The sequence below is a fragment of the Spea bombifrons genome, chromosome 6 (genome assembly GCF_027358695.1).
Source record: "Spea bombifrons isolate aSpeBom1 chromosome 6, aSpeBom1.2.pri, whole genome shotgun sequence".
Classification (NCBI taxonomy): domain Eukaryota; kingdom Metazoa; phylum Chordata; class Amphibia; order Anura; family Pelobatidae; genus Spea; species Spea bombifrons.
In genome coordinates this window covers 22,580,428-22,652,124 of record NC_071092.1, presented here as the reverse complement: position 1 = coordinate 22,652,124, position 71,697 = coordinate 22,580,428, and the positions used below count along the sequence as shown (strand labels likewise).

Sequence of the window (71,697 nt, the reverse complement as noted above, 5' to 3'; positions counted from 1 at the left end):
AGAAGTGTATGCAAAATTATTATGATATAATCAATATTTTCAGATAGGGAGAAGAGGAAAGTGATATGATTGATAGATTCACTAGAACAAATTAGAAACGACTGATTAAATAAATGGATAGCAGTTAAATTGTCACTTTTACAACTAAGATTAATTGATTCCATGGAGTCTAGTTCTAAGCAAGAATTGAATACTGTTGTTACAGTCCTGATAATTTAGATATGGAAGTAATATAGTCCAGCTAAGAGATAACTTTTAAGATACATGGCTGACCTTTCTTTTGCTTTTCTTTCCCTTGTACCATAATGCCTTTTGGTTCCAAAGAAACAAAGTCCCAAATGTTATAGCTCCCAAGACTGGGACAGATACCTGTGAAATTATAGTAATATAATGAGAAGAATGGAACATATGAATAATGTGATCTGTATTCATTACTGTATAGTAAATTGTGCCCTCTGTGATCTCTTTATCAGGTTTTTCTATAGTCATAGTGGGCCTGGTCAAAGCTTACCGCAATGTGATCCAACACACCCTTTTGTGCCTGTAAGTGGTATAGTGCAGTGGAGGTCTGTGCACCCATGCTTTTTGTAGTAGGCTTGACCCAAGACAAGATGTGATGAAGGGACCACAGAGGGAGGAATTTACTATAAAGTAAATAAACTCCTTAGTATAGACAACGTTATTACAAACCTAAGCTCTATATTTTACATAATCAATTACATATGCTGCTGTCAACTTTTAAGGTAAATTGACAGTCCACAGCGCTCAGGAGTAGATGCAAATCAATTACACACTTCTAGTGCATTAAGATGGCAGATAAGTAAAAAAACTCCTTTCTCAATGTGAAGCAACAGCCATACACACCAGCAACAGTGCTACCTTTAAATAAGCCCAGGAAACATAAGCCCCGCCCCCTCATGTCCCGGTACTGAAAACCCACAAATACACACCATTTAAGCGTAGGTAACAAAATACATTTTATACACAGACAACACAGATTGCCTTATACTTGTTCAAGGTACAATCAAGGGTGAATACTGTCTTCACCCATGTACAGCCAAAAAGATTAAACCTAAACGCTTTTTCACTTGCTAGAGTGTATGGCTTACCTACTTAAATGCCTATGTGGTTTGGGATATGTAGGGAAGACCTTTATGGCTTGTAAAGATCCAATCTCACAACAAAAAAAGCTATATCAGGAGTTCTTTTTCAGACACCCTAGTGGCCAGACATTTCTTATCTTTTAGATGTGGTTTACCCATATGGTTTGCATGAAAAACTGGGATGGCATTGGTTTCTCTGATTTTGTTTTCTGCAGTTCTTTGGTACATTTATTTGCATATATATGTTATTAGGTACACCGTCTCTTAGGGGTTAAGGTCCTATGTTTTTTATTCTACCACTCTTTTCCTTGAAACACTTGCAGTTTAGCAGTCAAATAACACAAAAAACATAAGGGGCCCCGTTTGATCACTCCTACAAGCATTTAAAAACGCCACCTGAAAATGACATGTTGCCTCTGACAAGATTGTGGTGCCCATTAAAAAAAAGAGTTCCCAGAGATTCTGTCTGTGTACCACAGCCAACCATGCAGATAAGTGGAGCCCAGCACTCTAATCACTATATCAGGAAAATAGAATAAAAAAATTAAACATAGTTAAATAAAAATGTATTTTAAAAATAAAAAGATCCCTGTGATGTCTACATGACATAATAAGGGGAACCATCCAATTCAAAGAAAATATGTCCAAAAAATATTAAAAATTAAACTTTTTGAACAACTTCTAATATTGGCACCCGTATCTTCCCAAAAGTACAGGCATGGAAAGAGTTAAAATACCAGCATTTTAAATACCCTGGGGTGTCTAAAAATTATTTTTGGTTTTATGAGGTAAATTAAATTCACTGGGTTTAAAGATCTCCGAAATAGAACATGGGCAAAGACTCACCAGATGTAACAAAAAAATCGCACCTCTCAATTGTGGCCTTTTAGCCCCCAAACAACCCGACAGACTTATGCATTCATAGTATCACTGTACTCGGGATATGTTGCTGAGTTGTTTGGCAGTGACACATACCAGGAACTGTACACTCATACCTAAATTAGAATGTGTGTGAAAAACATACAAAATACTACCACAATCATGGATAAAGGATGTTAGAATCAGTGCATGGAAAGAGTTAAAATACTAGCATTTGAAAAACCCTGGGTTGTGTAATTTTAAAAAAAAGATATGATTTGATGGGGTAAATAGAATTGGCCGGTGTCAATGATGTCCCAAATAACACGTGGGGCAGGATGACCAGTCGTCACAATTCTAAATTTAAAAATGTGCACCTCTCAAATGTGGGGGTATTTCAGCAGAGGAGGAGGGAGAAGCATAGGACCAGAAACCCGTCGCTAGCGAGTAGTCTGGTGAGTGACTCCGTTGGGTTCTCTGACAATATAACAATTTGCAAATTAATTTGCAAATTAAAAAAATAGGTTTCCTGGGGTAACATTAGCTAAAATGCTAAAATAAAACAAATACACTTTTAAATATTAAACACAACTTTATTTTTACTAATACATTTTATGTATTACTATTCCTAAAGTGACTTCTATTAGTATGTATGCAGCTTTGGTACTCCCAAGCCTAGAGGCAAGAGTGAAGGTCCCCAAGGTCTAGAGGCTCAAGTGGCCTTTTTCCTAACTGTAATTCCACTTATGCATAACAGGAAAATCTCTTACCTCCAGTCCACTGCCAAAGGATATTACAAAGCTGAGTTTTGAAGTGATCTGTCTGGAAAATGTACAGGGACTGTGGGAAAGTGTAGCAAAAACAGCTATATATGGCCTGACACAAGAGTGAGGGGTATACCTAGGAAGGGAAAGAATATAACAAATAAAAAATATTTTTTATTGTAGTTAAGTTACAAATAATAAAAATACATATAATGAGATACATTATCTCACAAAAGTAAGTACACCCCTCACATTTTTGTAACCATTTTATTATATCTTTTCATGTGACAACACTGAAGAAATTACACTCTGCTACAATGTAAAGTAGTGAGTGTACAGCCTGTAAATTAGCTGTCCCCTCAAAATAACTCAACACATTAATGTCTAAACCTTGGCAACAAAAGTAAAATCAGATCAAATTTTACTCCTAATCCCTGCAAATAAGTGAGCAAATAATCCTTAAATTGTTCTTGTGATATTTTTTTCAGATATATTTCTTCTACGTATGTTGTTTCTCTGGGATCTGTCTTCTATATCTTTGATTTTTTTTCTTCAACTTTTTTTATTCATGATTTTGTATCATCCTGGGCAGAAAAAAACTGTAGATCTTTCTTATATCATTGAAATGGTTGTCCAACCCTGTTTAATTTGTTGTAATTGATTACCCAGGCAACAGCGAATTTTTTTCACAAATGTTTGTAAATGCAAATTGCATGGCTAGATTAGCTTGATTGTTTGATTTTATACACTCGTGGCAATGGGTCTGATTGAAATACCTGAATTCAAACATTAAAAAGTGTGTCCCACATATAGTGTATTTCAAATGCAAGTGTTTGCGTCCATATTTTCTATGGATTTGAAATCGTCTCGCCTTAAAAGAGCAGATAACTTTCAACATCATCCTTATGTAATGAAAACACTGTTACGTTTATCACACAGTTGATAATGGTTGTCAACAAAAATAGAACTAACCTTAAGGAAGGCCTCCCCGTTATGTGAGCACATGCACATACTGAGAAGCTGGACATAATTCTTTGCTACACGATCAAACAGCTTCTTCTGGTTTTCAATTTCTGGCTAAAAAAAATCAAATAAAACATTGTAAGCTCCCTTCTTCTAATGGCAAATTGTGAGTGTGACGGAACCCTCCATTACTGGGGCCACTGGAGAGGCCTGACAGCTAGCCTCCTCCCTATCTACTATCGGCCCTGGTTTGGTAAAGACTGCTGTGCCGACCCCCAGAAGTATATAATCTCATCACTTGCTGAAGGGATGATCTCTGGCAGACAGCCAGGATATGCAACCAGGGAGTTACCGCCATTGTTTTAGTTTAATATCAGACACCCCCCCCCACCCTATGGTGCACTCATATCTTGTATAAGTCAGTACCCCCCAGTTCCACCACTACAGACATTTACCACAGCCATCCCTGGAACTGATTTCGGCCAGTAACAAATAGTAGAGGATGAGACCCCATTGTACTGTTAATCGCTTTACTGACCCTGTCGTCTCTGGGGGGCAGATTAAGGGGGGCGGTTTGTATTCCAATATCTTAATTTATGTTAATGTGTGCTTTGTTGGCTATATCCAGCCATGTGTGTATACCCTACACTGAGTCTCGGCTAGTGACTGGGAAACCAGGGAAAGAGTGTGTTGTCCCAGGCTAAGGGAGCACAAGTCAGCGGAGGTCTTTGGTTGGACTATCCAGCTACGTGACAGTGAGCTTTACTATATATATGTAAAGGTGTTTTCACTAAATCAGAAGTGCACATGTATTTTTTAGTTTAGGTGTTTTAGCCGCACCAACTGCTAATAGGTAAATTGTGAAATTTGTAAAAACAAGCACAAAGGCATGCCATATCCACAGACAAACACTGGCAGTAGAATGGGTTGTGACTTTAAGCTTGGCACTGTCATAGGATGCCACCTTTGCCAAATGTCAGTTTGTGAAATTTCTGCCATGCTAATTCTGTTCTGGTCCAGTGTTACCTTCCACGGTGTTGCAGTGCTGTTAACTTTGTCACCACCAACTGATTAATTATTTGATTGAATAAATCAAAATGTTAGTGCCAGACCCATTTCTTTATTTGAATTTAACAACAGCCCAACCACAAAGCGGTAGACAACACACAATCCCATAGCAGGGCCACGAGTGTAGCATTTAAGAGCTTCATCATCACTGGACTCTGGGGCAGTTGAGTCAATTGTATGATTCAACCCTTGTGGGAACAACTTGGAGAAAACCATTTCCTGTTCCCACATGACTGTGCCACTGTGCACAAAGCAAGGCCCATAAAGCCATGGTTTGACATGTTTTCTGTGAAGGCACTTGAGTGGCCTGCACAGAGCTCTGACCTTAAGCCCATTAAACACCTTTTAGATGAATTTGAACACCAAGCCAGGCCTTCTCATTCCACATCAAAAATTTTCTTTTGGCTAAATGGACACAATTCCCACAGACACACTCCACATTCTTGTGGAAAGACTTCCCAGAAGAGTGGAGGGCATGAAGCGGCAACTCCATATTAATGCTCATGGTTGTGTGGTCAGATGCTAATATACTTTTGGTCCCATAGTGTAAGTACCCCGATCAGCTATAACATTATGACCACTGAGTGAAGTAAATAACACTGATTGTTATTATGGCTACTATCAGTGGGTGGGATCTATTAGGCAGCAAGGGAGCATTCTGTCCTCAAAGTTTATGTGTTAGAAGAAAATTAAAAATAAGAAAATTACTTTTACAGCATTTAAATCAGACGAATCAGTGGCATCCTACATAAGATATAAGGAAGCCAATAAAGCATGCAAAAAGGTGATTAGATGGGCTAAACTAGAAAATGAGAGCAAAACTAATCAGGGTGTTGCAGTGGATGTAATCTACTTGGATTTTGCCAAGGCGTTTGACACGGTTCCACACAATAGGTTAGTATTCAAACTGAAAGAAATTGGTCTAGATGCAAATTCTTGTTCTTGGGTAGAACATTGGCTTAGAGATAGAGAACAGAGAGTTGTTATAAACGGTAAATTTTCAAGCTGGTCAAAAGTGGTAAGTGGTGTCCCTCAGGGTTCTGTTCTGGGACCAATTTTATTCAACATATTTATAAATGACCTGGCAGTAGGCGTTGAAAGTCATGTTTCTGTGTTTGCAGATGACACTAAACTAGGTAAAGTTATACAGGGCGAGCAGGATATTACTGTGCTGCAGAGGGATCTAGATGGGGGACTGGGCACACAAATGGCAGATGAAATTCAATGTAGACAAATGTAAAGTTATGCACTTCGCGGTAGCGAATGCACAAGCAACCTACACCCTAACGGTAGTGAATTAGGGGTAACGACAAATGAGAAGGATTTGGGAATTGTTATAGACAACAAACTAGGCAACAATGTGCAATGTCAGTCTGCGGTTGCTAAGGCCAGTAAGGTATTGTCGTGTATAAAAAGGGGCATCAAGTCACGGGATAAAGATATAATTTTGCCTCTGTATAAATCAATGGTAAGGCCGCACCTTGAATATGCTGTGCAATTTTGGGTACCTACTCTAAAGAAGGATATCATATCACTAGAAAGGGTGCAGAGGCGGGCTACAAAATTAATAAAAGGAATGGAGCACTATAGTTATGAAGAAAGGTTAACTAATTTAAATCTGTTTAGTTTAGAAAAACGTCACCTCAGAGGAGATATGATAACATTATATAAATATATTCGGGGCCAATACAAACCATTGTGTGGAAATCTGTTCATAAACAGGACTATGCATAGGACACGTGGTCATGCGTTCAGACTGGAAGAAAGGGGATTTAGACTAAAGCAGAGGAAAGGGTTTTTTTACAGTAAGGACAATAAGGATGTGGAATTCTCTGCATGCAGAGGTAGTTTTATCGGAGTCTGTACAGACGTTTAAACTGCAACTGGATGGATACCTGGAAAAACATAATATTCAGGGATATAATCTTTAATTATGGGGAAACAGGTTATTGATCCAAGGAGAAATCTGACTGCCATTTTGGGGTCAAGAAGGATTTTTTTCCCCTGGTTAGTGCAAAATTGGAAAGAGCGAAACCGGGGTTTTTTTGCCTTCTTTTGGATCAACAGCAACAAATTAACAGATATAGGAAAGGCTGAACTTGATGGACGCATGTCTTTTTTCAGCCTATATAACTATGTAACTATGTAAGAAGGAAAAATGGGCAAGCGTAAGGATATGAAAATCTTTGACAAGGGTCAAAATGTGATGGCTACACGACTGGGTCAAAGCATCTCCAAAACTTTTTGAGGTGTCCCCGGTCTGCAGTGGTCAGTGCCTATCAAATGTGGCCCAAGGAAGGAAAACCTGTGAACCCGCAAAAGGTTCATGGGTGGCAAATGCTCATTGATGCACATGGGACGTGAAGCCTGGCTCGTGTGGTCAAATCAGACAAGCTACTGTAGCTCAAATTGCTGAAAAACTTAATGATGGTTCTGATAGAAAGGTGTCAGAAAACACTGTGAACTGTAGTTTGTTGCATATGGGGCTGCATAGCCGCAGACCAGTCACGGTGCACATGCTGACCCCGGACCACTGCCGAAAGCACCTACAATGGGCATGTGAGCATAAGAACTGGACCACTGAGCAATGGAAGAAGGTGGCCTGGTCTGATGAATCACGTTTTCTTTTACATGACATAGATAGCCAGGTACATGTGGGCTGCTTACCTGGAGAACACATGACACTAGGATGCACTATGGAAAGAAGACAAGCCGACAGTGTGATGCTTTGGGCAATGTTCTGCTGGGAAACCTTGGGTTGTGCAATTCATGTGGATGTTACTTTGACACGTACCACCTAACTAAGCATTGTTGCAAACCTTGTACTCCCTTTCATGGACAAACAAGTCTGATCCATGTAGGACTCACCTCACAACTTACACTTAAAGGTTCTTCTGCTAACATCTTGGTGCCAGATTATTGTTATTATTATTATTATACTTCATTTATAAAGCGCCGACAGATTCTGCAGCGCTGTACAAGATGAAAATTTTACAGATAACGACAAGTACAATGCAGCAATTGACATACAGATAAAAGAGGAATGAAGGGCCCTGTTCCCACATGAACTTACAATCTAGGTACCACAGCACACCTTCAGAGGTCTAGTGGAGTCTGTGCCTCTATGGTTCTAGGCTGTTTTGGCGGCAAAAGGGGGACCTACATAATATTAGGCTGGTGGCCATAATGTTATGGCTTATCGCTTTATTTTCAACTTGTATAATGCATTGCTAAATCACTGGTGTTTTTTAAGTCACTTCATCAATTAAACTATACCTAATGCAGGGCTCAACCATTCAAGGTTGGCCTCTCATAATGGGTAGTTTCATTTTAATTGTATTCTTTAAAAATAAGGCTGAAACTTATGAACATTGATATATCTTATATCACCACTTCTCAAGCCAAGTAAATAGCCGTATCAGGATAAGAATCTTAGTTTATTAAGAAGCGAATGCAGTTTGTTGTTTTTTTGTTTTTGTTTTTTAAAAGTTCTCAACTAGAAGATAGTATGTTGAGATCAAGGAAGCCCAAAGAGTTGCAAGTTAATTATTAGCATAGGTAATCCTTATTAGTGGCTCCTTACCTTATACATTTGAAGAAATATCCACCAGTAGCAATCCAGCAACATCTCTTTGGCCACAGAGGTCCTAAGAATCTGACGTACTACCTTTGATGAGCAAATCTGGTGAGATGTATATATAACATTTGTTAAAATAATCAATGAACACAACCATATCTCCAGTTCTACATACCACCATTTGCCACCTTCTTTATCATTGCGACACTGTACTGCCCCAAAGAGATGTTTTGTTGGATCTTTTGAATGGATCATGTGCAAGTCATATGCAAATCTCTCAGAATGAAACGTAATTTAGAGAGCCTGGCTGACCAATGCTCCAACTCCAGTTTTGCAATAGTCTGGATGTCCAGTCACATCATTTTAATGAAGCCTACAATAGGTACAGGGAGTAGACATCTAAACTCCTTGAAACCTTACAATTATGGAGACTGTTGAGGGGAGATGAATTCCCCCTATGCTCTTAGGGCAAGGAGAGGAATATCCCTGAGCCAAGCGTGGCACCAGCTGTCTGGACCTGTGTGTAAAGTCATGGGGTATTAAGGCTGCTCAGTCTAGGCCAGCAAAGTATAGGTCAGAGAGGGCTCCACTTGGGATTTACATTTTTGTTTTGGGGTATTTGTGCGTGCATTTGTAAATAAATAGTTTGCTGGAAATATGTTGTTCCTGGGCCTAATTTGGGCCTTACTTTATTGACCCTCAGCTAAGGCGTTTCATTTATATGGCGGGAAATGATGGTAAAGCACTGTAATGGTTTGTGGCAAGGATAAGCACAAACATGTTTCACTGTGGATGCCAGGCTCCGGGACCAACACCTACCATGCTGAGGCATCCTCCGGCTACCCACCGCACGGCATCGTCCCATACGCCGCTTCCCTGGGCCACGGCGATTCGTTGCAGGCCACATCCCCGGCCTGTAGTTAGACAAACTCCCAGCAGACCTCATCTACGCCCAGCTCTCAGTAAGGGGGCGTGTCTTGCGGACGGTGATGTGGCACTATTGGTAAGGGAGGGGGAGTGAGGGAAGTGGGAAGGATCATCCCTACTGCCCATATGGCCATACAGTAGGGGAGGGGCTTAAGGGAAGAGGGGGAGGAGTAGTTCCTGTATCCCCTATAAAAGCCCCAAGCACTATGCCATTAGTGCTTGCTTGTTGCATGCTGTGTGGTTTACCTTGTGTACTCCTACCAATCATTCCCTTAGAGCTACAGTCCCTTTTAGTATCTCCATTTACCATTTGACCTCCTGGCTTCTGACCTTGGCTTGTTCCTGGATTTCGTGTACCTCTGTTTGACCCGCTCTTGGCTTGTTCCTGGATTTCGTGTACCTCTGTTTGACCCGCCCTTGGCTTGTTCCTGGACTTCGTGAAACTCTATTTTGATCCGATCTTAGCTAAGTACCTGGACTTTGTGTTACTCGTTTACCCTGACCTCGGCTACCACCTGGACTTTGCTTTTACGTTACCTGTCTTACCTTGGTGCTAATTGCCCCATTAAACCACTGCTTGCTTTTGAACCCCAGGATAGTTTGTGTCTTTTCTTTTTGTCATTCCTGCACTACGCTCCGCTGAACCTACCACGACCGTGGACATTTTGAAAACCAACTGGATCAGCAGAGGGCACCACAATTTTTTTGTCATTTAAAACAATACTTCATAGATTCCCTTGGTTACAAATGTATTAATTAGCCATGTGTTTATAACAGCATCACTATATTCCCTTTATAAAGGCCCAAAACCAATGAACAATGAACACAATGTAAAGCTATTTTGCAAATAATTATGCCATGATCAATGATGCTAAACATGCAACAACCTTTTATGTACTGTAAGCCACTCAATGCGAACATACACAGACACTAGCATACCCACATTCACAAACACCTGAACACTCACACTAATACACATATACATAGACACACACCAACTTACACATTAAATGGTAGTGAATTAGGAATAACAACAAATGAGAAGGATTTGGGAATTGTTATAGTCAACGAACTAGGAAACATGTGCAATGTCAGTCAGCAGTTAAGGCCACTAAGGTATTGTCGTGTATAAAAAAGGGCATCAATTCGCGGGATAAAAATATAATTTTGCCCTTTTATAAATCAGTGGTAAGATCACACCTTGAACATGCTGTGCAATTTTGGGCACCTATTCTAAAGAAGGATAATATAGCACTGGAAAAAGTGCAGAGGAGGGCTACAAAATTAATAAAAGGAATGGACCACTTTTGTTATGAAGAAAGGTTAATTAAGTTAAATCTGTTTAGTTTCGAAAAACTAAATTATCCTATGATAGGATTATATAAATATATTCGGGGCCAATACAAACCATTGTGTGGAAATCTATTCATAAACAGGACTATGCATAGGACATGTGGTCACGCATTTAGACTGGAAGAAAGGAGATTTAGTCTAAGGCAGAGGAAAGGGTTTTTTACAGTTAGGACAATAAGGATGTGGAATTCATGGATACAATATTTAAATTATGGGGAAACTGTTCTGGGGTCAAAAAGGATTTTTTCCCTAGTTTGTGCAAAATTGGAAAGAGCAACTGGGTTTTTTTGCCTTCTTTTGGATCAGCAGCAAGAAATAAACAGATATGGGAAAGGCTGAACTTAATGGACACATGTCTTTTTTCACCCTATCTAACTATATGTAACACAGGTCTGTGTGCAGAAGGTGTGAACTGCTGCATGAAGCCAGTTAACAAAAGTACAGTGGCTCCAGAACCCCCAAATGGGAGATTGTGTGCAAACCTTCAATTTAAAAGTAACCTTTTTTGGTGATAATTGCTGCTAATTGCGTAGTTGACTGTCGGAGTGGGATATTGAAGAGGTAGAGTAGCAATTCCAGGAATCTGATAGAATCTGGTCAGCAAATGAGAAATGTATTTTTGCAGTTCAGCAAGTAAGAAATAAAATGTCTAACCTATTATGTATATAGTGAACATGTGGAATGACTGCAAACTGTGCAAAAGATGTGGCTGCATGAAAACAAACTGTTTGATTTAAATTGGCAATAGACTAGGAGAGTTAAATGTGCCTTACAATTGTGGTGCATGGATGGCAGGGAGGGACTTTGCAGCTGCTCAAGAAAGACTCTCCTAGGCATAATGTTAGCTTTAAGGGTGAAACCTGCATTACAGAAAAAGTTCATCCAGAGAGACTGAAATTAAGAGACTCATGAAAGAGTGAAATATTTGCAAGGATGACCAGACTGTTTTAGCTTCAACGACAAAGAGCAAGACCAAGTAAACTCTCCAGCAATTGATTGCTTGTGTCCAAGAGGAAAATTAGTACATGTCAGACATTAAATAATATACCAGTGGAAAAAAGTGCAGCAACACTGCAAGAAAATATTGGGATAATGGGATTACAATCGCCCCTGCATCAAATGGAGCGACCATGTACAGTGCAGTACATACTAGACAAGTAAAATCCCTGCTTCAAAGGAGGAACCTACTGCAGCTGAGTAAGTGGTCATAGACATGGGCTGAATGGTAACAATGGTGAACATGCTACTCGGGATGTGAACATTGACTGACAACCAAAACATGATTGGGGCATGCATACCATAGAGACAGCACTAGAGGTAAAGAGAGATCCTGCACCTATAAAGTAATTGACAGAAAAGGCTAGCAAAATGCAGAAGAGAGTATCTCCTCAGAAGAAGAGCAAAATGTAAGAGAGAAAGGGCTCAGATTTTAGAACACAGCAACATGAATTGCAGATAAAAGAAATTATACTGAGAAGGAGAAATTATTGGGGCATGAGAGATGGGCCTAATAAGAATCAATTTAAAGGCCTCATGCCTGGTAATGAAGGAGTTTAATTGTCTGAGACGGCTCATGTCTTGTAATGGAGGGAGTTAATTGTCTGAGAAAGCTCATGTCTTATAATGAAGGGAGTGAGACTGCTCGTGCCTGGTAACAAGTGTATGTATATTAAATTTAAATACAGGGCCGGCCGAAGACTTAACGCCGCCTGGGGCGAAGTTTAAAACGCCGCCCCCCCCGCCGACGCCGGGGGGGGGGGGCATTTTAAACTTCGCCGACGCCATAATCTACGATCCCCCCGGGGGGGGGATCGTAGATTATGGCGTCGGCGAAGTTTAAAATGCCCCCCGGTACTTACCTTTAAACAGTCCTGCGGCGAGTCTCCCTGCTCTGCCACGGTGCCGGCTTGTAATGCTGAGCGCCGGAAATTGACGTCACTTCCGGCGCTCTGCATTACAAGCCGGCACCGGGACCGAACAGGGAGACTCGCCGCAGAGGAGAGAGAAAGAGGGGCGCCGAGCGGGTAAGCGAAAACCACTCGGTGCCCCTCTCTCTCTCCTCCGCTTCAAAAAAAACCCAAAAAAAAGCGCTTGGGGCGGCAAAGTGCCGCCCCTTCTAAAGTGCCGCCTGGGGCAATTGCCCCAGTCTGCCCCATTATAGGGCCGGCCCTGTTTAAATATGTATTAAATCTGATTTAAATCTGATGTAATTATTAAATGTATTTTATGTGTGTGCATATGTGAATCAGTGTGTATGTGGCATATATTATATATAATATATGCCTGTTTCTGTAATCTTATCTACTCCATACTGTGTCCTTGACAGGGAGAAATAAAATGTGTTCACCCTAGCCTCCACTGGTAGAGGCATGGCTAGTCTCCCAGGACGCTTCCATTACGTCTTTGTCCCCAAGCAGCTTGTCTGCGGCATCTTTGTGCCCAAACGGCTTGTCAGTACCCTCAGCGGCTGAAATCAATGTCTTTTAGAGTGGCATTTCTGATTAATTTCTGAAAGACTTCTTTCTGTTCTCCTAACTTATCCTTACAAAGTTTGACGGAAACAATTATAATCAATTAGCAACTTAACAAAAAGGAACATATTACTTCTAAAATGAAGATGCCTTTCGCCATGGTATACATTACTGCTGACCCAGACTCTGTTCACGTCTGATTTCAAGAGCTTCTGGGCGAAATCTCAAGATTTCCTAGATATATCGCTTTCATAGTGCACTATAAAAAAAGCAGCATAAACAAAATAGAAGTTTTGTGTAATGCTGTTCACACTCTAGTCCATAATATTTTTATTTTGAAGTGTTTTCACCAATTTATGATTGTTTTAGTCCACTATTAGTTAACCGTATTGTGTGACAAAAGTACGCACTGCCAATACAAACACTCTTGGATAATACATTTTGATTATCACACAACTAAATTAGCAAGGATTTCAGGCATCCCTACTCTTTAGGTATGAAGGTTATATTTTTTTTTTTTTTAACTATTTGTACGATCACCACCTAAATAATAAGTAATAATAAATATCCATACCTTGCCTCCACTGTTCTTGTGGCATAACAAAACATTTTCCGTTATGGTGCTCAGGCTAATCCCATGAGGAAGTGGTATCGGACCTGTGTCTGAAAATCCCGGGAATTGATGCAACTCTACCAGTTTTGGTTTTGATATCAACATCTGAAGAAAAAAGTATCCATAACCATATACACTACGGTTAAAAAGTTTTGGGAAATGCCCTTGTTTTTTAAAGAAAAGCAAATTTGATATAGTGTAGACATTGTTAATGTTGTAAATGAAATATCTTCATAGGCTTACAGAGGTCCTTTATCAGCGACCATCACCCCTGTATTCCAATGACACGTTGTGTTAGCTAATCAGAATTGTTTTTTGCTAGCAATGTTTAGCTGGTTGAGAGAGGAATATAAATTCTCATTAGGCACAATTGGGGAAGTAACTGTAAAGCAAATATAAACAATGTCCTAAATGTAACCTAGAGCAGTCCTAGATCTTATGAAGTATTTCTAAACATACTTTTTACTGCATTTTCCTTGTTTCCAGTTCTGAATTGGCTGGGCTAGTATTTCAGAGTGACATTTTATGCTGTGACACATAAAGGACTTTCTTAAATGTGACGCAATCAGAGGGAAGATTAATTTATATTAAATTATATTATTATTAACATTATACTCGGCCTAGATAGTGACAGGTATACTAAAAAGAATATCTATCTCTCGAATTTAGTTTGAACCACAAAGCTGTTTCAGTACAAGTCTGATCTTGTTATTCTTGAAAATACTGTATATTTAATCTAATGTAAAGAGCGTGAGGCTATAAGAATATATAAAGCACAATACTGAAAATGACAGCATACAGCCGTTTGTAAATTCATTTCTTACTTTCTCAACTTTTGCAGAATCTTTTTTGTTAATGGAATGCTCCAATTCATGTGTTAAGCTCTCCACATCCCTGTCATTAGATTCTAGATGCCAAGAAAAAACATGATAGGTCAATTTAGGTATTAATATTGATATCATTATGTGTCAAAGGGGTCTGGAAATATTTAACCCTAGGAACACAAGCACATAGACTTTGAACCAGAGGGCCATCTAGTCTGCTAATTTTAGAAAACATAGAATTTGATGACAGTAAATAAGTATTTGATCCATCTAGTCTGCCCATGTCAAGACTCAAATCAGTCTTTGGTCTTGTCTTAGATTCAGGATACCTACAGTATCTCACAAAAGTGAGTACACGCCTCACATTTTTGTAAATATTGTATTATATCTTTTCATGTGACAACACTGAAGAAATGACACTCTGCTACATTGTAAAGTAGTGAGTGTACAGCCTGTGTAAATTTGCTGTCCACTCAAATGAACTCAACACACAGCCATTAATGTCTAAACATTGGCAACCAAAGTGAGTGCACCCATAAGTGGAAATGTCCAAATTTGGCCCAATTAGACATTTCCCCTACAGTGTCATGTGATTCGTTTGTGTTACAAGGTCTCAGGTGTGAATGGGGAGCAGGTGTGTTAAATTTGGTGTTATCGCTCTGGAACGACAGTCATGCAGACCAATATGATGCAGTGTGAGGCGTACGGTCTGAGGACTGACAGGATGACCCTTCAACCTCTGCAGCAATGCTGGCAGCACTCATACGTCACACTCTCTCATACTGGTCACTGGAAGTCCAACATGGCACCTCATGGCAAAGAACTCTCTGAGGATCTGAAAAAAATAATTGTTGCTCTACATAAAGATGGCCTAGGCTATAAGAAGATTGCCAAGACCCTGAAACTGAGCTGCAGCACGGTGGGCAAGACCATAAAGCGGTTTCACAGGACAGGTTCCACTCAGAACAGGCCTCGCCGTGGTCGTCCAAAGAAGTTGAGTGCACATGCTCTGCGTCATATCCAGAGGTTGCCTTTGGGAAATAGACGTAAGAGTGCTGCCGGCATTGCTGCAGAGGTTGAAAGGGTGGTGGGTCAGCCTGTCAGTCCTCAGACCGTACGCCGCATACTGCATCAAATAGTCTGCATGGCTGTCGTCCCAGAAGGAAGCCTATTCTAAAGATGATGCACAAGAAAGCTCGCAAACAGTTTGCTGAAGACAACCAGAGTAAGGACATGGATTACAGGAACTATGTCCTGTGGTCCGATGAGACCAAGATAAACTTATTTGGTTCAGATGGTGTCAAGCGTGTGCCGCAGCAACCAGGTGAGGAGTACAAAGACAAGTGTGTATTGCCTACAGTCAAGCATGGTGGTGGGAGTGTCTTGGTCTGGGCCTGCATGTGTGCTGCTGGCACTGTGGAGCTACAGTTCATTGAGGGAACCATGAATGCCAACATGTACTGTGACATACTGAAGCAGAACATGATCCCCTCCCTACGGAGACTGGGCCGCAGGGCAGTATTCCAACAACGACCCCCAACTCCAAGACGACCACTGCCTTGCTAAAGAAGCTGAGGGTAAAGGTGATGGACTGGTCAAGCATGTCTCCAGACCTAAACCCTATTCATCATCTGTTGGGGCATCCTCAAACGGAAGGTGGTGGAGAGCAAGGTCTCTAACATCCACCAGCTCCGTGATGTTGTCATGGAGGAGTGGAAGAGGACTCTAGTGGCAACCTGTGAAGCTCTGGTGAACTCCATGCCCAAGCGGGTTAAGGCAGTGCTGGAAAATAATGGTGACCACACAAAATATTGACACTTTGGGGTGTACTCACTTTTGTTGCCAAGGTTTAGACATTAATGGCTGTGTGTTGAGTTATTTACACTGTTATACCGGCTGTGCACTTACTACTTTACATTGTAGCAGAGTGTCATTTCTTCAGTGTTATCACATGAAAAGATGTAATAAAATATTTACAAAAATGTAAGGGGTGTACTCACTTTTGTGAGATACTGTATATGAATCTCACGCATGTTTCAATTCCCTCACTGTATTAACGCCTACCTCTTATCTAACATACTCTCAGTAAAAGAACATTACATCTAAACCTCTGACCCTCTTGTTCTAACATTTATCAACAGGCCAGGCAGTTATTTACCTAGTTTCAACAAACACTGATATTATGCCATGCACAAGCCACTTTATTGTAGGCTCACATTTTTTTTCCACTCTCTAATAACAGGGACAGGGCAATGTCTTACAAAGTTCATCTATTTTAGTGGTAGCATTGAACTTAGTAGCAGTCAAGCTGATATAGTTTGACCTTCCCCTGTCCAGGTTGCTTGCAGACATTGTCAGTGGGGTTTGTTCTATTTAGGTGTTAATACATTCGTAATAGCTGCTGGAGAGAATATACTTTCAAATAACCTGGGATGCCCCCACCCCTGACTGATTTAACACATAACATTTTCTGCACCATGCATTACATCTTATCTATCACTCGATTCCAGATACCGTTCTCGTAACTATATGTATGAGTGCTTCAACTTTGCATAGTGAAAAAAACTCTATTCACTTTGGGTTAGGAATCCCTACTTTAGAATTTGAAAATTACACAGATAATTACATTGTACAGCTGTATCCTTGAATATAGAAACTTATCCAGAAGTTAAACAGGAGTTATCCACGTGGAATTCATTTTGTACCAAGTATAATTGATCTAGATCACATTTGTTTGCATGATTCTTTTTACTTAGGACAGTAGAATTATTATACAGCTATGTTTCTAATTTCCTTGGAATCATTATTCAGTGTGGGGTACAGTGAAGATACCTGTAGTCCATGCATTTTTCTTCTGCAATCTCCGTTTTGAAGATTCATATCCACGCCGAGGCATTATTGTTTTGGATGCCTCCCAAGACTCAATTACCTTTAAAACATTGTGAAAAATGTAATCAATATAAGCAACACTGGGTGGTAATTTGCCATTTTTTGCATCAAGAATTGGTAAAACAATTGCTGAGCATCTGTGCTATCACCAACATGTAAATCACATGCCATGTTAAACATAGTTTTGCATGAAATGTTATAGAAGAATATGATTTTCACAAACTTGCACACTTGCTTCCACGGGAGTTACTACAAAAGCAGGTGGAAACGTCCAGCTTTTCACATAGTTTAAGTATTTTATCCAACTCTATCTTCTATATATATAGCATTTATCACTTCTTCTAATAATAAATTCAGCGACCACGTGGTTTCATGATCAGATAAATTCTATGACTAGTAATTAGACATTTTTAATAGTTAAATATATATGAATATGTTGATTTATTAAATAGCTATTTAACTGTATAATTAACATTATAATAATATAATTAACAATTATAAAAATAGAATATTTTGTAAAACATAAAATAATAATCAATGTCTTTTTTGTAATTAATGTGTAACATATAAGCTGCAGTGTTTTCTTCTGACCTCCTTTTTGCACTATGCCAGTGGGAGGCTGGTACCATTCAAACCTTTGCCAGCCCTCCCCTATAGAACACGACTGTTTGAATGTGGCATAGAATTTCAGTCAGGGATTCTGTACATGTAGGAGCAATTCACCATCTGCTCAATCACATTTAAGACAAATATGTTACTCCCCTTGCTCGTCTCTACAGACCCCAATAGTGCACTCGGTGCCCCCACCAGTTCAGTATTCCAGATGGATACCTAGTACACCTATATGGTGATATTCAGTGTTCTGAACAAATAGCATTGGTGACATGGCAATGGCATCAGACCAGTATAGTGGCTGTTGCAATGGACATAATATACAATCTGTCACATATAATTGTCTAAACACAACAGGACACAAGTATTGCTCCTGGGAATGTACTGACCTAATCAGTCTTGCTATACTGTATATGTTTATATGTTAAACTGTAGGTAAGAAAGATACTCCTGGTGCTCCAAACTCTGTGAAGAAAAGCCATGGGAACAGCTGCAGTGCCCTCTCCCTTATTTTACAGTCCTTACCAGATTGTCACATGTATTGATCTCATACTCCATTTGAGAAAACGTCTGGTTTACCATTTCAATGGACCCTATTAAAAACACTGAGAGGTGGGTTAAGGTAAAAAAAAATAACCAGGTAAATGTTTTTAGGAAATGCATAAAAAGTAGTTCTGGTTACAATTTATTGAGATAGTAGTAGTAGATAGGATTTACTGACAGACTATGGTAGGATTAATCCAGTGAGGGAATATAACCGTGTTTGGGAAAGGTATTAACAGCAGAAATAATGGGCAGACTAGCTGGGTAAGGAGGTTCATATCTCCTGTCAAATGTTACGTTGCTAAAGAAAGTGTCCTTATCACCATAGCTCACTGAGACTACTTATTGTTTCCCAGATATCCCAGATTAGCCACAACATTATCACCACTGACAGGTGAAGTGAATAACACTGATAATCTTATTATCATGGTACCTGTCAGTGGGTGGGATATATTAGGCAGAAAGTGAACATTTCATCCGCAAAGTTGAAGCAGGAAAAATGGGCAAGCATAAGCATCCGAGTGACTGAAGCATCTTTGGAGGCCCCACCTGGCAACTTACAGGACGGAAAGGAGCTGCTGCTAACATCTTGGCGCCAGATACCACAGCACACCTTCAGAGCTCAAGTGGAGTCCTTGCTGTTTTGGCAAGAGGTCATAATCATACCTGGGAACTTCTGAGCTCCGGCTACCTGGAACCTTCCCTCACGTGACGCAGTCAGGACTGCCCACTGGTGTAAGTGGGCGTTTCCGCTAACGTCGGTGGGCAGTCCCGCTGACATTGCGGAAAACACCCCTTTTTAAAATGGAATTGGACGGAGAGCTGGGCTTGTCAAGACCCCGAGACCCAAAGGATTCGTGTGTTGACCCAGAGAACCGGAGAAGAGTGCTTCACCCGGAGATCTCCCAGTCAAACCCGGAGAGTTACCAGGTATGGTCATAATGTTATGGCTGATTGGTGTATTTTGCAATTTTGGCCAATACTTTCATGATTGCACTGACTACAGAAGGGTTTGTTTAATTTCACACACTGATAAAAAGCATTTGTTATACAAGCTAAACTGTTAAGTTTTCTGTGTATTTTCTTTTTTTTTCTTTAAATTGTTATTTTCATAATACGTACAAACAAATTAAACATTAAATAGACAGGTACAACAAAAGATGAAGAAAAGTAACAATTAAAAGGTCTAAATATCGTCCTTAGGTGTAAGTTGTATAATACACCGTATGATATCTTAAAAAAAAAAAAAAAAAAAGCCGGGAATATGTGTTGATTCTTATATTACTCTTATATTATTTAATTTAATAATCCAGTCCTCATATATAGTTGTTTTTCTTTTCTGTTGTGGACTACTCCATTGCAAGCCTTTCTCCATCTGTAATTGAAATAACACTTGATTTCTCAATTGTGGATATAAAAATTGTTTGCTTTCTTTCCAATTTCTTACTATCACTACTTTCGTAGCTGCCAGTATATGAATAGTTATTATTTTTATTTTTAATGATAATTCAGGTGGGAATATATGAAGCAGAGCCATTTCTAAAGTTTTATTAATCTTAATATTACCTATTTTTTCATATATTAAACTCCCTATGTATTTGATCAAACGATTTTATGTTATCTTTAAACAAAATTTCTTTTAGTTCTTTAATTCCCGCATTTTTCCAAATACTTAAATTTATATTAGAAATAATAAGTTCTATGGTATCCAGTTTCGTATTGTCTAGAACCTTATTAATTAGATTCAATTTTTTCTTAATCTTTTTCCATTCTTGCAGAGTATCTTTTATTATAGTATTATTTATATATTTTGCCTCTAATTTTTTCTGATATTGCCACATACTTGTGGGTAAGTTAATCTTAACCATAGATCTTTCTATTTTAAACCATGATTGGTTAGTATTTATTCGACATTGTAAATTATATATGTGTAGTAGCATGCATGCATCGTATGCACTTTTGGCTCTAGGATAATTCAATCCACCTCTATTTATTTTTCTTGCCAAATTTTTTATACTAATTCTCATTTTTCTTCCATTATTAATAAATGTATTAAAGCTAGTTTGTAGCATGGAAATCCAGGAGCTTGCTATTTTTAATGGGATATGTCTAAAAAAATAGATCCATTTTGGGAGAATATATGCGTTAATCACATTTATTCTACCTATCCAAGATAGTTCTGTGTTTCGCCATTCTTTCAAAAGATAATTTGTTTCTTTTAATAGAGGCAAAAAATTCCGTTCGATTATATCTTCTACTTTTGATGTTATTTTTAACCCCAAATAATTAAGATCTTGCTGTTTCCAACTAAATTTAAATTCTTGTTGTATTATTTGTTTAGAGTGAAATGGTATATTTATTGGAAGAATTTCTGATTTTTCTATATTCAACTTATAATTTGAAATATTTGAGTATTTCTTAATCGTTTCCATCAGGGCTCTGATTGATTTCTCAGGTTCTTCTATAGTTATCAGAATGTCATCTGCATATAAGCATATTTTAAGTTTTCTGTGTATTTTCTATGTAAAATATATATATTTACTGATTGACATTTCACCCTGATCCAGGATACATGCTGGAGTCACTCTATTTTGTGTGTTCTCTATTTTATAAGTCCTCCCCACGAAGGCATCTGTGAGGTCCTCCTTGTGAACAGTCATTGGAGAATTTAATTGATTGATAAGATCCATTTTAAATCTGGATGAAGAGGAAGCACTGTAAAAGAAAGGTACTTGATTAAGCAGTTGATTATATCAAAGTTTATGTACAATGGTATCAAACCTGAAGTTTAGGAATTCAACATATAAACTACTGTGAACATTATACTGAAATAAATTATTTGTTTGTAACTAGGGTCCAACGCTCTAAGTATTATCATTCATATTTCTATAAGACATTTATTTGAAGAGCATTATCCAATGCAAAGAATGCATACAGTGTAGTTAATGTAGTTGTGACAAATCTACAACAAAATGTGAATTCTTACCTAGCAATTTTCGTTTCCTAGGGCAGTACTCATAGGAGGGAGAATCTACCCCCAAAGGTAGAGAAGGAAAAATTAAACCTTTAAAAGACTAAATAAAGAGTCACACCACAAAAAGAAGGTACAAAAAATGTGTTGGGTGGGAAGATAGGGCTGTCAAAGGATGCCCTAGGAAAAGCCCAGGTAAGGAATTTCCATTTTGCTAGGGCCCTTAGGCAGCACTCACATGAGACAGACCAATGGTAAAAGGGTAATTGCAAAAAAAGGTAGAAAAGTAGAAAAGGTAGTATACCAGATAGATACAACTGGCAGTGATTGACAAAGGTATGGATAGAATTCCAAGTAGCTGCTCTGTCACATCTTCTCAGGAAAAACTCCAGTCTTCTTAGCCCAAGATGTTGCCATGGCTCTGGTGGAATGATCTCTAATACTACAAGAAGGTTCTTTCCCAGCTGTTTTAGGTTTCCTTGATAACAAGAACTATCTATTTAAACACTGTAGATCTAGAATCTGCTGACTTTTTCTGGGACCCGCAAAGGAAATAAACAGAAGAATATCTTCTCTAGGGTGCAATCCTAAATAAATATTATCTCAAAGCACATCTTCACATCCAGGATGTGTTTGAGTATTACTTTATTTTTGGAAGGAGCTGGGCAAGAAACACAATATCTTGCATTGACTGAAGTTTAAACACATTTTAGGAGTACAGTTTGGGGATACAGATAGAACCACTTTATCTGAGCAAAACTGCAAAAATGAGTTGAGCAAAGACAACACCTTCTTGCTGAGGTAATAGCTAGCAAAAACAAAGTCTTGAGTGAAGAGACATTGGGACCCTGGTGCTCCCTGATGGTGTACTAGGTTAAAGTCCCATGACTCAAGGTGCTGTAGTAGGTTGTAAACACAGACTGTCATCACTAATCTCTGTTCAGACACAGATGTTCAGACACTCTATAGTCCAAAAAAGAACTAAGATCTGGACCTTCAATGTAGCAGGACATAATCTCTGGTTAAAATGTTGCTGAAAGAAGACAAGAACCTGAGCAGGAGAAGCAAAAAAAGGAGAAATATTTCTCATGTGACACCAGGAAGAAACGACTCTCTAAACCTCCCCATGCTTCAGAGAAGTGGAGACTTTCAGTTGTGTAAAAGTGCCTAAACTCCCCTTTGCTTACTCTCCTTTCAATCTCCAAGATTTAGCATTCCTGGATTTACATGATACAAAGGGTCTTAAATTAGTAGATCAAGTGATCTGCTATGCAGTTGGATGTCCCTATTATATTAATTGCTGTTTTAAGATCCAATATTCAACGTGAGGCTCTCCAGGTGACACCTTCTTGTACCACCTTGTTTGTTGATAAAAGCTGCTGCAGTACGGTTGTCTGAATAGATGCAAACAGCCTTTCCCTTCAGTAGATGTCTCCACTGATATAGACTCCTCCAAACTGCCAATAGAGCTAGGTAATTTCTTGTCAATTGTTTTTCTTCTTTGGAAATTCATTGGGCAGAAATATATTCCATATACGCTCCTTAGCCTATTGCATCTGAGATGACCATTATACAACTACGGATTTGTCAGGAGAGACAAGATACAGATAAGCATGATGAATCTGCCAATGAAGAGACAAACTGGAGATCGCTAAACTACCCTATTTAAAGATAGAGAGTAGTGATTCCAAATGGACAGTAGAAAACTCTGTAGAGGTCTGAGGTGTGCCAGGGCCCACAAACTGCATACCTAGAGGAAGTCTTTAAGACCTATAAAAGATCATTATGAGACAAAGAGACACCCTCTTTTTTCTGCAAAATAGATGAACCAGACTCCTTATTTTCTGTTTCTTGTCTTCTAGAAGAAAGGTAGCATCCATGAACAAAAAAAAACAATTCTCCGTGCTGGAACCAGATATGACTTTTCTCAATTTATAATCTAGCCCAATCTCTGCAGAATTTGCAACAACCAGTCGTTTTGTAGAGAACAACTGCAATCCCTTCTTGCCTCAAAAAAGTTACAACTGCCAGAAGTTTTGTTAAAATACGAGGGGCTGATGACAGACAGAACAGCAAAGCCTGAAACTACAAATGTAGGAGCTTGTTGCCTAGAAGCATAGCTACCTTCAAAAATCTGTAATGCAGGACATCATAAGCATCCTTGAAATCTATGGAACATATGAAGGCTTGTTTACTTCAGCAGAAAGAAAATACCGGTATGAATCTTCGTGTATTCTCCCCTTCTTCTGTTAGAGGAAGGTTCTCCCAGAATAAATCCCTACCTGGGGTTGTTCAAAAGCATCGGGTCTAAGAGACACAAAAGCAGACTGAGGAGCAAGAGGCAAACTCATAAAATGTTCAGACATCCTGGAATTCAGACTTCATACAGGAAGCAAAATAAAGTCTCTCATCTGCAAACTTTTCAGCTCTAGAACAAGAAGAGCAGAGGCTCTTCTTGGGGTCATGAATGGTCCAAAGACACTACACACATGCAAGGTGTTTTATCTTCTTGTGGCATTATACAAGGATTGGCCCTCATAAGATTTAGAGTATGGCGTCATGTGACAAACTAAAAATATAGGCATTAAAAATAGAAAAATCTCCATGAACACGCTCAGATAATTGGACAAAGGCAGGCAAATACAGAACAGACAGGGCCAGGAAAACAACTTGCAGCAACTTGCAGAATAAAATATCAATAAACACAGGAGACCGATATAGTTGTACTACCGTGTTTCCCCGAAAGTAAGACAGTGTCTTACTTTCTTTTTATCCCTAAAAGCCCCACTATGTCTTACTTTCGGGGTATGTCTTATATTGGGAAAAAATTGAGAGTGATGGGAGTTATGATGTACTTTTAGAGCATAATTAGATCATGAAAAAGACATTGGAAATGGTACAGCATAACACCCATCACTCTCACACACTTACCAATCAACACACCTACCAATCCACACGTATACCAATCCACACACATATACACAAATCCACACACGTATACACAAATCCACACACATATACACTAATCCACACACATATACCAATCCACACACATATACACCAATCCACACACATATACCAATCCACACACATATACACCAATCCACACACATATACACCAATCCACACATATACACCAATCCACACACATATACCAATCCACACACATATACACCAATCCACACACATATACACCAATCCACACACATATACACCAATCCACACACACATATACACCAATCCACACACACATATACACCAATCCACACACACATATACACCAATCCACACACACATATACACCAATCCACACACACATATACACCAATCCACTCTCACTTAATGCTTTCCTACCTTTCCTTTCTTCTTTCAGCTTCTTTTCCTCCTCTTCGCTCCTCTTCTTCAGTTCTGTCTTCTTCCTGGTTCAGAGGGCACGGACAGCGGTGGGCGCGGCTTCAGTGTTGTGCGCCGGGATCTGACAAGAAACCCCGGCGCACAACAGCTGTTGCCGCGCAGATCACAAGGGAGCGGTATCGGAGGTCATTAACAGACCTCCGGCTCCCTTGAGTGATTTTAAGCCGGGTTGAACCCGGCTTAAAATCACTCAAGGGAGCCGGAGGTCTGTTAAAGACCTCCGATACCGCTCCCTTGCGAGCCTGCTCCTCCAGCGGCGGACATTACTGTCCGTCTCTGGAGGGGTGCCGGGTGCCGCAGGTTGGCACCCCCTGGAGTGTGGCGCCCTGTGCGGTCGCACACCCCAAAGGTCGGCCCTGCTCTAAGGGGCCGGCCTTAGGGGTCTGCGGCCGCACAGGGTTTAAATAAAAACATCGGGGTTTTTTTTCAACTTTATTTAACATCCTTCATGTTAAATAAAGTTAAAAAAACTTTATTTAACATGGAGGATGTTAAATAAAGTTAAAAAAAACCCCCGATGTTTTAATTTAAATCCTGTGCGGCCGCACGTAAGGCCGGCCTTGGTGGGGACTTCCCGGCCCCTTAGAGTGGCGGACCCGGCAAATCCCCCGTGTTTCCCCGAAAGTAAGACATATGTCTTACTTTCGGGGTACGGCTTATATTAGCCGACCCCTCTGAAACCCCCGATACGTCTTACTATCGGGGGTGTCTTACTATCGGGGAAACACGGTATGTATTATGAAGGTTCAACCCCAGTGAGTGTCTTCTGCAAGAAGAGTTTGGTTGGCCCCGCATAATGCTTAATTAAATGAATGAGAGTCTTAATAATAATAATAATTAAACTGGATTCTGCAGGGCCAGATAAGCTCTTTTGACTGACAGAGATGGTCCTCAATAATGCATAATGCAGCCTGAGTTGAAATTTCAACTCTCAGGCAAATTTCCCTGACTTTGGGTGATACACCCAATGTCTGGTGCCTAGTTGTTTTTATTTATGAACACTCCCTAAATGATCTAAAGTTTCAATAGCTGTGGGCCAATGTGTAAGAGTTACCTGAATTCGGGAACCGGGAGCACGCGCGCTCTGTTATTTAGCTTCTTTAGTTTCCTTAGAAACTGGGCAAAACCATATTTTTGTATTTCTTACCATTGAGCGAAGTGACTTGTTACGCATGTTTTAATTAATATTCCACCGCAATATTATTATAGAAGATTGTAAAAATAATGATGTAAGGCCATAAAGGAAATAAAACACCCATTTAACGAATACACACACAATGGTACAGTCCTGACAGTTGAACACCAAGCTGTTGCTATGGCAAGGAACGCCTGGGATTAGTCCATTTACTTATGTGACGGGTATATCGCTCGACTTCTTGTTTTCGTTAACCGTGGTTACTTAGATACTTTTCGTGTATTCACGAGTGTTGGATATAAAGCATACAATTTGGGTAATATATGTGAGTGTTTAAGGTTGTTGTATATATTCACCCCCGCTTCGATCTGCTTGGTAGTTAAACCCGCTTCTTGCGCATGGGCAATGAGCGGAGTGGAATCGCGATTCGAGGATATCGCTCGTTAGTTGCTGCTGGTTGTGACCCGTCGATTGTCCAGGTTGTCCAGGTAACCGACCTTTTAAATGTTCATTTTTAATTGAAGAAGACGAAGTTCTTTTTTTTTAAAATGTAGGCTTGCGAGTGCTGCATCTAGATCTATTACTGCCGTAGTAGCGGGTTTTCTCTTTGTTCAATACTGTATAATTCCACATTCTGGATATTTAGCTAAATACATCCATTGTTTTGCATTTATGGTGCGGTATAGTTGTTTCTTTTTTAGATTCTGTATTTACAGTTCATCTGCGAGTAACATGATTGTGTCTGGAAGTTCACTGTGTGATCACTAATCCGATGGACAGTATAGATATTATTCTGGACTTACAGATGTATGCTGTAGTGTTTTATTCTTTATATTACGTTTCTAATTTAACTCCTAATATAATAATGTACCCCATGACTGCCTCCACTCATTTTGTGGATTTGTTTCTGCAAAGTATTTACACTCACCTCACCAAAAATGACTAGGACTCATGCACTAAGACACAGACTTTCTATCCTGTAGAACAAAGTGGACAAAACAAATCTGAGTGTTTTGGTAGATGCAAAGTTCTTAATAAAAGCTATTTGAGAAACACAAGTGTCAATCAGCCCCTCCTAACTGATTTGGTCATCAAACTCTAAATACCAGGAGCAGGTCCTACGGTTGAGCAGCTATGAAGTGATATCACCACCGCATGTTTTGATTGTTAGTTCATTGTTTAGAAGTCAATAGTAGTACGGTAAATGTACCGCATCCTTACCATAAACAAGAACACTTTGGTTTTCACTGCATGTATATATTAGGTGTTTTTGCGGCAAAGAAAAAGCATCTTCCTCTTTGAATTACGATTTTGTTTTATTTTTACAGGAAACCTCAAATTCAACGGAGTCAGATTAACACTGGAATCTGTTCGGAAAATGCCTCTCTTTGGTAACACATTCAGTCCGAAGAAAACACCGCCTAGAAAATCTGCCTCTCTTTCCAATCTGCATTCAGTATGTATTTACGTGAATATTAATTCCGGCTTCACTTGAATATTATCAGTTCCACAAACATTTCAGTACAGAGCGGGAATGATGTAAAAGATTAGTGTCTCTCTTATTAAAGGAGAAAAATGTATTTTATTCCATAATCATTTATCTGCAGATCAAGGGGGCTACTGTCAGTTATGTGGTATGTTGGGCTACTTTCACTGTTCATACACAACACTAAGCTGACTCTTTAACAATGCCAATGAATTCCTACTTGTAAGATGGAATTCTTTCATCCATGAACTTGTATTATTCTTGTCCGGCTGACTAAATCTAAGCCATATTGTTTACCGTAGGCAGTGTGATTGTGTTTATCTACTAGATTGGGCTAAAATAACATAGGTAGAACACATACAAATTGGTAATATACAACTGCTTGAAATATTATATTATGCAAAAACTCGAGATGTTTAAAAACCATTGTTTCCTTTTTTAAAGTTTTTATACCATACTTTATATAATAATCTTAATACTTTTACTATATATATTTCATATAGTAATCAAATAATGACAGGAGTCCCTTCTTAAATTGTAGCTCAGTTGTAATTCAAAAATCACTTTGAATCTACCCTTTTTGCCATACCTAATCTATAGGATGTAGATCGGTTGCCCTAAAACCAATTAGTACCAACACAGCATGTAAAGTACTGTAGGGGACACTGTAATAAATCTAGATTACCTACTCTGCAAAATTATTCATTCCAGTCATGCTTTCCTCCTTTATTGGCATACTTTTTTTTATATAGTTGGACAGGACAACCAAAGAAGTAGAGTTGGGCCTGGATTATGGGTCCCCAAGTATCAACATAGCAGGCCAAAGTTTAAAATTTGAAAACGGGCAGTGGATTACCGGTAAGTAATATCACATATGCTTACTTGTTTTTCCCATAGGACAATGTATTGTCACATGAAATGTATCAGGTCCACTGAGGCCACTGACTTCCTAGTGAATAAACTATTGCGATATTATTACACAGAACAATAGTTCTCATCCTTTTGACTGGGTCAACCGCAGAACTTATTCATGACAATTTAAGGAAACGTGTAAGATGTGTTATTTTGTAGCCTTGCATAAAAAAAAAACAATTCAATTGTAGTTTTGGTCAATAATTCAAGCAAACAATATGTTTGACTGCTGTTCTCTACATTTCTATGTTATTGTTGAACAATAGACCAGAGTAGTTCAGTAGCATTGCATCAGCCGGAATGATGCACAGGGCACAGCGGGTCCTGCCACATAGTGCCAAATCAGTCCTTTTCTCCTGGAACCTGTGTCATAGTTCCATAACCAATATCATGGTCGCTTTTGCAAATTTTGCAATAACCTAATATGTAATGTATTCAATCTTAGTTGTTGTTTCATTCTTTTCTATTGCAGAGTCAGGTGGTACAGGGTCACAAAAAGAAATTCAGAAGCTACGCAAGAGAAACTTACAGCTGGAGGAAGAGAATAACTTGCTGCGTCTTAAAATAGACATCTTACTTGACATGGTAAGAATTTGTAAAAATGGGTAATTTTGGTTTTGAAATATTCTGTTAATACAGATGCAAAATAAATCAGACGGCTCCCCTTAGCTCCTTCTTTGGGCAGGTATCAGACTGGACGAAAGTTTAAATTGCTTGAGAATGTGTATTCCGGTCTTTAGAGATATAAACTAGGTATTTAAAATTAACTTTGCATTTGTATTTTAGTAACTATTCCATTCAATTCCACTATTCCTCAAGCATTCCAGCAGTGTAGCTTTTCTGTTATTCCTGACTGTCCCATAAATCCAAAGGCAGATGTAGGTCTAATGAGACCCCCTATGCGTAAAAAGTACTCCCATTTATTTCAGTGGGGGGTGTTTCTTAAATGTGTTTTAATCTGATTATCTACACTTTATCCAGCTTTCTGAGACAACAGCTGAATCTCACCTAAAGGAGAAAGAACTAGAAGAGTTGAAGAGCTTGAGTGGGAGGAGAAAATAATCTTTGCTTGCACAGAGAGGACAACTGCAAGTGGGACTTCTCCCTGATCCATGGCTGACTGCAGTATTTAGCTCATGTTGTTACTTCCATACCAAACCCCTACATGGAACACACTTCTAGTCTCTGAATATATATATATATTTTTTGCTCAATACACTAAAACCCATTTTTACTTATAAGTGGATATATACGTGTATGATGATGGTTATGGGGAAGTCTGGCACATGAACATGCAACAGAAAAGGGAGCAGCCCATTTGGCTCTAGAAATTAATACGTTATTCAAACTAGTCTAGTTAACAAAACATAGTTTTTAATTGAAAGGAGATAGCGTTTTATTGAACAGATATGTTGTTAAAATTAGAAGATATTTATACACTTTAACTGCAGTTCAGTTGTAATGTGTAATTACATTTAGCAGACTTCATTTTTACATTGTTGTGAAATACCGGTAGTTGTGTAAAACAACCTCTAGTCTCTGTGTCCCACAAAATGTTTCTGTCTGAAGACAATTTTATAATATTCCACAAATACAACTGTAAGTAAATTTTAAGGTTCTCCAGTAGTGTATATTAAAATGCAAGTTTAATATGTTGTATTGCAGTCAGAATTACCTCTCTTGGCCTTTTCTGTTGACCTGAAGGGCAACAATTGACATGAGCCGTGTCACTCTGCTTTGAATGACAGGATTTTGGCATATCCCAGTTACATATGTATATGTTTACAGTCATTTGGAATTCAACGTTTATACTCCTGATGTAAATTTAAAAGTGTTTATGCACAATATTCTGGCATTAAGCAATTTTGAGTTGTATGAAGTAAATATGATTGTGCAGATACCATTATTCATACTATATCTACTGTCTATGTATGCCTGTATATTTACACCCATACACACCTTTATATATTTTTGGCACTTTTCTAACAGCCTGATGACAGAGGTTTCTGTAAACCTCAAAGGTGCAAGTGCTGGGAATTCTCTTGCACTATCCATACATGGATGTCAAACCAACTAGGATGCTGTTATTGTACACGACAAGAAACAAGTAGATCACAGGCAGAGTGGGAAGCAGTTTGTTTAAAATGCTGTTGAAATAAAACATATTTGGGATCGTAGAAGTTTGTTTTAGATTTTATATTTGCAGATTTATTAAATAGGACATAATTATTTTTTTGTTTAATATTTTGTATGAAAAATAAAGTGGTCATATAGTTTTCTTTATATTATCAGTGTTTTGTTATTTGTATATGTGCAATTTTACTGTGGTTGGTCTCTGAAATCAATATAATTAACCACAATTCTCCTCTCAAGGAAATCTACCAGGTCTGTGTGGGTAACAGCGATTTGTGTGACCTAACTTTATCTATGTGGCCAAGTGTGATCTGTAGAGCTGATAGTGGCATGTGTGGTAGAGTGTGATCTCTGTGGCCAAATGTGAAGGCTGCAAGTTGTGTGTATGTATGGCTGAATCCAATTTATGTGGTGGAGTTTGATCTCTGTGTCTGAGAGTGGTATGTACATGTATGGTACAGTGTCATCTGTGTGGTCAAGTGTCAACAGTCATGTGTTGTATAGCCGGATCTGTGAGGATAAAGATGTGATCTTTGTGATTTACAGTGGTGGTGCTGAGAGTGATGTGTGTGAGTGGGAGGCAACGAAAGAAAGAAAACCCCACCCCATGTACATCCTAAAGAAGTAAGCATCTTAACGCTCTCTTCTCAGGCTCTGTTTGATTTTCCCCCATTACGTTATCTTTCTCCTGCAATCAGACAGGCTGGCCCCCCATGCCACTCCACAGTTCTTAAAAAGGGTAAGTTCTTCCAAGGGCACAAGCAGAGCCTGACCTTGGGAGGGGCACTAACACCAATACAACTAGACACTGAGCACTAACACACAGGGACACCTAACACTAACATTCCCAGACACACACTAATGTGCATACCCAGACACATACGCATGCACACATGTAACAAAAACAAATTTCCTTAAAAGCTCAAACCTCCTTACTAAACTTAAGCAATTGATGTGGCTGGAGATTGCACATGATGCCCATAGGTGACACTACACAATATATTACAGGGTAGGAATACAGAACTCTGAGATACATCCCATAACTTCACTACAGAAACAAAATATTGGTAGAAAACACATATTTACACAAGGAAACCAAACTTTCTTGCACCACTGGTGCACTGGCATTTAATGACTATAACTCTCATCATCCTCATCATTCTGGCTCATGATGGGAATGACAGGGTTTAAAAGTACTTTTTAATGTATTTTTTATGAGAGACGGGGATTTTAGTGAGGGCTGTGATATCACTTAACCCTGCATTTTAGCAGGTATCAAGCTCTTATTTTCCTATATGTTCCCCAGCTCTCTGGCACTCAAGTGGTTAAATTAGCGAAAAATATATTCTCAAAAGAAACATCACTTTATGTGATTTGGGTGCATGGGTAGGCTGGCCGAGGAGGCAATTGCCAAGGCTGGATCAAAATTCTTCAACAATAAGGCAGGAACGTGTTGGTGAACAGGTAACGCAATGTTGTGTGACCCCGCGGGAAAAGCATGGCGGAAGGTAAGTGGGTAAGGCAGGGAGCCAGTGAGTAAGAGAGTAAAAGAGTGACAAGGTAAGGAAATTAGGGAGGGAGGGAGTGTGTGTGAGTATGTATGTATGTTAGCATTAGACTATGTTTAATTGTGTTTGTGTTAGAATGTGTGTGTGTTAGTATGAGTGAGTCTGTGTAACTGTGTGTTAGCATGAGTGTGTATGTGTTAGAATGTGTGTGTGTTAGGATAAAGTTGTAAGTATGAGAGGGAGTGTGCGTTAGCATGAGTGTATTAGTGTGTGTTAACATGAGTGTGTAAATATGTGTACCAGTGTTTGTTAGTTACCTTGGGGAGGGCAAGGGGCCAGTGGAGCCCCTTTGCTTTGCCTGCCCCCTGGCAGTTAGGGTTTTTTCTCTACTTGTTGAACAAGATAGCTTCTATCAATTCAGTGATACGAAAGGGTAGAAGCAGTGAATCATGATCACTGCCTGTTTCAAACAAATCACATGTTTTGATTTTAGGGTTTGTTAGTGGATTTTCTTTAAAGAACAGATAAATGCTGTATCTCGTTTCTGGGGCTTCCCAGTTTGAATGCATCTTTGAGGGGACTACACTGGTTTGGCCACAAAAGTCTTTGAGACTTTCCCGATGTGGGTGCTTGTCATAACTTTGCACTCTTTTGACAATGGTAGTGTAGGTTTTTCAGAGGATACTATACAGCTAGCTCTAGTAACTGCATCACTTTTCTTTCTGTAAATTTGTGTGGGGAGAGCTGTGTTCTCTGGGGGCTGAGCATGTTGTCTGTCGCAGAAAAACCTCTCTCGCTTTGGCCACTGGTGTGTGGGATGTCCTGGCCCAAAGAGGCTGTGCTCTGATTAAAATTTTCAGTGACATCCCTGAAAGTCTTCAAGACTGCAACTACCTGCCCATTAATGCCCATTCCCCTCTGCTCAATAAGCTAGACACTCGAATGTTGAGCTCACAGGGCACGGAGAGATAACAGGGGCATCCAACGAGCGGCCCGTGAGCCAAATGTGGCCCAACGGACTTCGAGGTGCGGCCCACGTGAAATTTCCCGGTGGGCCGGCAGTTCAAAGCAGCAGCCCGCCTTGCGAAGTTCAAAGCAGCCGCCGTGCAGATGCGGTCTTACAGCCGCACGACGGCTGCTTTGAACACATGACGTTGGAAAAATAAATGTGAGTATTATTAAAGAAATAGGGGTTATAGGAAAGCAGACCCATATTCAAGGGGGGGATGGCTGGGTTATGGCATTACAAATAAATATTAACAGGGGTGTCTGTGGCTGGGGGGGGGTAATACACATGGCAGTGGGGACATCAATAGACAAGAGGGTGGTTGGGCATCACATTAACCAATACAAAAGGGGTGGGGGTATCAATACGCAAGGCAGGTGGTTGGCAGGGGCCTAAAGGGTGTGGGGGCATAAATGCACAAAGTGGGGCAATACACAAGCTTATGGGGGGGCACATTCACATAAATCAATAGTAAAGGGGGGATTGTCTGGGGCATTAATACACAAGGGGGCAAAAATACAAAAGGGGCAGTTAATGACAAAGCAGTGTAGGAAATAATTTTTTTATGCTTCAGTGTGGCAGAGCCTGTCCTGGTCTGTGTGTGTTTGGCTGTCGGTGTGGCAGTGCCTGTCCTGGTGTGTGTCTGGGTGTGGCAAAGCCTGTCTTGATGTGTGTGTGTGTCTGGGTGTCGGTGTGGCAGAGCCTGTCCTGGTGTGTGTGTGTTTGGGTGTCGGCGTCGCAGAGCCTGCCGTCGTGTGTGTGTGTTTGGGTGTTGGTGTGGCAGAGCCAGTCCTGGTATGTGTGTATCTGAGTTTGATATGGCAGAGCCTGTCCTGGTGTGTTTGTGTGGCAGAGCCTTTCCTGGTGTGTGTTTGGATGTCGACGTTGCAGAGCCTGCCCTCGTGTGTGTGTGTTTGGGTGTCGGTGTGGCAGAGCCTGCCCTCGTGTGTGTGTGTGCTTGGCTGTCGGTGTCCTGGTGTGCGCCCTCCTGAATTTGTAGTCACTTCAGAGGACAAAACTTTCTTGGCCCAGAAATCAGTGAGAGGAAAAGTAAAAGTTTTGTGTTATTTTCTCTGTTTCAATCTGCAGATTTTATTAAAAAGATCAGTGGCAGTAAATTGTGACTTCAGGCGTCCTGTGCACGATTACTTTTTTAGTATACTGATTACTCCCAGTCCCATCACATAAGATTCTATCTTGTATTACCTGCCGAGCACTGATGTCATCTTTATGCAGTATACATCGATGCCGATGAGTTAAGATTCTGTCTATTTTATTTATTTCTATAAAATGGCCACCAAAACCCTCAGCACCAGGCCCGTGATGCCCTTAATCCGGCCATGATCAATTTAGTGTGCATCAGCCAGCTTGTACCCACAGTGTGCTCCAGCCTTGTGCAGTTTTATTTGGCTAAAATTGTTTTAAATGGTTTGTGTACTGACTTTGTTTTACTGTTTAAGTAATTTAGTATTGATAGAATAACATATAAAAGTTGACAAAAAAACGTTTCCACTGCTTTTTTCATTATCGCCAAATTAACTCTGTATTAATATGCATTATAAAGCTAAAAGGCCATATTTTCTCTCAGTGAAAAATGAGGGCGGCCCACGCACTCAAACATTTCTGATGAGGTGGCCCACTGCAGAAAAAACTTGGAAACCCCTGGATTACAACATCGCTATCTGTAAATCTGATGGATCTGAGTTTGGCAGATGCCAGAAGAACACTACCTGGCGGAATGCAGAATGCCTATTGTAAAGTTTGGTGAAGGAGGGATAATGGTCTGGGCTGGTTTAAAGTTTTGGGCTAGGCCAAGTTCCAGTCAAAGTGCATCAGACATGGTTTGGCAAGTTTAGTGTGGAGGAACTCAAGTGGCCTGTGCAGCGCTCTGACTCAGTCGAGTCCATATTAACTCCATATTAATACCCACGCAGGGTCGTAACCAGAATCACAGTGCCCTGGTGTGAAAATTGCCTCGAGTCTCCAAACCTCACCAATCAACATGTCCCACAGTGCCACCTTTTGCCCCCAAACAGCTTGTGTCACCTTTTCCCCAAGCAGCTTATCAGTGCCCCAAGCTGACTGCTTGTGCAATCTTTACTTCAGCTTGTCAGTGCCCCCAAACATCTTATCTGTGCCATATTTGCCCCCAAACATCTGTGCAATCATGCCATCACTCCCCCTTGCACCCCCTAACATACAGTCTGGCACACATGTAAACACACATGCTAAAACATGCACTTACTTATACTAACACACGTACACACTCATTTTAACACCATTTATGCTAACACTCATATCAATTACATACATGCTCACACACACATGCACATCTATGCTCACAGTTGCACATACATACCTATGCTCACACACTTACACATACACATCCATGCTCACACACACTTTTACATAGAAATCCATGCTCACATACGCTAATACATGAACATATCCATGCTCACAAAACTTATGCATGTACATTCATGCTCACATACATACAATCATTTACCCGCAGGGATTTAGTCCAGATGGTCCAAAAAGTCCATATAGAGGATACACCCTTGGTCCTATAGGATGTTTTTTGTTACTTATCCTCTAAGACTTTACAAACGAAGGTGCCTGCTTCAAATGGGATGTCCCAGGAATGAAGAAAGAAAGACAATCTCCTTGAGCTATACGGTAATGTAAGTTAGCAATGACAAAAATTTGGCTTTATCTCATTTTGTGCCATTAAACTTCCCTGGTTGTACAAACAACCAAAACGCAGGTGCTTGAAAACATTATTATTATAATTATTATTATGCAAAAAAATTAGAGCTGTTTTAAAAACGAAAATAGCCCATTCATTTTGAAAAATGTTATTTGATTTCATACTAGAATTGCAGGAGACAAGTGGAGTTGGTGGCAGTTCCCCTGTAAATGTAAATGAGAAGCAAAACAACCCCATAAAGTATATTGTATTAAAAATAGGAATTGTTTTATCTATCTGTGTAATTATCCATATAAATATCTGCTTGTAAAATATTGCCACATTTTCCAAAACCTTGAGCCATTTACCCAACAAGCTCAGCCATTCGACCTTCCTACATTCACAGTGTGCTGTGTGGAGGTACAAACCACCGCAAGGGGCGCTCGTCGCCTCTTTCCTTCACGTTATCTCTCTATGATATTTCGCCGGTCGATTCCGGTGACGTGTTTCCTGTTGCCTGACCCCTGTGTGTTCTAGCACGTTCAGTAGTCATGTCCTCTCCTTTAGAATTACCGTTGGAAACTGCGCTTAGTGAAGCGAGAGATGCAGAAACCGAAGAGGAGGAGGAAGAAGATGATGATGACGAGGTAATGTTTGCCGCATAGCGCCAGAATCTCCCTGTGTCATTGTTCACAGTCATAACATGTCCGTGATTTTAAGTCTCCACGAGTTATACATTGAATGAAGGTCTGCCGGACAGGATGTGACAGCGCAGGGTTGTTAATGCTGCCTGTAACCTCTTTGGCGTGGACTCTTGCAGTGGAAATATTAGCATTTTCATTTTGTGTGTCATGTGGGAGTTGTTCCATTTCTCATGCAATTTACTTCGCTTGTGTGTTTGATTTACTGCCAACGCTGTTCGTTAGTTGGACATACAGCCTACTGTATTCGTGTGGAGTTGAACCTTTCTTGACGAATTCCAAAGCGAATTATTTTTTGACACAATTGATATTTGTACTGCAGCAGCACCAAGAGAACAGCTCACATGGTACTCTTTCCCTGACCATCCAATATAATTATTTATCCTGCCTCAAACTGGTGTCTTTGACAGGTGCACGTTACGTATGTCAAAATGCTGTAGACTCACCTGTCAAATATTTTAAGATGCTAATGTATAATGTAATAAAATGTATACATAATATAACATAAAGCCTGTATCACATTTTCTCATAGGTTAGGATTTAACATTTATCTCTTTTGATATCTCTGGACAGTTAGATGAAACTTTATCAGAAAGACTGTGGGGCCTGACCGAAATGTTCCCACAGAGCCTCCGAACTGTGGCAGGTGTAACCGTTGATTATTCTGTTTGTGCAGCCAAGAAGTTTTACAGGTAAGTGCTCTGGACCCTTTCGGCTATATAAGTATAGGTATACGAAATAAATGCAAAGTGTTCAGATAAGTGTAACAGTCGTCTGCAGCATTGTTTAACATAAACAAAACAAGTCAAGTGCCCCACGCCAGTCAAAAACGTCACTACAACAAAGCACGACCAGTTTCAATCACTCCTGTCTAAGTACTTAGCATTGGGCTGAATAATTGGTTGTACATTACTTTTAAATCTGCTGAGACTATCCTGCCATTTATAGCCTATCTTGGACACCATTAATCATTGTGTGTTGGGAGATTGTAGCCCAGACATTTGGTCAGGACCTCGGAAATACAGATATGTTGCAAGATACAGAAATAACTGCAAAACTTATGGATGAACACTGTTTTGTAGCTAAGATAGTAATTCAAATATACACGACGAAATAACGCATCTCAGAGAAATTCTCTCTCAACACGCCCGTATAATATATCCTTCGTTTGCTTGTTAAATCTTCCCCAGCTACCATGTACATGCTTTGTACTTCCTGGATAAGTTCACTTGGCTGTACACAATTTACACTTTAATATACAAACTACCTGATTTGGGCAGCACGTGCATTTTTATTTTACAACAATATTTAGTATTGTTAGCATTTAGAGACATTGTACAGAAATACCTGACGCTTAACCCAACACCAGCTACACAGTGAATCAATCTGACTCCCCTTTCACAAAAGTTAAAAAAAAAACAACTGAGGTAACTGCTGAAATCTAAGGTGCCACAACCTTAGTTGTCTTGTTGTGTACTTAGCTGACCTCATTACATTAAAATGACACTTTGCTCACATGCTTCACAGAATCTGTTTAACACTCCAGTTAATATATGTACCTTTGCGCTATCTTAGAATTAGCTTTTAATCCCTGCTCCTAACAGGAATCACATGACAAATGTTTGTGGTATTTGGTCATGAGCTATGATACACTTTTACTGTGGTTCTATTTTAAATACTTATTTATTTTTGCAGTTTTTCTCGATCTGCTCTATGGATAGGAACCACCTCATTCATGATTCTGGTTTTGCCAGTAGTGTTTGAGACTGAGAAATTGCAGATGGAGCAGCAGCAACAACTACAACAGAGACAGGTAACCTTATTCACTCTACCGGTGGTTTCCAATCTGTCATAATAGGTGTACAGTGTATGGGTAAAAAGTATTTTGGAGCCGTGGGAGAGCCGCATGCATTTTGAATATAACCAACTTCAAACAAATAAGCTTCAACAGTATTTGTCCAATCTTGATTTACAAGATACTGAAATGTTTATGCATCTTATATGAAAAATTATCTAAAGGGGGTATGACTTACAGCAGAGTTTGCTAAAAAGCTTGCCCTACATTTGGTAGCTTGGGGATAATTCAGTTTTAACTCACTGTGCCCAGAGGGAGACCTCAACCTCCTTGTTCACCGTTCCTAAAAGGGATACCAATTACACCTCACTGGTAAGGTCTGTGGGCAAAATGTACATGTAGGGCAGATTTCTGCTTCTAGGCTGTCCTTTGGAAGAATGATTAGTCTGGTTGGATATATTTTCTATTGCATATCTTCTGTGTAAAGGCACAAGTGAGATCAAATGTGACCGTCCCAATAGGGCAAACAATTTAGCCCTGCCTGTTCTTGTACATTTTGTGATATATATGGATTGGACATAACTCACAGCAGGGAAATTACTTGGCAGTTGGTAATGGAGACAAACATTATATTTGGCTCCTTAATGCACCACCCTTTGTGGATTGGTTATATCGTTACTCTTTCTGTACTTTCATATGCATCCTTCCAAAATGAAAAAAGCACTTGATGTGATGTGAGTGAGACAAGTAATAAGTAGCTGTTTCATTTTCTTGATGTTTATGTAAGAGCTTCTTAATATGGTAGATTGTTGTTTCCTTGATATAAATGCTATGAAAAACAAAGGATAAGACCCATATGTTACTCTTACTATTTAATCTCTCAAGGCAGCAGTATTTTAGCCATTGCTACTGAATGATTTGTTTTCTCTATACCTCTGGACAGATACTCCTTGGACCGTCAACCGGAATGTCAGGCCCTCTTCCCCCACTTCCAGGAAAAGCATAATTCAACATTTTCCTAGTGCCTGAGAATTCTAGTTTTTTCTTTTTTTCTTTTATCATGATTGGAGAAAAGAACTGAAGACCAGTCTGAATGACCACCTATCACCTTCAGTTTTCTGTTTGGAATGATTTTCTTCAGTTTACCACTCTGGTCACTACACAACACTTTCAGTGGAAAAGGTGCGAGTAGAAGCAATATAATACAATGTCTTTTTTTGGGGGGCCCACACTTTTCTCACTGGGGGAGATTCTTCTGCTGCGCTCCAATATACTTTATTTTTCATATTGGGACTATATGGTAGTAGTTCATCAAATGGCAAATCATGAGGATAGTGGACATTTATAGAATCTTTTGCAGGTGCCTTCCATCCATGTAAGGATTAAATGTTTTATCTTTTGTTTTGTTAAAGGAAATCAAGGAAGCCATTGCAAAGCAAGGTTTTCCTAGATGGACATTGTACAAAGCAGCACATCATGAAGGGTATAAGTAGAGTTAAGTGTTACTAGCTATAAATATGGAGCAGCAAGGGTATGTCTGCGTACTTTGTGTGGCACTGGACAACCATGCCCTACTGGCAGGATTCATCTGTTTGATGAAAACATTTTAGATTACATTCTATGTTACTGGATATATATTGCTTCTGTACTGGATGGCACAGTATTGCTGTTGGTGAGATCATTCCAGTTCTTTAATATCAAACCACATTTAACCAACCCCGTCTGGGTTTGTAATTCCCAAATAGATTTGTTAAACTGACTTTTTTTTATTTTTGTTTTCACATATTAAACTAAAATGATTGAAACTAAATTCTATTTTATTTACTGGAGCGGCTAACATTGCAGTATGTTACCATTACATTACTGTGTATTATTTTGAAATAACACTTGACTCAATATGTGCCACAATTACTGTATTATACTGTATACATTTCATTACATTTTTAGGTAACATGTAACATTAGGAATATTCTGATCTCATTTCACATGGGAGCTGTGAACAGCCTTGAGGAAAGTTGACATCAGCCCTGGACTTCTGCATAACCCTACATGCATGTGCAATGGTTGCTTATTAATGTAGTGTTTTGCCAGTAATATAAATCTGGTCTGTTTTTGGCCTTTAATAGCTTTAGTTGAGAATGACACAGATTGTCAATGAAGAACGTATTAATGTTTAACATTTTCCTTGCTTGAAACCTGTCACTGACACCTCTAATACCTCTAAATTTTAATGCATATGATAGCTGTGTGGTCCTTTTTAAGTGGACTGTAAATCCTTGGGGGATTCTGCAGAACCCCTCAAATTACATCTACACCTCTCCACACTTCTCAGCTAAAAAGCCTGCAGGGGATACACTATAAACACAAAAGTATTGGGACACCAGACAGTTACGCCAACAGGGACTTTTATGCGTTCAAAGTACATAGACATTAAGATGTAGTTGATGCCCCCTTTGCAGCTATAACAGCTTCCACTCTTCTGAGAAGGCTTTCTGTGGGAATTTTAGCCCCTTTATCCAGTAGAACAGGTCAGGCACTGATATTGGACAAGAAGGCATAGCTTGCAATCTCCATTCCAATTCATCCCAAAGGTGTTTGATGGGTTTGAGGTCAGGTCTCTTCCACACCAAGCTCACCCAACCTTTATGGGACCTTGCTTTGTGCAGTGGGGCACAGTTATGCTGGCATACAAAAGAGCCTTCGCCGAACTGTTGCCACAAGTTGGATACATAGCATTGTCCAAAAGTGTCTTGGTATGCTGAAGCAGCCCCATATCCTTGTTCCACCAAACTTTACAGTTGTGCACAATGCAGTCAGACGAGTAACTTTCTGTGGGCATTTGCCAAACCCAGAGTCGCCCCTCAGACTGCCGAACAGAGAAGTGTGATTTGTCACAGAACATGCTTCCGCTGCTCCAGAGTCCAATGGCGGTGTTCTTTACCCCACTCGAGCTGATGCTTGTTATTGTACTTGGCGATGTGAGGCTTGAATGCAGCTGCCCGGCCATGGGAACCCATTCCAGTGGAAGTTTGGAACTCTTCAGCTATGGAATCAGCAGAGCATTGGTGACTTGTACGCGCCATGCATCTCAGCAGAGACCCTGCTTTGTGACTTTGTGTGCTCTTCTGCTTTTGCTGCTGCTCTTATTGTTCCACTTTCCAATAATACTTCTGACGGTTGTCAGTGGAATATCTATCAGGGATGAAATTTCATGAACTGACATTGCAAAGGTAGCATCCTATTTCAGTACCACACTTGAATTCACTGAGTGCTTCAGAATGACCAATTTTTTTCACAAATGTTTGTAAATGCAGACTTCATGGCTAGGTGCTTGATTTATACACCTGTGGATGTTACCCAATTTGTCCATATAGTGTACGTTTGACTGAACACAACTCCATGCGCATGATACACTTACCTCTTTTCTGACCATGACACCTATATGAGCCTGTTGGACATCCCATTCCAAACCCATGGGCATTAATCTAGAGTTGCTCCCTCTTTGCCACTATAATAGCATCTACTCTTCAGATAGGACTTTGCACAAGATTTTGGAGTGTGTGGAGATGACAGCTGTGTCATAAGATGTGTGGAAGCATTTATGCTAAAATGAAAAGCGCTACCTTCACCAGGCCTCTGCAAGACCAAATGGCTGCTTGACAAACCTATTAATGAGTCGCCAGATGCCAACCAATGCTTAGGGTTCTGTAAAGTGGATGTTTGCCTGAGCTTGCCGCTTCAATACCAGCACCTCTCTGAGCAGTTAGGCAGGTAAGTAGCCCCTAAAGGCTTTAAGGGGCAGCTGTCTGAGTGAGGGATAAGATGGCACATAGGATAAGAAGGGTACTGAGCTTCTGATAGTCTGACCTAAGACTAGTAAGGTGGTCTTCTGCAGGTGACACCCAACTGAGAGAGATATCTCGGCCCCCAATACTTTATAGGATCAGTCCTAACATAACAAACGCATGTCTGTGGCATACCTGATATGAGAGAAAAAGAAAAACTAAACGAACGGTTGTTATACAAATCTAGTGTGGCTCGGAGGAGGCAGAGTGTGTGTGTTGCCTAGGATGAGTAAATTGTGAACAGTTCAAATCAGGACCCTCTTCTGTATCAGTATGTATTTTAACATTAAGTAGCAGATGTCTCCTTCATTGAAGCAACATTAGGTGTCCTACTCGCTTATTTACAGGGCCAAATTGGGGAGGAGGCGGCAGCCCTAGCACTTCAAGGAAACCTATTTTTTTATGCTCTTGTAGTGCCAGTCCTATCCAGATGACTAGACACTGAACCCCCACACACACACTCCACACACACTGGAGTGAAGGATTGTGTCGGTATATGGCGCTGTTGGCCAGAAAACTGCCAGGCATTTGTACAGAGTCCTAGCACAGTTCTGTTCCAATCAAGTCTGCATGGAGTGGTTCTGTGCCTATTTTTCCTCCTGTTGTCTAAGCAAAGGAAAAACCTTTCCTCACAATGTATGCTCCAAGACATCAACATTACAGACAATCAATTACAATCACCAATTAAGATTCCTAAATAACTCAAATTACACACTAATACATGGATCTGAAGGTTTGTGCACTCCAAGTACGTACACATACGTTTATTCATTTTATAAGGTGAATGTTACTTTTAAATACATACTGATAATTTTGCCATTCTAATTGAACAAATGCATTGACCAAAATAGTCCTTTTATGTTCTTGCTTTATTTTTATTTTTTTACATTTGGATAACAAAATACATTTTCTCTGTAAACAAATAGCACAAAAAATAGCATTAAAAAAATCATTTTTTCTGTACATATTTGAGTTTGTTTCTATGCCCTGATTTCTGACTCTTCTATAATGTAAATTTTAGCATTACAAAATCCAGAAAAACCTCTGAACTTTGATACCCTTACATACTTTGGGCCCACCAAGCTGCACCGAATGCCCACAGGGAAGTACTTGCCTAACTATATACTGCTGCAATGACCTTAAATGTAAGCTGTGTTTAGTAGAAACCATTTTACACTATACCAAAGCTAAATCAATTTATGATTCATCCATCCGACATATACAGGGTATTTGCTAATCTATCAATTGTTCCAATACACATCATAATGTCAAACACACTGTAATATACAGTTATTAATGATACAAAGCAGTAACCGGTCCCAACTTCTCAGCAGCACATAAACTTCCTTGTTTCAGCCGATCACCAGCGCCACCTAGACAGTATTACTGAAAAGGGAAAAAAAGCACCACAAAAGAACTTAAGGGATATGCTCCTCCATACAAAAAAAAAAAAGATCAGATGTCTGAAGGCTTACAGACAGTATGAGGCAACATAATGTGTCATGCAATAACTGATAAGCAGCCAGAAGGTCCATTGCTGATGGCAGATGAGCCATATAGTATACAAAACATTGTATAAGGCAATGCTTCTCATCTTAACTGCACCACGCAGAATATACAGAACCCACTTTAGGGAAATATATATATTCTTAAGTAAGCTTGGCCAAGTCAGAATCCCATTTCTATCCTAATTACACCTTCCCCATATGTAAATGACCTAGTCAATACAGTTGGATGTTCAGGTAGTATGCATTTGGCAATACAGCATCCAACAAGCCACGTGATATGCATTACACGATCTTTGTGTAGGGGCAAGAATAATAATTCAGAATTCTACAAAGGCAATAAAAAATCCCTGGGTACAACATTTACACATAGTTCGGATAGAACATTTGACATGGATTTATACTTTTTTTTTTTCTTTGAATATAAACGCACCACAACTTAATTTCTATGCCAGTAATAATGCAATGTAAGTGTCCACCTAGTGTGATAAAGTTTAACACATATTATCCAGTATAAATACTATAGTGATATATAGGGAAGGAATACTTTGTAATCCTCCGGCACTGCACATCGATGCTTAAATGATTAGTGGGAGGAAATAAGTGCTCATTTTCTATACATTTTGTGAGGAGGACGACTATGCAGTCTCTGCTACTGGGACGGCTAATTAAGAGTTGAGGCTTTAAGGATGTAATTTACATATAAAAGATGGCTCAGTTTGGTTTGAGGCAGCTTGTCCACCAGGTCATTTTTTTGTATAATGGTTTCTTGTCTTCATGACACTCCATGTTATAGAAAAAATATCTTCTTGTTACACAAATGCAAAGAGCTTATCAGCATAGTTCAGCAACTGAGCCATTGCCATCACAGTCTGTAACGGTCACATAGCAGACGCCGGTCTTCTACAGCACAATATCAACTCACTACTCATAACATGTTCAATGCTTTAGCACAGAGGCTTTTTTTTTTTAGCCGAGCTTCATGAGACCTCATTGAGATGAAGAACCTCGTAAAGCACCCCATTTTAAGCATATTCCTCCATATTGCACTTAAAAAAGGGAAACGTGCAATGTTATTTGTGGAGATGTGATCATTCTCACAACACAGATTGTCAACAAAAAATAAAAACTGTAGTGAACGAGATCAAAAAACTGAGATAATCACAAGTCAGCCCTCCAGCGCTGATGAAGTTCAACTTCCTCTGGCACCACTAAGAGCAGCTCACAGTTTTTGCCCCTCAGCTGATGTTGCAAGAATTTCCTAATTGATGGAGGAAAAAATCCAATTATAAAAAATTAACACAAAGGTATTTAACATTCTTCCCTTAAAGGGATACTACCAGGCAAATAAGGTTTGGTTAAAACATTGACGAATATCAAAGTATACAGGCCTATGTGGTTTAATATGAAGATACATTTAATGGATTCTCTTTAGCCATCTCATGTGTTATCCTTACAATCCTAATAGCAGTTTTATTTTGGTATTCTCCTATTTACTTAGTAGAGCCAAAGTGCTGAGTGGGAACATGTCAAGATTAAACAACCCTGTACCTTATCTAGCATTACATTAAGGAATGATTGGTGGTTCTCAAGTTTCTCTCTAACATTTAAAATGTTTTCTCCATTTTTTTTTTCTATCATTGCAAAATTAATCTTAATTTGTTTCTTGGGTACCTCACATCCCCAAAAATATCATTTTTCTCCCTCTTACCATTATGAAAACAACTGCATACACTTTATTTTCTATGTAATGGTCCCTAAAGAAAATAACCTATTGCAAGGGAAAATTTGTATTAAAAAAAATGTATTTCTAATAATATGCAGAATGAATGATAGTAAAATAGTGTAATTAGAAATGCATCCGTAGACACATTATATTGCACATTCTGCTTAAAGGGCCACTCCAGCCACCATATGCATATGACAGCTAAGTGATCCCTTTAAATTTGTTTTTGGCCTCATGGAGGAATTCTACAGAATCTGCCCAAATGCATTTGCCTCTTTCCTTGCTGCTAAGCTTGCAGGGGATGAGTCTGGCTGAATGCATCATCTGCCCTCTAAAGCACATGCGTGTTATACTCCCCACCTGCCAGCTCCAGTGCTGGCGTGTATTAGATTTCCAGGGGGGCTGAGACCCCCGGCTTGCATGCACAGAAGGATTCAATCAGTGGCGTGGAAAACACATAGCAATTAATGTCTATCTTGCATCTCACACCAGAGGTGACAGGGCTGGGCATAACTGTACCTCAAGTCATCTTCGCTCCCAATCCGTTCTGGCCTTTTTAGTTTTGAATCCAGATTGTAGTAGGTGCCTCCCACCTCACGCACACATATCCAGTGCTGCCGCTTTAGTGGAAGCTTCAGGGGGCCCCATGACAAACTAGATGGGAGGTTCATGATGAAGCCAGTCACGTTAGAAAGGGAAATCAAGCCTACGTCCCTAAAGTGCAAAAAAGGATGCATATAAGTAAAGAAAGTACAGATCTGCTGAAATGTATGCCACCAGTGCCACTAATATTTTCGTATGGAATCTGTTGCATTCCCATGTACCAAATAGGCTACTAGGGCATTGACTTTTAAAGTAAAGGAAAAAGTTAACTGAACTTTTTTAGAAACAGTACAAGACTTAAATAGATACACATTTAACTGGTGTCACACAGATTTTCATTCCTAGCATTAAATTCACGGGAAGAAATATATAAGTATGTGAAATGACTTATGCTTTGCAACTTGAATGATTGCTAGAGAACAGATCCTTTCTACTCCGCAAATTAATTGTATTTTGATGGTTACATAAGAGACGGAGTTACTGTCATTTATAGCAGTGATTTATACCTCCTCTTGTCCCACCACACAGCCTCGTATCCCTTGGTCTGAAGGGCTGCCATGATCACGTTGACATCATAATTTCCATTACCCAGCATATTCTTCTTGTGTGGGGTGACCAGAGTGTTGGGGGACAACCTGCAAAAGGCGAAGAGATAAGCAGACTCCACTTATTGCAGTCACTGCAACCACAAGTGATTTATCGAGCTGTTACCACACATCAAACATTCTTTCCGGGTACCTCTTGTTTCTAACCATCTATTTCTGTAACCAGGGTCATTCACACATCTCCAGAAAGATATAGAAATTCTAGAGAGAGAGAGAGTTCAGAGGAGGGCTAATAAAATTGTGAAAGGTTAAAATGATCAGGAAAAAGATTCTAATATGCAGGGCTTGGTGAAGAGAAGATGTGAGAGAAAAACAATTCATACATAATAGGATTTAACAAAGTACAGGAGGGTAGGTAGTATGTTTCAGAGGAGAAATGTTAGGAGAAGAGGGTCTGAGGCTTAGATGTAACGTAAGGACATTTTACTTCACAAAGAGGGTGGCAGATAAGTGGAAAAGCCTCCCGGCAGAAGTGGTAGAGGTTAATACAGCGAGGTATTTTAAAAATACATGGGACAGACATTAAGCTATCCTGAATCTAAGATAAGACCAGGGGCTGATTAAGGTTTGCATCTTTGCAGCAGGAATGATGGGCAGACTAGGTAGGCTGACCACACATCAAGTAAACCCCATCTATAAGCCCAAAGACATGTTAATTTCCAGCACTGTAACTAAAGTTATAGATTCCTAAACACCACTATTTACACTTTAGCAAATCATATAAATACCCAACTAGTATTAATTGGACATAACGGGAAAAAGATAGGTTGCTCTGCAGTTTAGGTTCATATTTGAAACTTATTTGCATTACAGGTTGCTGAAGAAAGAATTACTGCTTACACATCACCCTAATCCGGATTTACCTACAACAAACATTAAAAAAGTGCCTCAGCTATGTTACTTGATGAATAAAGAAGAACCAGGATTGGATTAAAAAAGTCCCAAGAATAAATGGTCACCTAAACACTTAGTAATAGAGATTATATTATTATATAAAACAAAGTTGAATACAGCGGGTTTTAACATGCTGTTGACTTTTATATTAAGAAAACAAAAGGAGAAATATCTAGCAGCATTAGGCAAAACAACTGATCATAACATGATTAATACATAATGTAGAGGCAGAAGTGCACCACCATCCTTGGCAAACTGCTTTCCCACCTCTGGAATATCTCCTGTAGAGTGTCCCGTGTAAAAGCTCCAGCATCCTGGAAGACGTTATTCAAGGCATGGAGGGCACACAATTCCCGACGTTGCTTCTCATGATAAATATGTGGCGGAAGAGGTTCTTGGACCTCAGTTTCAGATTTAGCTTTGTCCCCTTTCCACGGCACACAGCTCATGACGGTGCTTGGGGTTCACTTATGGCTGTAGCAGAGCACGAGGTGGCCACAAGAGTCCTCTACAATAAGCGGGAGACGTTGTTCTTATTGCAGAGTCTGTAGCCCATACCTCAGAACCAGAACCACAGTGAATGTGGCATGAGACCGTTCACACAATCCTTTAATCAAAAAAGAGACACTCTACCGCATCTCTCTTTTTCCTCCATTCCAGTCTGATCTACTTTTTCGACAATCACTCAAGTTTTTTTTCCAGGAAGTTACTCTCATCAAACCACAGATGGAAGATGGCAGCAAAGATCTGTAAGCTGAAAAGACAGAGATCACTCAGTAAAATCATAAACGGATTACCTGCGCCAAAAAGAAAAAGGTTTAGTGCAGTCCGCACTAAACCTGAAAAGGGGGGGCACTCTGTGTGGTGCTACAATTGCTATTTAACAAAAAACTATTCTGTTAACAAGAGGTGTGTGTGTGTGTGTGTAAAATGGAAGCATATTTACACCGAGGGGATTTAAACACTCACGGGACAGACGTAAAGCTAATAGAACATATGACAGAAGATTAAATAAAAATGGTACGACTAGACAGGTTCTTATCTTCTGACGAGCGTTACGAATACACACGTGGATGTGCGTTTAAATCAAGGCACTCCTTACCTGTAGCACCTGGCTCAACCTTCCATTTTAAAAACAGTAGAAGTTCTCACGTTGTGTGATGTTTGACTATCTAATCTGCAGGACATTCACCGCCTCAAGTGGCTGTGGTCTGTTATACCAGAGATCACAAGGCTATTGTTTTTTTTTTTTTTCTTTTTACAAAGCTTGTCTGGTGTGACTTCACAAATGATTTTAATTAAATCATCAACTTCATATTGACTTTCTGGCTTCCTCTCAGGTGTGATGTCAACTAGCTAATGTTAGGGAATGGAGTAATGCACTGCTTTAGGGTTGATGTTCTGCATGCACCATGCTTCTAACTGGCTCATCCAGTGCATTTTAGTGGTTATTTTATCATTGACCTTGTAGTTGGAACGACACCCAAGCAAAACATATACGGTTAGGGCGCCAAAAGAGTATCCACTCCAAGTGTTCGTTCTTATTGGGGGCCGTAACGTTAAAGGAATCCATCTGGCGGTGGGGCGACAAGAACAAATTTATGGACTTGGTGTCTCTGGTGACAGACCTGCTAACCGGTTACCATTGCTGACAGACTACAAGGGCTTCTGGAGATTTATGTACTAAATGTTTGTTACGGGAACCCGACTTCAATGCTGCATTTACCACAGCAACTCGCATGGCCTATGTGGTATTTTTAGCCCGGTCTGTGCAGCTGGACTGGGAATGTACCCCTCGGATAGGCGGAAACTAAGACACGATGCGGTCTCCAAGACAGAGCCCGTGGCCTGCCTCGTATAGGGTCAGGCTCCTTGGGGGGTTTAGTACAGCTGCTTTGGGGGGCGCCATGCCGTGACTCAGCCCAGCCTCTGCATTACCCGCATATATCACACACTCACCGGTCTCTATCGCTCCCCAACCAACATCTCACGACTTTACTAGCTACAGACGCCGATATTTCCCGTTGAGTACAACATGCGTGACGTCACTGATCCTAAAATTTCAACAGCACCAACCCTTGCTCTTGCTGGGCTCGGTGATTGGTTATGCACCGTGACGTCGCATGCGTTCCAACCCTCTCTTTTGATCTACGTGCTGTATGGCTGTCCGTTTCCGAAAGGGGGCGTGCACATTTCAGGATGTGAACACGAAAACATTGCAGTTGATTGGGACGCGCAATATCCTCCGGGGTATCGCCGCCTGGCGGGCGCGCGGAGTGTGTTTAGTTTCTTCGTTCATAAAACAAGTCCTTAAGAAAGACTCACAACACCCACTCAGATGTGTGCGCATATTGCGTAATAGGTCATGTGTTGTGCTTACGATCAATGACCGGAACTTACATGTATGAACGACTTCAGTTATTATTAATGTTTCCTTAAATAAAATGCTGGCTTTATTAAGGGGAAACTCATCTTTTTTACAGTTGTGTGTCTTTTAAAGGGACAGCACAGTTCTCGAGGCACTTAACGCATATGATAGCTGTAGGTCCCTTTAAGTTTCCATAGGGTCCCTTCTGTAGAATCACCTGAAAGCATCTCCAGGCCTGTGGTATACTTTCTGCTGTCAGCTCCAGCGCTGGCTCACAGACGCATTGGGCTGATTCAATGGGAGAGCTTTACTGCCACTAATTAGCCACTAATCAGAGGAAAGAATTAATGGACCACAGGTTAGGTATTCCCCCCCCCCCATTTTTTAGTTAGGGTGCCCGGCTATTTAGCAGTTAGGTTCAGGTGCTGGGCAGATATTGGTGTCAAGGAGATTGTATTTGTGAAGACGCTAGCTTAAACGGAAATCATTAAAATACTGCTAGCTGTGAGCTACATTGAACTTAAAGGCATACAGCGCTTGGAAGAATGCCACGTCGCACCCAACACACACCCAAATAATTGTGTCGTCACTCGTGTTTACTTTATTAGCATACCTGAGATCTCTCCGGATTCTGCCCGGAGACTCCGGGTGAAGCGCTTCATGGTCAGTGACTACAGAGACTCTCCTGGTCATGGGAGTGGCATTGTGGCACGCCCCATTCCCCGCCCACTTCACCTCCAATAAATGTGCATGTCCCGCATGTGTGACCTCATCGGTACCACCCACTGACAGGTGGCCAGAGCCAGAAAGTTCCCACGTATATTTATTAGGTGCTAAGATTTCCCTGGCACTTTTAGTGCTGGTGGTTTCTGGCTTATGGGGCAAATCCTGGTAGAGGACCATGGGATTTATGTGTTACATTGTATTCTAATTCCTAATAAAGAACCACTGCCTTTTCTATTCAATAATTTGTGCCTGTTTTTATTTAATTGTCATTGTTTATTTTATGCTGTCTGCACATCTTATGTAAACAAGTGGAATGCAACATGAGCATGTTTTAAAGATGTTTCTCAATTTTGTGATAGAACAGTGTATAGATGCAATGTCAACCGATGCTATACCAATAGATATGGAGGCTGATTTAGTAAATTTTTATGGCAAAAAAAAGACATAAAACATGAGATGTCCTGATTGTGGATATTTTTGGGTTCACATATCTGCTTTGTGGCTTCATCATCATATCCTGGCAAAACAGTTTTGTGTACTTTTTTTCCCCCCATCGTTTATAAGTTGCCCCAAAGCCCTGTTGTTCTTGTTTCAGAATAATTTACAAACAAATGTTATTAATTAACGGTAATGTGTCGGACGGTATTCCCTAGACCTCAATTTCATTTCAAAGGTGCTACCAATTTGCAGAATCGCATTATATCTAAGAGTCGCTGACTTTATCTGGATAGTAATGTCAGCTATAAATTATTTTTAAAAATGTCAGTGCTCAAGGTATTGTGTTTGGGGACTGCTTTTAAAAAAGCCATGTGACCAAGGACCACACGCCATTCTGTGCTATGTGCAGGACTATCTCGCTGTCCCATTAAGTTCTACCTCTGTCTAGGTATGCTGAAGGGGACATACCAAGACAACTTTGTGGAAACATTTTGGGGAAGGCCATTATCTATTCCAGCATGACTGTGGCCCATTGCACAAAGCAAGGTCCGTAAAGACATGGTTTACCTCAACCTCATTGAACAACTTTGGAACAGAGATTGTGAGCCAGGCCTTCTTGTCCAACATCAGTGCCTGACCTCGCAAACGCTCTACTGGATAAATGGGCAAAAATTCCCACAGAAACACTCTAAAATATTGGGGAAGCTGTTATAGCCGCAACAAACTACATATTATTGTCTATTTATTTAGAGCACAATTTCATAAAATTCCCTGTTGGTGTAATGTCAGGTGTCCCAATACTTTTGTCTATATAATGTATATTCCAACCTTACTAAAAGTCTGACTTTCGGTTATGCTCACTGGAAAACGTAAGGGCGCTGGAAATTGCCTTTGTTTCAAAATGAATGAAAAATCATTACTTGAGAATGCCAAATCTATACAGGGGATAAAAACAGCATTTTCATTGGCACTGCCACTTAGAACCGCCATGTAAATGACGCTTTTGCTAGTCTTTATTTTACCTTATTTTACCTTATTTGCATGCGCCTACCCAGAATCCCTTGTGGTTGCCTACCCAGAATCCCTTGTGGTTGTGGCAGCACCATGAGATTTCTGAGGGAAAAAAACATCTACTGGTGTCTGTAGATGAGTGTTTAATAATGCTTCTACTATGCCTAGTTTAGAATTCAAATTTCTGAGCATCGTTATTATTGCACCAACTTTAAAAAATAATTTATGCAGAGGCAATCTATTTAAAGAATCCTCCAGAAAATGTTAATCCTAGTATAAGTGACAGTGTTGCCTTCTAGTTGATTAAGCTTTACCTTTAGCCAGTTACACTGTCAGTTTACACTGACCTAGTTATCCAAGTCTGTGTTATTATAGATCTATATGGGAGTCTGCAAGGAGGGGGGTGAACAGGGGGCACTCCCACCTGGAAATTTTCACCCATCAATCAAAATAAAACAGGAGAATTTGGAATATTTAAATTACCTGTCCTACTGAGCAGGAACAGTTCAGGAAAACCTTGCCCTCCCTGGGACATATATATATATATATATATATATATATATATATATATATATAGATAGATAGATAATGCAGTATACCGTTAGTGTTTCCATTAATGTTATGCTAGTTCACATCCACCACTTAAGGAAATATTGCGTGGATCTGCAACAAATAATATATGGCCCCAAAACCACTGGCGCATTCTGGCCTATGGTAGCAGGTCTCAAGGGATGGCAGTGCCTTTTCCACATAACAGGGTATGAGTGATCATGTTCCTCGATGAACCGTTTACTTAATGTTTCGGTTGGGGAGATCTGAGCTGTCTATTCTTAACTGGTCCATTTACACTATGGAGGTCTGTACCCAGCCGGCACTGCCCCATAACATGAGGCAGAAAACTGGGATATGACATCATGCAATGAGATGTAATAATGCACAGATGAGACAAAATGAGATTTATTTTGTTTGATAACATCAAGATACCTTAGTTTAAATAATATCCATTAACATTTAAACATCTATTTATATACTGGTTCTCCAGCATGGAGAAGTTAGAAAGGAAGACATAATTATGACAACTTTCGATTGGCTAACGTGTGTAAAGGGGTGTGGTTTCAATGCTATTAACCTCATGTATTATCTCTGAACCGCGTGAAGCGTTATTTACTCCAGCCAAAAAGGGCATGGTTTATTTCGCATATTGACGAAGTGGCAATAGGCCGTAAGGGGTTAGCAAACGAGAGGCGCGGCTTTGCGCTCTAATGTAGGAGTTACTTGGACAGGTGACCAATAGCAAAAGAGCTAGCTATATGAAAGCTTTCGTTGCTAGGTAGACTTTTATGATAACTAAGGGAAAGCAAAGGAGTTAGTTAAAGATGGCGTCTCCATCATCGTCGCAACCGGAGCAAAAGCTATGCGAATCCCCAGTCCCGGCTTCTATGTTCTCTCCAGAGCCAGAAGCCGAAGATTCAGACTGCAGCTTCGATGGGGAGCCAATGAGGAACGGCGAGACAGAAATAGACCTGACGAGCAAAGTAAGAAGGGGGAATGGAAGGGTCTCCCGCTGACAGCGAGTCCGACTGAGCGAAGGGGGCAAGTGAACGTGTCACTTAGGAGAGGGCGGGGATATATGAGGCCCTTTGGCTGTCATTACAGTTTAATCTTAAACTAAAGTGTCGGTGCGCAAATAATTACAAAAATGGCGTTAATGTTTGCTAACAAAACGATTTGAAAGGCTCTTATTGGGGTCATTAAAACATCCGAGAGACTTTGCTGGTGACTTCCATTCAGTCGCTTATTTACAGTAAATATGGATCGTTTCAGTATCGGCGATGATCCACGGCCCGTTACTGTAGCTTCTCCTAGGTGTGTTGATGAAATGTTGCTGGCGGGCATGTTGATTGGAGCGGATCGTGACACGGTTTCATTCAACCGGTATGAATAAAGGTTGTATATACATCAAGAAGCCACTTGCCAGACTCTGATCACGTGGTTTCTGTAGTAGTAGGCTAGCATATGTTCTAGTGAAATATGGTCGGGGATCTTTGATTACCTTACAGGTTTAAGTGAAGTTGTCTTCTGACCTGTTAAAGGTGCTGTTCCACCTGCTGAATGAAACACACTATATGCCGCAGTATAAACCCAAGTCCTGGTGTCCTGTAAATGTGTATTAAAGTTTTAATCGTTTTTGCCGGGAACACTCAGACCTATCTGTTATGCCAGCAGGCGGCCACTGGCCTTAAAGTGACAGAACTATCCCGTCATCGCCAGTCTGGCCCTGGCCCTGACACAAAAGTAGGCACAGACAGGTTTCTATACAAGCGGAAAAGGTGTTTTTAAAAGTTTTATGTTATACCTTTAGCAGGAAGAATAAAGTAACATACCTTTCATACTCTAAGCTGCAATTAATGTTGTGTAATTGGCACAATTCATGTCTCAGTTGCTATTAACTGGATTTAAATAGAGATCTAACATGCTTGGTGCGGTCACTTTTCACTGATATTATCAGAAGCTGTCTTTTGTTTATCTTGAGGCAAATGCTTGTAAACTTGACAATTGTCGTGCAGGTTTCTCTAATGTAAATAAAAGAACAAAGTAGGTTCATGTGTCTTACTCAAGTAGCATTGGCATCACAAGCCGTGCATTTCTAATGCAGCTCACTACAAGGGGGTTAGCTCCATCCTCGGTGACAGATATCCATGAAATCTAACGACCAAGTATGTAATATTTCTGTGAATTGGAAAGTAGAGTGCAATAGTTGTTTGTCATTCCTTTTGCATGATTCAGTGCTTTATTGGTATGATATGATATCAATCTGATATTTAGCTGCCGGTTGTCCTGTCATAGCTGATGAAATGCCTTTGTAACTTCATGATTATAGACTGTAATGACACTGGGTGGAGCCGGAACTTCATTCCACGTTGAACTGTATGTGTTACCTTTTGTCTTTTGCCCTGAGTGTGTATACATAGTATGTAGGGTTGCTATAAGTCCGTTGTCAACACTGTTGGAATAAAAGGCTGTGACCTTTTTGAATGTCTAGATAAGAATGTAGCTAAATCTGAAAGTGTGTTGAGAATGTTTGTTTTCGTAGGTAGCTGTCAGAGAGAGAAATGGAATCTTTTGGTTACAGTGGTATTGCAACATGTGTGTATTGGGCAGCGTTTATGCTGCTTAGTTATTGTATTGTTGATCCGTATTGAATTGGATCAAAAAGTGTTTCATTTGAAATCACAGGGCCCTGGTACGAGAATTGCCCCAGGGCCCCCCAACTGCAACAGTTCTAGGCGATCATTAGACAGGTTGTTTGGGGGCTATTTATTTATTTTTTTGCCCCTGCCCCCCCCTTCCAACATATGTAAACACAGACTTACTCAGTCTCACTGACACACTCTTAACCCACTTACGCAGCACGCTGTCCAGGCAGCCTCTGTTTCACCGCAGGGGTCATGTGACCCCAATATGTTCCTGTCGCTACATGCCGGTTCAAAATAGTTTAGAAAGCGCCCATCTAAACAAATTTTAGGAACAAGGAGTCACACCGGACCCCCTAGTGGCATGGGACCCCATTGCAGTTATACCAGTGTGTGTGTGTGTACTAAATGAGAGGTAGTTGATATTAATTAACAAAAATAAAATCATGTGATGTATTTTTATTTTATTTGGCCCACGTTCCCTGCTCAAACACCACACTGATTCTTTATGGCAATGCTAATGAAATCTGTTCTTCCTCAGGCTTTCACTAGTCTGAGTGTCTGGCTCAGTGATTAAGACTGGGGCATTCTTTTGTATACTATACACAGTATACAGTGTCAAGGTGTTTACTAGTAGATCTGGCTGTGCTGGAGGGAACTTTATGGTCCATGAGCCAAGTGGTAATGTTGTTTTTCCAAGAAGGCTTTGTCATTTCTTACTAACAAAAAAAGTATTTTCATAAGCAACATGATATTGAAAAAGGATGAAGACCCATGATTGCTTCTTGAGAACCTTTAGCTTTACTGGTCCAGGAGGTAGTAGTGTGCACAGTTTTTCTTAAAATAATCCTGCGTTTTTTTTCTCAATATGGTGCCCTTGGAGCTTTAATACATGTGATCTGAGATCATAAATGTCAAACAGAAAGAAACAAGGGTGTTTCCTGCAAAATTGTGCTGTTCCCCACCCCTAGGACGCAGCCAGGTACTTTATTTATGGTACAAAGGTGAATGATGCACCGCATCAAGTGATAATAAAGCTTACTTGTAAGCACTTCTCTAATTCTAGGAGGTGGCCATGGCGCTTCTACTCATTCTGTGGATGAATGTCTTTTCTGGCTCCAATATGTTCCCCTTTGTCTTGTGTTGGTTGCAGTCCATTTTCTGTTCTAGACATCCCATTTTAACTCTAATATGTACATAAGGATTTGCACCTGGGTTTAACCCGAGTCTCGGGTATCCACTTGATACTCCCCTTAATTATTATCTCTTCCATTTCTCTTATCTTAACTCTCCTATTGCTCTTTAGCTCTCATCTTCTTTGCTTGTTTATCCTCCCTTCTCCCTTTATCTCTTCTCTATGAACTCCTTCTTCTTTCTCTTTACCTCAACCTTTTTCCTTCCCCCCCCTTTCCTTTGATCACAATTTCTCATATCTCCTTTTTATCTCACCACCGTTCTCATTATTATTCTCCTCTTCTTTATCTTTCTTTTTGTTTTGTTTTTGTATATTTGTCCCATATCCCCTCCATTTCATTATTACTCTCCTTTTCCACCTATCTCTACTCTTATTCATTATTATATCTGGCATCTTTTTCCCCATATTTCCCTTGCTTTTCACCCAGTAACTTAAATATGCAGTGGCATAGATCTTTACGCAATTTCTCATATTTGCACAAACTTGCACACTGACGCCAACACGCATGCACATATACTTGCCAACACACACTTATACACACACACATCCATACTCACACTTTCCCTCGCTCCCCTCAACCCCCCCCCAACAGGAACAGAACGTGGTCACGTGGTGACTGGCACTCGGGGCATACTGAGACCACAAAAAACACTTTGCCTGTGTGAGTCTATACACTTTGTCTAATAACTAATTTATTTCAAAACGTCGTACTCTGACTGGAGTGATGTGGTGAGGAGAGGAATTGCAACTTGTTTTATACAGAAAATTCTAAGATCTTAACATGTATGGCAAAATGGAATTTACACCAAGAATGTATCAATGTTTTTGGGTTTGTTTATTTTTTGTTCTATCCACATGCATCCAACATCTGTCGACTGTATTTTATCGGATAACTTGTTGTGTATGTATTATTTGGAAATGTTAATTTGTGAAAAGCGATTTTAATAAAGATGTCATGTTGGGTATGTTGTCTACCTGTTATGGTGTAATAACATGGCCTGTTGGAGAATAGAATGTGTAATCTCTATAGAACACGCAATCTCACCGGATGAGCTTCTTCTTGAAGGGAAGGCTCCTGGTAAAGAGAGAGTAGGAGAGTGATGAGCTTACAGACAGATGTCACAGAAATAAGTATACCACCCAACACTTCAAATAAAAGCAAAATAACCACTGCGCTCAGACAGTTGTTGTTGTATGTTGCAACAATTATCCCACTATAATACTGGGACTGGGGGTATCCATTATATGTGATTTGAAAAATCAATGATCTGTAAACAAAAAAGAACTGTACATTACATACTCATAAGATCACAGATGTAGTTGGGAACGTCAGAAAATTAGGTACACGGAAGGGTTACTTTAAGTCAGGTGAGTTCGGAAACTACGTTTTGTTTACAGATCATTGAGGTTTTTGCTCGCACACAAAGTGACTGGGAGACTTAAGTGTTATTTTGTAACAATTGTTGCAAACCATGTTGATTTCACCAAGTCTCCAATTTGTCTGTGTTTTTTTTTGTTTTTTTTTGTCCTGTATCCTCTTTATTATGCCCAGAGCAGTGCATTGAATATGAGGGGAACCAGCCTTGAGATAAGCACTGTTATGACCTACGCAATGAAATGTTCATGGCGATGATGCCGTTTGTATTTGTTTGGTTGTTTTATGGTGTTTTGTATCATAAACAAGTTTGACTTGCCTGAGGTCCTGCTCACGGTGCAACATTTATTTATTGTAGCATGTACTGGTGAGTCCCAGTGCAGAACAGTATGACAGCCTCCTCCGCCAGCTACGGGATAGGATGGATGAAGGAAGGGGGGAGACGATATATGTCATTGGCCAAGGATCTGGTAAGTTGTTTGTGTTTATGGTTAATTCTGTGAGTGCTTGTCTTACAAATTCCAACTGATTTGTAATGTCAGTGCTAATGGAGTCAATTCTTTCATAGAATTTCATTAGTCAGAATGTGGCATTCTATTGTTTACCATAGGTGGTATCTGTGTGTTTTTGTATTAGGACTAGGCTATGATAACATCGCATACACAGCTAATATGCAACATTTCAATGGAAAACTTGTTTTTTTTTTTTGTCTTTTCAACAATAAAACTGCACATTTTTTAAACTAATTTTAAAATGAGCGTTCACCTTTCAGAATGGGCGGCATAGCTGGATGAGTTGGAATGAAAGGTGGGGTTCACAGGTTATGAGAAGGGAGAATTGGTGTCAATGTGTTTAGACAATTGGGGAAGCGATTGCTGTGCCAGGAATTAAAAGCAAGAAAGCAAAATGGTGGGGAGAGATGGAGATGGTAAGAAAGTAAATTACAGTTTTGCTTTTTCAGAGCAAATGCTCTGAAAAATACCCCTCGTCTTATAATCGGGGTCGTCTTATAATCAGACCCCAACTAGGTCTGACTATGAGACTAAGATCCAGATCCCCCCACACACACACACACACACACCCACACACACACACCCACACACACTTACCGGTACTTCTGAGTCCCTGGTGCTTAGTCCGGGCAGACCTACCCCGACTGTCAGAGATCAGAGTTCCCTGTGATCTCTGACAGCCGGGGAAGGTCTGCGTGATGGACGTAGACAACCCCTGCTGCTAACCGCACCTCCTCATGGCTGCAGCAGAAGTTGTCTACGCGAATCACGTAGAGCTCTACACGCTGCCCGGACTACGCACCGGGGGCTCAGAAGCTCTGGTAAGTTTGGGGGAGGGAGTGTTAAATGGGGGGGGCATAAGGCATTTCTGGAGACAGAGAAGTTCTTTTAACCCCCTTAATGCCATTCTGCCTCCAGAAATGCCTTATACCTCCCTATATGCCACTCTGCCCATAATATGCCTTTTAACCCCCTAAATGCCAGAGTGGCATATAGGGGTGTAAGGCAATTCTGGAGGCACAGTGGCACATAGGGGGTTAAAAGGCATATCATGGGGCACAGTGACATATAGGGTGTATAAGGCATTTCTGGGTCAGAGTGGCAAGCCAGGGGGCAGATGTGCATAACTGGGGGGGGCAGGTTGAAAGTAAAAAAAAAAAAAAAAAATTTCTCAATCATAGCTTTTATTAAAAAAAAAAAAAATGTTTACATGAATTAACATTTACTGGTAACTTTTTTTCCTGTAGGGTTGTCTTATATTCAGGCTTTTTTTCATAAATTCATGTTGAGATTTTGGGGGTCGTCTTATAATCGAGCAAATACAGTAGATACATGAAAGATAAGGCAAAAAACGATATCCTCTTACAAAAGGTACATGCTACTATAGAGAGCACTCCTGTTACTGTGCGTTGTATTTTTAATACAGATACCATTGGCTGTCCTGTGCCTGTGCACTACTCGGTCTGTGTAACTAACTACTCTAATTGGTATGGATTTGAGTTTAAGATGGTTAGAATATCCTGTTTTCACTGACGTGGTATAAAGTAGAGCTATATAGCTCCCTCACTAACCTAAGCTGCTTAAAATTAACTTTAGGTAATCATAAGTGAAATCCCACATTTAGAGATGCCTTTACATAATTAAAATGTTTGGCTTGAGTATATTTATAGCAAATAAGAGGCGCTATATTGTCATGTGTTCTTTTTATGCTACAAGAACAAAATGTAAATTCTGTCTTTTGCAAACACTATGTTTTCTTTGCCACTTCTTATTCTTCCAGTAAGAAATTTTTGTTTGTCATAAAACTTACATGCATTTTTTATTTTATTTTTTATATATAATATCCTGTGTCTAAGTTGTTTATGATCACTTGAATAGAGCTGGTATTAAATATACTCGGCCATTTCTATTAGGCAAACTTGTAGAATACTAAGATAAGAAAAAAATGACATGGGCATATTGGCCAACACGGGATGGAGTCTGTAGTCAAATGTGCCGTTTTATTCAGCCATCATAGGAAAAAAAAAAAAAAAAAAAAGATGTTTGGAATTTGGGTGTTTCTCGCACCCAAAAGATCTTATTGTCAGATCTCTCTTGGTGTTTGAGACACCATAAGAAAAATAAAAAAATTATATATAAGAGAGACTTGCATTTAAATCCAGATAGAAATAAATAGTACTGCTGCTATGATGGGTTGCAGTTCGATGTTTTGTAATGTATAGTTTTATGGTAGATATTTTTCCATGTGTATTTATTTAGCATATCAATTTATATTATATCATAATTCCTAAGCACAACTTACATATTTTAAATATGTAAGACTTGGCAAATGTCCGACACGCTGACCCCTTGGATTCTGTGGTTAGTGTAAAAGATAACTTGTGTGTTAAATGCTAACGTTTAATCTCAAGTACCATATGGTGACTGACTGCTGACCGTCCATTTATACTGATACTGTTAGGACAGATCAAGGGATGTATTGGTTTCGTGAGCAAGTATTTTTTTGCAAAAAATGTTTTGTAAAACTAAACCACTTGCTATGCATATAGCTTGCCATACATGCTTACGGGCTTCTTGTTCCATAATGGCACACAACTGTGTATTTCTGCACTCTGCTTGGGATTGGGAGCTCTTAATTGTTAAGCTAGCCCTTGTAAAACATGAACTTAACACCATATTCTGTAAGCACAGAACTGGCCAGTACGCTATACTTCACCTCTTATAATACACATTCGCTAACGCTGTACTACTTCTTCCTACCAGCAGACTATTACATGGAACGCTGTCCAAACTCTGCAAATGCTCATTTTTACTCTTTCCCCTCCTTATCTAGATGGTACAGAATATGGATTAAACGAGGCTGACATGGAGGCATCAGTTGCCACAGTAACCAGCATGGCAGAACAGATTGGTGCCGATATGATCCAGTTGCGCGAACACCAGGAGGCTGGAGGCAAAGTACGAGACTACTTGGTGCGCAAGAGGGTGGGCGATAATGACTTCCTAGAAGTCAGGTGAGAACTCTTGCTGCTTGGTGGCAATTTTATTTGCAAACAAAACTAAGTTTGTGTGTATGCCAGGAATTGTTAATCCCAAATTTATCATGTGATTCAAATAGGAACAAATTAGTAGGCCTACCATAATCAGCCCTAACAAGTATCAAAACTGACCTATACTGTTTGCTGTTTTATGTTTAATTTATGACATTTGTGTTCCGCTAAGTTGATGAGAATTTGACTATTCCATAGTGGTCCTTTAGTAACTAGCAATAATCAGTCACACTGTGATGCAGACTGCATTTAGGCAGGTACCTTCTTTTGAACGCGTATCCTTGAAGATATCAATCGTTCAGATTCATGTAACAATTGTTCGTTCTTGCATCTCCTCCCTTATGCCTTTTGTTGCTTTTTATGGTTTCCCTAACTTTGTTTCCTTTTTAGAGTTGCTGTTGTTGGCAATGTGGATGCAGGAAAGAGCACACTTCTGGGTGTGTTAACCCATGGAGAATTGGACAATGGGCGTGGCTTTGCAAGACAAAAACTCTTCCGCCATAAGCATGAGATCGAATCGGGTCGAACCAGCAGTGTAGGAAATGACATTCTGGGTTTTGACAGTCATGGACAGGTGGTCAACAAACCAGATAGCCATGGAGGGAGCCTAGAGTGGACCAAAATCTGTGAGAAGTCTTCAAAGATAATAACTTTTATTGACTTGGCTGGACATGAAAAATACTTGAAGACCACAGTATTTGGCATGACTGGGCACCTACCTGACTTCTGCATGCTTATGGTGAGACTTGAAGGATGCCTGGTTGCAGTAACATAGACAAGCTAGTTTTCTATGCAAGTGTCTGTTTATTTTGGTGATAAGTTGTGGTAGCTGTACCTAGGTACTATAATATATAATTAGTATGGAGAAACCCTGGACACAACTCTGTGAGACTTAAACCTGTGTGCATCATCCAGGAGTCTAATCGCAACAGAGAATTTATTTTGTGATGATACAAACTGTACTTTCAGTCCCTCCAGGAGAGTTTTATCAAGCGCCCACTCTTCCTTCCATGCATATTATAATTTATATATTTTATACGCAAGCCCATTTATAAAGTGTTTCAAAGGGAGAAGTGTGTGTGTGTGTGTGTGTGTGTGTATATATAATGCCTATATTAGCTTTTTGTCCATTAATATGGACTTGGCCACCACTCACTTTGTGGCTAAAACAACCTCTGCACTTCTGGGAAGGTGTCCTACAAGATCACGTGGTGTTTTTGTGCAAATTTGTGCCCATTCTGCCAAAAGAGCATTGGTGAGGTCTGGCACTGATGTTGACAGGTGTTCAGTGAGGTAAGATCAGGGCCCTGTGCAGACCACGTGAGTTCCTCCACATGAAACTTATCAAACCGTGTCTTTGTGGACCTTTCTTTGCTCACATGGGCACGGCCATGCTAGAGCAGAAAAGGGCCTTCCTGAAGCTGGTGCCAGATAATTATCTAAAATATCTTAATATTCTGTAGTATTAATATTGCCCTTCACTGGAACGTAGAGGCCTAGCCCATATGCTGGAAAAAAAAACAGTCCCAGACATGCGTTCTGGTAGGCTGCATTCTCTTGGAGTCCACCAAACCCTTATTTATCAGACTTCCAGACAAAGCTTGATTTATCGCTCTAGAGAACACGAGTCAAGTGGCAATGGGCTTAACACCACTCAAGCCGAAGCTTGGGATTGTATATAGTGATCATCGGTTTGTGGGAGTTGCTCAGTCATAGAAACCCATTTCGTGAAGCTCCCAATGCACATTACTGATGTTGCTTCCAGAGGCAGTTTGGAATGCTGTAGTGAGAGATTACCCCACCTGGTATATCGAGATAGCCTGGCTATGTGCTTGGTTTTTTAACTGGTCAGCAAATGTCTACATACTTTTAGTCGTATAGTATACACATGTACATGTATTTTGTATTTTTTTTTTTGTTTTTGTTTGTTTTTTTACTACATTGTATACTATGGAGTTTTCTTCCATATACATCGTTTCTGTCTCTGAATGGATGATGTTCTGTGTGAAGATGCTTATTTATGTACTGCAACTCCTGGTCTGTAGCTAGGTAAATATCTAGTGCTTCCTTTTGACGACCATTGGATTTAAATGTCTATATGTATGTAGGATCTGTCCCCTTTTTGCTTAGATGCAACAATGATTGGACCCGTGAAATGCCGGTTTACACGCCAAACTATCACTGTCTTTATTATTTATTTTATATTTATTAGCATATTCTGTAGAAAAACGGTGAAAGGTAATAGAGACCTACTTGGCTTGCTCTGTAACCTAAAATGCATATAGTTCTAGAAGAAACTATTTGTAACTTGATGGAAAATAGGTTATTTAAACGTCTGATTTATTCTAGTTTAACAAATTCTGTCTTCTTTCCCTAGGTGGGCAGCAATGCTGGTATAGTGGGCATGACCAAGGAACACCTGGGTCTGGCCTTGGCGCTCAATGTCCCAGTATTTGTGGTGGTGACAAAGATAGATATGTGTCCGGCAAATATACTACAAGGTGAAGTTGCAGACAGCGCTATCTGTCAAGAAATATAGTACTGTGTTTAAAATATAAATATATAGCCTCTGTACAGTTATGATCAACTTTATTGGTATACAGAATATTTTAATGTGATCTCCGAAGGTATTCAACTAAAAGATGCTTTCAAATGTGATTTCACTAAAGAAATGTAAAACATGGCCTGGACAGTATTAAAGGCACCTTTCCCTAAGTGAAGGCTGTCATTGTTGGCAAGTGGTACGCAACCCAACATTTCTTGTAGCCAAGTCTGCTCTCTTTCTCCCACTCTTCAATTGCAATTTGTTCGAGCTCTTGAATGGTTGCTGAATGGCAGATTTTGGCTCCCCTGCTTTTTTTTTTTTTTTTCCCCAACCATTCCAACACTTGTAGGTGTGGGCTTTGGACCATTGTCCTGCTGGTGGACCCATGATAGTCTAATCATACCTTGTTTTTTGATTGTGTAGCAAACTTTTGCTGTAAAATGCAACTTTGACGGCTGGGTATCTCCAAAACTCGTGTGGGGTGTTCCCAGTCAGTACCTATCATCAAACTTAGTCCATGGAAGGAAAAGCTGTGAACCGGCGACAGGGTCAAGAGCGGCTAAGGCTCGTTGATGCACATGGGCGGTTGAAGGCTTGCCCGTGTGGTCAAATCCAGAAGACGAGCTACTGTAGCTCAAACTGCTGACAAAAGTTAAGGCTGGTGCTGAAAGTGTCATCAGTTTGTTGCTGCCTCAGACCAAGCAGGGTGCTGACCCCTATCCACTGCCAAAACTGACTACAATGGACACATGAGCAGAAGAACTGGGCCATGAAGCAAAGGTGGCCTGATCTGATGAATCACGTTTTCTTTTACATCACGTGGATTGCCAGGTGCATGTGCGTCACTTACTTGGGGAAAACACACGGCACCTGGATGCACTAAGGGAAGAAGGCAAGCTGGCGGCAGCAGTGTGATGCTTTAGGCAATGTTCTGCTGGGAAACCTTGGGTCCTGTGATTCATGTGGATGTTACTCTGACATATACCACCTACCTAAGCATTGTTGCAGACCATGTACACCCTTTCATTAACACAGTATTCTCTGATGGCATTGACCTCTTTCAGCATGATAATGCGCCCTGACACAAAGCAAAAATGGTTCAGGAATGGTTTGAGGAACACAACAGGGAGTTTAGGCTATTGACTTGGCCTCCAAATTCCCCAGATCTCCATCCAATCTAGCATCTGTGGGATGTGCGTGTCCATGAAGGCCCTAAGTTGCAACTTGCAGTACTTTAGGGATCTGCTGCTAAAGTCTTCGTGCCAGATACCACAGTGCACCTTCAGAGGTCTAGTGGAGCCCATACCTTGAGGGTTCAGGGCTGTATTGGCAGTAAAAAGGGGACCTACACAATTTTAGACAGGTGGTCATAATGTTATGGCTGATCGGTGTATATGTGTGTAATATAACTTTTGTTTTGTCGAATTAATGCTTTAAAACTAACTTTTTTTTTTTTTTTGGTATGTTTTGCAGAAACTCTAAAGCTGTTACAGAGACTGCTGAAGTCTCCTGGCTGTAGGAAGATACCAGTATTGGTCCAGAACAAAGATGATGTTATTGTCACAGCTTCCAACTTCAGTTCAGAGAGGTATGGGTCTTGATTATTCTTGCAATTTCACCCTGACTCTCAAATGTGCAGACCTGCCTAATCAGAATAAACAGACAGCCATTACCTATAAAAATAAATTATATAATGCTATAATGACGGAGTTCCACGCTTTTGCCTTGGAGGGGTTACTTGCCTAACTGAAACACCAGCTGAGTTTATTACAGACAAAACATTCAGCTGGACCTCTGTCCATGAGTTACTTTACTTTCTGCATACCTGAATTTAGAGGAGCTAGCAAAAGTTGTCAGCTTTGTATTCCTATATGTACATGTTGCTCAAGGCAATAGTTGCAAATAAGCAAGGTCACAAGAAAGTGGAATAGCGGAACATTTACAAAAATACAAACTAAGATTTCTTGTCTTGTGATGTTATTGCTTATATAAATATCTCAATGTATAATTTCCATTAACTTTTTTTGATATATGTTTTTAGATTCAATGATTCACTTCGCACCATCCCCTGTTACCTGTAACTTTCCCACTTCTTTCTGTACAGGATGTGTCCTATATTCCAGATCTCAAATGTTACAGGGGAGAACCTGGACCTTCTCAAGATGTTTCTGAACCTCCTTTCTCCTCGTACCAGCTCTCGCGAGGAGGAACCTGCAGAGTTTCAGATTGATGACACCTATTCTGTACCAGTAAGCAGGGAAGGGACAAAGGCCTTCTGAACTTCTACATAGGCAAAACCAAACTTTTCGTTTTCTTTCTTCCCCCTGTAGGGTGTGGGCACGGTGGTTTCTGGAACAACATTGAGAGGTCTGATTAAGTTAAATGATCTTCTCCTACTGGGACCTGATCCGCTGGGCAGCTTCACTTCCATTGCAGTGAAGTCTATTCACCGCAAACGGATGCCAGTTAAGGAGGTGCGAGGTGGACAGACTGCATCTTTTGCCTTGAAAAAGGTGAGCGAATCATTATTTTGGTATTGGTTAGCCTAGTAATGTTAATGGCATGTATTTGTGATCTAAAATGTGACTGTTTTAAAGTACGAGCTGTGATTGATGACCATTTTTAAATATCTAAACCAGCTGGACTTTGTTCTCTGTATGGCAGAATAGGAAAAAGCTTCCTTGGTAGAAGTGAGTTGTAGAATCTTTTTGTAGCCAGTTTGTATGATGTAAAACACTGACCTTCACAGCAGGTTGGAACCTGCCTTTCCAGTCCCCCTAACACCCCCCCTTTTGTTCTTTTTAATTTCCATCTTTCATGTTTCTTCTCCTTTTTAAAGTACGCTGTTTTTTGTGATTTTAAAAAAACATTGTAGGCTCTCGTATAATTGTACAGTAGCTGATGTTACCCACTTTCTCTGCCAACATTCTGCAGTCTCATACACTTTGATGTTTATTCAGTAAAAGGGCAGTTGGGAGAGCTGAAGTTGTGTGTTTTCCCCTTTTTTTTTAATTTTTTTTTTTTTCTCCCCCCCCCTTTCCTTTTCCAAGGCCAACCGCAATTGGCTTTTGCTTCATAAATATCTTGGATGGAGCTATGAACTGGTAGATAAATGGGACAGCCTCCCAGTGGAAGTGGTAGAGGCTAAATACAGAGATTGAGTTTAAACATGCATGGGACAGGCATAAAGCTATTGCGAATCTAAGACAATACCAAACTGATAAAGGTCTGAGTATTTACATCAGGAGAAATGGACAGACTAGCCTTGTCTGCCATAAAATTCTATGTTCCTATATTGAAATCTGTGGGATTTCTTGAATGTCCTGATGAATCATTGTCAACACCTTTTTGGATTCTTTTCATTGAAGAGCTAAAAGGGTTGCCTCAGATATGGTTTAGGTATTATGGTAAACTGGTCTGCAGAACAGTATAAAACTGACTTGTATACATATTAAGATTAATTTAATGAAAAAGTAATATTTGCACACATGGATTCTATAACTTTATTGTTTTCTCCCTAGATTAAACGCTCCTCTATCAGGAAGGGCATGGTGATGGTTTCTCCACGTCTCAACCCTCAGGCTTCATGGGAGTTTGAAGCAGAGATCTTGGTGTTGCACCATCCTACCACAATCAGCCCTCGATACCAGGCCATGGGTATTTATTCTGTGGCAGTTTTGTCCTTTGGTCAATTGAGGGGCCCATATCCCACCGAATCCCCCAAACAGTTTCACACTGCCTTTCCTACCTTTCTGTGGATAGATGCAACAAAGTTTGCATAATATGTCAGGTCTATCATACAAACCAAGCTGGTTTCAATATGGTAGCAAAGCATGTGTTGAGCCATTTATTTGTTATGTTTAACAGCTGCTGGTTAGCTGTACAGCTACAATACGAGAAGCTATCTTGTGTCTTAGTGGAAGCAAGTGGATAGCAAGGAAGAGTGAACACACACACACACACACACACACACACACACACAGCCACCATATAAAAAGCATTCTAAGTGGCTGTTGTTAAAGGAAACCTCTGTTTTTACCATCTGTCTAACTTTCTTTTATTTGACTATGTAGTGGCTGTGGATGGCAATGCTATACCCAAATATATGCTGCATTTGTCCTACTCTGTTAAAATGTCTTTCTTTGTTTAGTGCATTGTGGCAGTATTCGCCAAACTGCCACTATCCTGAGTATGAGCCGCGACTGTCTACGCACCGGAGATAAAGCAACTGTTCACTTCCGCTTCATCAAAACACCGGAATACCTACACATCGATCAGAGGCTGGTGTTCAGGGAAGGTCGTACCAAAGCTGTGGGCACCATAACAAAGGTAGGCATTGAATGAAGGCCCCACTTCCACGGGAAAATCCTTTTATACTCTGTATTTAATACTTTGCCATTAGTTCTGCAAATTTCCAAAGCAAATTGTTTTAGTTTGAGTTTAGGACAGGATGTCTGGTGTAAGTCTTTTTTTTTATGTTTTTTTTTTTTATTATTGCGAAATACAAAAGTAAGAATCTCAATACAACAAATAAATCATACAATAAAAAGGGCTCACAAATACAGACAACACATATTGTAGATTCCATTATTTCATAAACTTTCGTATATGAATATACTGATTATGTGCGTTTAGTCTCTTCTGGGGTTTTAGCGTTTGCTTATTTTTTTTATTTTGGCCATAGTGTTTCCTTGACCTAATTCCTGAGAGCTGAGTATGGGATAAATAGTCAGGCCTATTTCCAGTCTAATTTGCCCTCTAGGATCATTTTAAACTTTTCCCATATTCCCTGAGTTTTAATAGTTCCTCTATCTTGTGTTAAGATCAGCTTCTCCATACAGCATTGATGTAAGATTTGCGATCTTACTTTTGTCCACAATATTGGATCTGAGGATCTCCAATTTCTGGCAATTACTTAACTGTAACTGAGAGACAGCTGGGATATGATCTCATCATACCTGGGAACTTTTGGGCTCCGGCTACCCGGAGCGTTCCCTTGCAGGACACGGGTGGGAGTCCCCGCTGACGTCGGTGGGAAAATGGGTGGGGAGCAGTGAGTCACCCGGCAATCTCAGAGTTTCCAGGTATGGACATCGTATCCCGACAGTCCGCAACAATCTCATGGAGGAGGCAGCTGGGGGCGCTTCTCTGGGTCAGGCCTAGGGCAGCACCAAGGTAAATGACATGACCGCTGGTATGGAAAGAAAATCAAGGCCTAGCCTAACAGAACAAGATCGCCAAAACGTTGTCTTATGACTGGGATACATTGTGCTGCTGCAAAGTATCACCAGCATGTGAGCACCTCCGCAATCCACCAGTGGCAAAACACATTTCGTGTGTGTGTGTGTGTGTGTGTGTGTTATTACGCACGCACGCACGCACGCACAATGTGTGTGTCTCCTTCGTAATCTGGCAGGCCCTCTCATGCCTCCAACAGGAGCATTGGTGTAAATTTACAGTAATGCTGGGAAGGAGGCATGCAGTATGGCTCTAGTTTATAGTGGATTTTGCTTTATTACCATCCTAGCATGACAAACCTTTTTATATGAGTTTTTGTGTGTAATATAGTTAGGTGCCATTCAATCATGTCTTCTTGTCCCAATTTAGATACCCAGAGATAAGCTTCATATCTGCCAAATAATGTCAGACCCCTTTTAGTTAATTTTGTCCAAGTGTACGAAGAGGTTTAGCCAAGATGCAACATTTGTTTTAGGTAGCTTCTGAGGCTGGACTGCTGTCATATTTATTAGTCGGTGCCTGTCCAAACCACAAATTTTCAAAATTGTTTACTATTTATTTATGTGAGCAGAGCTCAACGTCAAGTAAGTTCCTAATTTAAAAATCATTAAATAATGACTTAATGGACTTTAGCCTCATTAATGAAAGTATTTTATATAGTGTGTGTGTGTATATATAATATAATATATATATGATCCATCTATATATAATATCACCACGATCAAACTATTTATATCAAAATAAATAGAATAATGTGGATGTAATGTATGAACATTTTACTTTGTTGAGATTAGTACATAAGTGGGATGCTGCAAAAGTGTAGAATCATACAGTAATGCACGGGATAGGCATATGGCTCTCCTGCATCAGTTTAAGAATAAAAGCGGTGTCTGGTGTTGCTAGAGCATTAACCTACCGTCTCTATCTTTCTGCAGCTATTACAGAGTACAAACAATCAGCCAATGAATGCCAAACCACAACAAGTCAAAATGCAGTCTACCAAAAAAGGCCCACTTGGAAAGAAGGATGAACAGAGCTCAGGAGTAGCATCGATGGAGGAGGCTTCTCCAACAGCCACAACTGGGATAACCGCAGGAGCTACAGCACTACAAGCACAGGTTAAAATAAAAACTAAAAAGAAATGGTCAACAAAACTGGATGTTTGGATAAAAAGTTAAACGGGTACTAACTTTAGTGAACTGCTCTCCTTATTTTGGTGATAATTAAACAGACCTGGAGATTGCCATCTCAAAACACAGAAGACTGTACTTCTTCATAAGCTGGCGTAAATAATTTTAAATGTGTCATTTTTTATTTACTTTTTTAATGACTCTCTCTATTTCTCTAACCCGCAGCCCAAGACAGGAGGAGGAGGACGGCGACGTGGAGGACAGAGGCATAAAGTAAAATCGCAGGGAGCATGTGTGGCCCCTGCAGGGGGCTGCTAAACGTGACTGTTCATCTTCCGTGCCCTCCAGCACCTGCACATGCCTCACACCGCCAGTTACAGTAGAGAACCACACTCCCAAAGCTTCTCTGCAATTACCATGGGCCTCGGCTTTGTCAGTGTCCGCTTTTCTGCCATTCGTTTGGTGCCTGTGCTGATGTCGCCGTCATGGCCATTGATCACTGTTTCTGTAATATCGGATTGCCTTGTGAACCATACTAAGAGAGAATTTTGCTTACCATCTGTAGGAGTTTAGTATTAAATCGTAGGGAGATGCAGAAACTCGAAGAACTAAAAATGTACTCTATCGTAATGTGCTGTATTTGAAAAACATATCTGAAAAAGTAATGCTACCAGCTAGCGAGGTCTTTATCCTAGCATTTCACTTCCCTAAGACTTTAGTATTTCCCTTCTGAACAATTTGAAGCCAACCAGGTTGGTTCCTCTAACGTCAGAGCATTTAACATACTTTTTCACGAGCTTGGTTCCCTGAAGACTCCTAATTTTAAGCAGGGTTAGGTTAAATGAAAGTTTCCTAACATTTCCAATGAAAGACTTTCAGCAACCATTTAAAAGAAATGGATACAGATTTTTTAATATTTAAAAATTGAGATTTGTCTTGTGTGTAGGTAGCTCCAGGGTGGACTTTTTTTTATTACATTTTATATGTTCCAATCTTAATTTGGATTTTTTATTTTTTTTTTATGTTATATAAATTGCTTGACGTTTTTCCAGGACCATGAAAGACATCTTAATAGAGAGTGCCCACGTTTTTATTGTGTATCGGAATACATTTTGAAGTAATATCTTCAGGCAGCTGCATAGTAAGAATGTAATGTGGCTGTTATCTTAGCGCAATATAATATACAAACACCCTAACTCCTTTATCATACTGTCTGTGTCTCACTCTTAATCGATAGGCTGGACAATCTGACTAATGAAAGTCTGTGGAAAATTGGCCTGCATAGCATAGCGATCAGCACAGTGCGGTGTTTGCGCAGGAAGTGTCACCCAAGATATCACATGACTGATGGTAACCGCAGCTTCCAGCTCTGGAGATAACGGATGTTTATAAGCTAAAATCAAGTTTTTCTCAATGCTAAACTGC

General features: G+C 40.1%; 5 protein-coding genes across 5 annotated transcripts in view; 3 read left to right on the top strand and 2 right to left on the bottom strand.

Moving 5' to 3' along the window:
- The window catches only part of FAM227A (family with sequence similarity 227 member A), a 21,451-nt gene extending 2,831 nt beyond the window's left edge, over positions 1-18,620 (bottom strand). The window contains exons 1-8 of the mRNA XM_053470280.1: positions 18,548-18,620; positions 17,354-17,450; positions 14,522-14,604; positions 13,659-13,802; positions 8,340-8,438; positions 3,698-3,802; positions 2,732-2,861; positions 274-369 (exon numbers count right to left, since the gene is read on the bottom strand). Of these exons, the coding sequence (XP_053326255.1) occupies positions 274-369; positions 2,732-2,861; positions 3,698-3,802; positions 8,340-8,438; positions 13,659-13,802; positions 14,522-14,604; positions 17,354-17,450; positions 18,548-18,604 (811 nt within the window). The 5' untranslated portion in view covers positions 18,605-18,620. The remainder of the gene's footprint in view (positions 1-273; positions 370-2,731; positions 2,862-3,697; positions 3,803-8,339; positions 8,439-13,658; positions 13,803-14,521; positions 14,605-17,353; positions 17,451-18,547) is intronic.
- Positions 18,621-27,383: 8,763 nt separating this feature from the next.
- On the top strand, positions 27,384-30,766 carry CBY1 (chibby family member 1, beta catenin antagonist). Its single transcript, XM_053469974.1, has 4 exons — positions 27,384-27,541; positions 28,324-28,429; positions 28,956-29,068; positions 29,465-30,766. Exons 1-4 carry the CDS (start codon positions 27,464-27,466, stop codon positions 29,543-29,545), a joined length of 378 nt encoding a protein of 125 aa, XP_053325949.1. The 5' UTR covers positions 27,384-27,463; the 3' UTR covers positions 29,546-30,766.
- A 5,552-nt stretch (positions 30,767-36,318) lies between these two features.
- On the top strand, positions 36,319-40,122 carry TOMM22 (translocase of outer mitochondrial membrane 22). Its single transcript, XM_053469973.1, has 4 exons — positions 36,319-36,463; positions 37,091-37,209; positions 38,213-38,330; positions 39,256-40,122. Exons 1-4 carry the CDS (start codon positions 36,368-36,370, stop codon positions 39,316-39,318), a joined length of 396 nt encoding a protein of 131 aa, XP_053325948.1. The 5' UTR covers positions 36,319-36,367; the 3' UTR covers positions 39,319-40,122.
- Positions 40,123-43,008: 2,886 nt separating this feature from the next.
- On the bottom strand, positions 43,009-48,047 carry JOSD1 (Josephin domain containing 1). The gene is made up of 4 exons (XM_053469972.1): positions 47,758-48,047; positions 46,498-46,626; positions 45,908-46,102; positions 43,009-44,923 (listed from the first exon to the last, which is right to left on the bottom strand). Exons 1-4 carry the CDS (start codon positions 47,937-47,939, stop codon positions 44,824-44,826), a joined length of 606 nt encoding a protein of 201 aa, XP_053325947.1. The 5' UTR covers positions 47,940-48,047; the 3' UTR covers positions 43,009-44,823.
- A 5,309-nt stretch (positions 48,048-53,356) lies between these two features.
- On the top strand, positions 53,357-70,646 carry GTPBP1 (GTP binding protein 1). The gene is made up of 12 exons (XM_053469959.1): positions 53,357-53,568; positions 58,156-58,267; positions 61,143-61,323; positions 61,750-62,098; positions 63,737-63,860; positions 65,378-65,492; positions 66,009-66,153; positions 66,235-66,417; positions 67,426-67,561; positions 68,055-68,233; positions 70,078-70,260; positions 70,498-70,646. Exons 1-12 carry the CDS (start codon positions 53,410-53,412, stop codon positions 70,588-70,590), a joined length of 1,959 nt encoding a protein of 652 aa, XP_053325934.1. The 5' UTR covers positions 53,357-53,409; the 3' UTR covers positions 70,591-70,646.
- Positions 70,647-71,697: the final 1,051 nt, after the last annotated feature.

Bases quoted from the DNA above. Each gene is read 5' to 3' on its own strand.
- TOMM22 (XM_053469973.1), top strand. From the start codon at position 36,368: ATGTCCTCTCCTTTAGAATTACCGTTGGAAACTGCGCTTAGTGAAGCG. The intron at 37,210-38,212 runs GTAAGTGCTCTG...TTATTTTTGCAG, and splicing joins GCAGCCAAGAAGTTTTACAG to TTTTTCTCGATCTGCTCTAT. The intron at 38,331-39,255 runs GTAACCTTATTC...ACCTCTGGACAG, and splicing joins AACAACTACAACAGAGACAG to ATACTCCTTGGACCGTCAAC.
- JOSD1 (XM_053469972.1), bottom strand. From the start codon at position 47,939: ATGAGCTGTGTGCCGTGGAAAGGGGACAAAGCTAAATCTGAAACTGAG. The intron at 46,627-47,757 runs GTGGGAAAGCAG...CGCCTTTTGCAG, and splicing joins CTACAGGAGATATTCCAGAG to GTTGTCCCCCAACACTCTGG. The intron at 44,924-45,907 runs GTACAGTTATGC...TCCATCAATTAG, and splicing joins GGGAGCGAAGATGACTTGAG to GAAATTCTTGCAACATCAGC.
- GTPBP1 (XM_053469959.1), top strand. From the start codon at position 53,410: ATGGCGTCTCCATCATCGTCGCAACCGGAGCAAAAGCTATGCGAATCC. The intron at 53,569-58,155 runs GTAAGAAGGGGG...TATTTATTGTAG, and splicing joins AAATAGACCTGACGAGCAAA to CATGTACTGGTGAGTCCCAG. The intron at 65,493-66,008 runs GTATGGGTCTTG...CTTTCTGTACAG, and splicing joins TCCAACTTCAGTTCAGAGAG to GATGTGTCCTATATTCCAGA.
- CBY1 (XM_053469974.1), top strand. From the start codon at position 27,464: ATGCCTCTCTTTGGTAACACATTCAGTCCGAAGAAAACACCGCCTAGA. The intron at 27,542-28,323 runs GTATGTATTTAC...TTTTTTATATAG, and splicing joins CTCTTTCCAATCTGCATTCA to TTGGACAGGACAACCAAAGA. The intron at 29,069-29,464 runs GTAAGAATTTGT...CACTTTATCCAG, and splicing joins TAGACATCTTACTTGACATG to CTTTCTGAGACAACAGCTGA.